Source organism: Silurus meridionalis, chromosome 4, assembly GCF_014805685.1.
Source record: "Silurus meridionalis isolate SWU-2019-XX chromosome 4, ASM1480568v1, whole genome shotgun sequence".
NCBI classification, from domain to species: domain Eukaryota; kingdom Metazoa; phylum Chordata; class Actinopteri; order Siluriformes; family Siluridae; genus Silurus; species Silurus meridionalis.
Window position 1 is genome coordinate 17,852,705 of NC_060887.1, and position 61,627 is coordinate 17,914,331.

Sequence of the window (61,627 nt, forward strand, 5' to 3'; positions counted from 1 at the left end):
AGCCATTTGCAGTGACTTCTTTGCTAAAAGTGAAGCGTTAGTGTCTTAAAGCAGCACTGATACTTTACAGTCACTGTTGAAGGAGTTCTGACTATCTGCAAATCATTTCAGTAGAAAGGTGCTATGATGGCCTTGGCCTTTCTATGAATGAAATTCTGCTTATTCCCACATTTATTAAAAGTTCTTTCAATCGAGTGAAAGGCATGAATTGCTGCATGTGTCCTTGAGAAGACAGCACATGGTTTTGTTCTGAGCTTGAGCTTGAGGCATACCAACAGGCTGAGATGTTTCTCTGCAATACTGAATGTTCCTATTCACGTCCCCTTTGAATGCAGTCATGTTCAAATGTACGGAAAAGAGTGACGATTTCTTGGCAATTTCTTCTACAGATTTTTGTAAAACATGTGTTAACTTTGGGAACATAGGACACGTACCACTAAGACTGGACTATGCTTTAGATGCTTTTTCCCTGGCTTTCTTTTTGCTTATTTTGCTTTGCCAGTACCTTTTATTGCTAATTTTGCATATTAAAAAACGAATAATACATTTAAGTATTTATGTCTAGTAGTTACAGTCCAACAGCATCAAGACTGAGCCTGGATCACACCCATACACTGGGTATATTCTTTTAATAAAACATCAAATTGTTGCATGATGCTTTGTTTTCTGTGATCAATCCTACATTCTGCACAGAGCCCTACAAGAGTGTTTTCTCTATCAGAAAGGCATCAGTGATATAAACATTTTTTTTATTCTAATAATCCTTGAAAACTCTTTAACTTAGGCAGTAATGCTATGGAAAATATAAAAAAATATTTGGGCCATTGTTAAAAAACTAAAGAACAATTAAGTATGTTGTAAATACATCGATAACGTTTATTACATATTGGATGTGTTTGTAAAAAAAAAATAATACTGAAAACAAATTTGAATTCCAAAATAAAGTTGTAATGTCAATAAATGTCCACCAGATGGCATAAACTAACTATTATGCTATCCTATTTCAGACGTGTGATGAGAGCCATCTTCTCCACATGATCACATGTTGCTTTTGGCTTGAACAGTGATCACCAAACTTGGCCCTGAAGATTTTCTTACAGGATTTAGTTCCATTCTATGATCTAATCAGTCCAGTCAATCAGAAAGGCCAGCTCTGTTAGATCAGGGTCTGATAGAACGGAATGTTATTATTAGTCAGATCTCCTTTTAATAGATTCAGTGTTCACACATTTATACACAAAAAAACCCTGAATATTACACATAGTTATTATAGTTTTAAAGATCATTTTAAATATCATGGAATGTGACCATTCCTGTCTCATCATTGACTAATGCATATTTTTAGCTGTTAGAATTTATGCTAACTGGATAAATTACATTGTGAGAAACTCTGCAGACTCTTACCAGTTGTAAACATATTAAGGTTTTCAGGAGTACACTGTGGTAGCCCACAATGCTTGCACAGTCACACATACCCACTTCTGATAAATGATTGCTTGTTCCTTTGACATACCTGAGCTTTCTGTGATGACGCAGTGTGTAATACTCCATGAATGTGCTAAAAATACATATTCCAAAGCATAAACGCCCCCACAACACACAACACGGCTAAAAATACGTGTATAGCATCACTAACAACATTTCTTATACCATGTGAAAAGACAAAGGAAGATTTGTAGGTGTTGAAGAATGATTTACACTCCTCCACTTTCAAACATTTGAAATGATTGTAAGGAAATTAACTTTCCACTTCTTTTTCTCAAAGAAATCCCTTTGACCTTGCAAATATTGGCACTTCTTGAACAAAGGTTGACTCCATGAAGGATTTACTCTTTTGTATCCATGCATGAAACATTCAGTATCACTTTCATTTCTTTCCCAGCATTTATCCTCTTATTGGTGTTGTCATGGTGATGAAGGGACTATACTGGGTATAAATGAGCAGATGTAGACCACATTTAGCAGGAGGATATGGCATACTGTAGGCATGTTAGCAAGTATCATTGAGTAATTTTTTCCTTATTTTTCGGTACAAACTGCTTCTACTTTTTTCATGTGCAGTTTGTTCCAGTGATCTGAGTCCAGGAATAAAAAGCACACTTTTCTTTAATTTTCAAAACCTCACACTCTCCCCAACTCACATCTACAGGTTCTTCAGTCTTCTTTAATTTTGTGTGAGTATAGAGTAAAATTAAATAAATAAAATATTTTACTTCCCGGAATCTCAAAGTGCTGTGTACTAGTCAGTGGTGTGTAGTGCATTACACATCTAGGCCTTTAATGGTATCCTATCTTAGTCCACCTCTCAGCTGCACCTTCCACATACATCGTCCCTAGCAGAAGCTTCAATATTAACCTCATAAATTGACCCTGGGTTTTCTGTGCAATACATTTATCCAGGGGTTTAAAATGAAGGCAGATTGTCTGCTTTTGTGAAAATGTAATGGGAACCTTTGACCTTTACTAATGATATACATGTACATGTCTCCTTGTAAGTATGTCTACGGCCAAATAAATTAATTTTCTTCTGTCAGACAGGTTAGAGGAGGCCTTGCTGGCCCTAATGGCCTTCCATTAGTAGTAGTCAAGTCAAGAGGCTTTTAAGTCAAGAGGCTTTTATTGTCATTTCTACTATACACAGTGGCACACAGTACACAGTAAAAACGAGACAACATCCGGAACCCTGGTGCTACACTAAACAACAACATAAAGCTACAACACAACACAAGCTACATAAAGTGCATTGAGTGCAACATAATGCAAACAGTGCAGACAAAAAACAGCACAGACAGACAGTGCAGACAGACAACAGTAAACCTACTGTATACTTTGATTATACAGTACTGTGCGAGGAGAACTGTAAAAACTATACCCGGGAGTGAATATAAACAGACACAATGTAGTGCAAAAAACAGCAGCAGTCAAGAGGTGAAAAAGACAGCATGTAAACAATGTAGTATAATACAGTGAAAGGTGCAAAAAACAGCATGTAAACAGTGTAATACAGTGAAAGGTGCAAAAAACAGCATGTAAACGTAGTATGTAAATGTAGTATGGGCAAGTATAAATAATAATAAATACATGATGGTGGAATGCCAGTTAGTAATAGTAACAGTAATAGTAATAGTGCTAGCAATAGTAGTAGTAGTAGTAGGCAAGTATTTTGATTTTGAATGGGTTTAATCAAAAGTTTACAATCAAATACCTACATACAATACAATACAATACAATACAATACAATACAATACAATACAATATCTCGCCTCTTAATGTTAACTGGCATTTGAAAATTCCTATATATGTAGATTATGTATAATGGCTCTATAAATAATCCCAAAACATGATTGTACATATTTGACTCTGATATTTACATAATTTGATATTTTTACAAAAATAAATATACACTAATGTGATCCCAGGCTGTGAAAAGTTCGAGCAGCACTGCTGTACACACTCCGAATGAGAACACGTTTGCAGTTCACTCAAAAGGGCGGCCGCTTCTGGGAGATGCTGCACCTGCGTCACGGAACGACGTGATCAGAGAGGCGTTTCCCCGCCCATTATTACGACAAACTCATTTCTTATTGGCTTGGTATCGTGCCAATCACTGTCCAAAAAAAAAAAGAGCGCAGACCACCTGATTGTAGAGTGCCCTTTCTGAATCTGAAAGTAGGCGCTCATCCTCGGACGAGACATCCTCTGCCGCTGTGTATGAACCCGCAGGAGCTCAGCAGAAGAGCGGAAATATCTGTTCACCGCTTCGTCATTAGATTTGAGAAAAATGCAATAGTTTTCAAACCATACAGCGTTTTCGATCTATTATCCAAAGTGGCGAAATGGTAACGTTTCCGCTACTTTTACATTATTTTACTCCATATACATGTTTTGTTCCTGCGATTTAGTGCGCCATCACATCCGACGCGCGGACCGGTTGACTTTTTGTCTTTGGCCGGAAATCGGATCTGATACACGGGTCCACGAGGGTAAGTGACGTGTTTGCGGCTGCATTATTACTTTATTCTATTCAGTAGTTATGAAGCGCCTGCGTTCCGTGCGATCCAGGAGCATGTTTTTACTAGTCATGCCAGGTAGACTGAACCCTGAGACATCATGGAGGAAATGAAGCTTAAACTCCAACAGTACACTCTCATAAAGTTCCTCAAGGCTTCGTTTACACACATCTCTGAGATTCAAGAGAGGTTTCTCTGAAAGGATTCCCAGCTTTCAACTGTTGATCCCCGAAATGTTCTGGGAACGTTCATAATTGGTTCGTAAAACGTTCCAAACAAGTTTTCAAGTTCCCGTTGGGTTTCCCAAATATGTTTCCTTTCTAACTTTTAAATCAAGCTGATTTTTTCTCCTTAAGATCCCTAAACATTGACGTAACATTCCTCTACAAACGTGTTACAATACTGATATAACATGGTCATCGGTTCCCATCGCGTGTGTATGCAATACAACAGAAGCCATATAACAACATTATAATAATCATAATCAGGATGATTCAGAAAGGCACAGTGGGTAGAACTGCCACGTCACAGCTTCAGGGTCCCTGATTCAAACCTGTGTTTGGGTTGCTGTCTGAGGAGCTTTGTATGTTCTTAGCAAGTTCCCATGGGCTTCTCTGGTGCCCCCACTCTCTCTCCGAAAACATACAGGCAGAAATAGTGAAAGTATGTGTGCATGGTCAACTATAATGAACCAGTGTCCCATTTGGAGTGAATTCTCCAGCATTTCACCCAGTGTTATCAGGATGGGCTGCGGATTTGCCATGATGATGATCAGGACAAAGCGTTCACTGAAGATGGCTGAATGAATAATCACAATCACAACTGCATTTCCAAAGCTGTGAAGAAAATGGTTACCAGAAAAGTGAATAAAGTAAAATCAAATAGTGCGGGGGAAAGTGCTTGAAGATGTTTTTAATCTGCACACACTGTTTTGAGCTAAAGAATCTATAGAATTATAAAAAGCTCTGACACCAGATGATATTACTGACACTCAGGAAATCATGATTATGTGTAATGATACTTTTATACAACAATAATATTATCGTACTGTAATATTGCTTTGTTCTGCTTTTTGCAATATTTGGGACTGTCCTTGCGTTAAGGGCACTGGTAGTCATTTCTGTTAATGCACCGCACCCCATCCATAGCCTCTGATGGAAAGTTTTGTTGCTAGGCATTCTGTTTATTCAGAGCCAATGTATTTGACATACAGTAAGAGATGCTCAGCCACAGACTTTTCTTCCCTGTAGCATGTTAAAGCACGTCAGATTAAAATAATTTTCTCACCACTGTGAAATTCTGTGAAATTTTTTTCAGCCGGATTACAATATCTTGCTCATTTAATAAATAGCATTGTTCAGAAGTTTGTTTTCCCAGTGAAAACCAGTGCAAGGTAGTGTGTTTACACAGGTGTATAAAGAGCCAATAAGAACCCAAGGTTGTAGCCATGATTGCGTACGAATGGAAATAGTTGTGCTGTGTTCAGTCGGTAGAGTCTCTGAGGTTGAAACTAGATCAGGACACATGTCATTTCTTCTGTAATATGTAATAAAATAGAGATTAATCATATAGTGTTGACCAACAATATTAATCTAGGCAAGGAGACTTTATGTGTGTTCATGAACGCATGGCCTTAGAGAGCTAAAAACTGCAGTGAGTGACAGCAAATATTTGATTCTACTGCTAAGTGCATAAACAGTGCATAAACCTTTGCCTAGCTCACTGTCAGTTCTTAATATACGTAATGTGACTATTACATACTTTTAAGTGTGGTAAAGTTGTAGGCAAATATATGGATAGCTCCATAGTTTTATTAATATGGGTTAATGTTTGCAAAATTTTATACATTATATAGTATTTAATCCTTTTATTCATGCAATGTGGAATATGTAAAAGGGGTGATGGCTCGGCTGTGAGAAAATGACGAAGGCAGGTAAAGTGTCAGATTCATGTAGTTCATACTCATACTTTAGACTGTAAATTATTAATATTATAATTTTTGCACAATATGCAAGATGAGCTGAGATTAGTTTGCATAAGTTCACAGAATGTAGTCATCTATCATTAAATATTTAGAGGGTGTACAGATCATAGATCACAGAGTCTATATAGCAAATAAGAAAAGATGCTAGCTCCGTGGCTACCTGACTGCCATTCCCATGCACAGCAGAGGAATAGGATGTTCTGTCATTGTGAGTCAGAGGGTATAATATAGACCTCAATTTCAGGAAAACAGCTGTAAGCAAGGGGATGTCCAAACAGTGCTGAACTTGTCGTCTCTCAGTGATCTCAGTTATACACGTGTGGATGCAGTAGCAGCATTAATGTTTCAGCTGGAAATTAGGTAATCACTCCCAACAATGTATTAAATGACAAGCGCCAAGAAGGTCAAGGAATCGTTTACACTCCTGTAGCATTTACGTGCATTAAATGATTTTAAGATATGCTTGTTCTATATCCTTGTTCTTTACCTTTATGAAGTGGAAAATTACTTTACTTTCATTCACTGGCAGAGTACAGGTCAGAATGCTGTTTTTGTCTTCTAGTAGGATTCTTAGGATGCATCACAATCTGCTGTATGTCTAAGAAAAAAAATCTTTAATATTTCTGTCACCATGGTAGCAGACTGTAAAGTGCATGTGCAGTAGAGTTGTATGCCAAGAAAAAAAAAGATCTGTTGGAGAGTTGCTAAAATACCTTCACTATTTTTATTATTGGGGCTAGTACATCAATCAGCAGGACAATTAACTACATAACAGAACAATATTTATTTAGCATTTTGAATCGGACATGTTGTCTAATATCTTTCTCCATACTCGCTCGGAGTAGGAGTTGTGAGGAAGATCTGCTTTTTTTTGTGTTTATTTTACAGTGTGTGTTTTTGTGAGAGTGAGACAGCTATAGCACTAGGCAATGATACAAGTATTCATAAAAAAGTGGCTAGAATATCAGGAGTTTTATTGCATTCAGGAAACAACCTTACAGCAGCAGTCTGATTAGCATTGAAACATTCCTAGCAGAGCTAATTGCTGATGTAATGTTAATATTCACGCCAATGATCCATGTTACACAGTTAAGCAATATTATATCATCTCAGTTGTATTATGTGAGTGTAAGAACAATATCTTCTGCCAAATAAATCAATGTTATGGACATTTCTAAAGCACCATAAACACTATATGGCCAAAAGCATATAGACACCCAACCACATCTGCAGTATATGTGTTGCCACAAAGTCAGAACTGTGCTATGCTTTAGCATTTTACTTTCCCTTTACTGGAAGTAAAGGGTTTAGCGATGATTTAGAGGAACCTGAGTGACCCGTATCAATGTGGCATAAATATATTGAGGGATGTCATTTTTTATTTAACTTATTCGAATTTCTGGTCAGTCTATAACTAAAATCTTTACCTCAGCACTGGTGAAGTCTCTAGTCTGCTTAGAGGATTTTGATCAATTTTTGAATGCCAGCTTCAATGCAAATCACACCTTTATAGTAACAAACTTCTTTCCTATAATTTCTAATCATTAGGATACTTCCTACCAAGCTGGACTATGCACAAAAAAAAATCATTTAACTGTACTATATTGATATGTGACAAAGGCTTTTATTCTTAATCTTCTTCTTTCTAGTAATAGCTAATTTACAGAAACCTACAAGGCAAATGCTTTATATAATTGGCGTTGTAAAAGTAAAAAGCTGTAACTCTAAGTGGGTAAGAATTTGTATGGTTTCTCAGAAACATTTTAAGTGGTGCTATATTAGTATTATAATTAGCTTTGAGACAGAGAAAAATAGTTGCTGATGAGGAAATGACTCAAATTTGCTATAATGTCAATATAAAAGCAAAATAAACCCCAGGAACTAACTTGTTTCCTGGTCATTCCTTAGCATTCATAGCAGTCAATTGGCAAAATGTTTGATGTGTCATTGTCCCCCTATACAAGCATGCAGTAGTACTGTTGCAGCAGAACAAAAAAAAATCTATCTTGATAGCATGAAAAATAATTTCTGTGCTGTAAAAGTTTTTGCCACATTTCTCCTGTGTAGCATTGGCCTAGGGGGAAAACCTGTAAAGGTGTTGTTATGACAAACTTTGGGAATTTTACTTGTGTTTAATTAGTAGTTCAGTTTTCTTGGAATTCCTCAGTTGGTGTGGACATGTGGCTCTCTGTGTGAAGGGTTGGAAAGAAGAAACATGCTGAATTGAATGAGCAGATGTTGTGAATATTCCACCATGGTTGGTGTTATCTCTGTCTGCCAGCCAGAAGAGGCCATTTGAACAATGGGGTGAAGATTTAACTGCATGACATGATTGCAATTCTTTTTTTCTTCTTTGGTTCTTTCTTCCATGTACATGTACAAGGAATATAATGTTTTATGTTTTTAATGCAGTGCCACTAGCTATTAAGCTATGAACAATTTATTCAAGAAAGCGTATGTTGGCGATTGTGTTGTTTTATAGGTGTTATATATGTTGTTAGTGCCTTTCTGCTGTTAGGCGTGACACAACTGTTGGCTCAGGTTCCAGGTATGAGATATGACATCATGCTCTGTTTAGCTTCACTGAGTCCCAAAACAAAAGTTCTAGAGGGGAAACAATATCTCAGGTGCCAAATGACAAGCTCTTCTATTTGGCTGCTTCTTAATGTCATTTATAGTGTGACGTTGATGCATCTGCCCTTTGAGATGAACAGCCTCGTCATCCACATCCTGATAATAATGTTGTACATGTGATGCTTGTCTTGTCTCTGCTTTGTGTCTGTGTACTGTCTTTCAAAAGATGATCGCACAACTACAGGACACTGTTTTTCAGCCTCCTGTATTGAATTTGAAACACAGGTGCTTATTTTTTTATATCATATTTTTTCTTTTCTAGTTTTATTTCCTGAAAAGAAAACCAGTGTCTCATTGATATCTTGCAACTCTTGTGCTGTTGTCACATAATTGCAGTTGTATTTTATTTGGCATCAGCCTTGTCTTATTGCAGCTCTATAAAAAACTGCATGCTTAAAAAATTTGTTACGGTAATAGAGTGGATAATGTGGCATTCTTATTAGCAACCAATTTACTGCCATTGCACTTAGACATGTTTTTCATATTATCAGGAGATCATGAGTTTGAAACCAGAGCATGGGATCTGTGGCCAAGGAAAGTTAAAAATGATCTGTGCTCTCTGGGTCTGTACCAATCACAGTGTCAATCACAGTGACAGTAGCCAATCATGGAGATCTGTGAGTTTATATAAAAGAGCCTTTCTAAGTACTATATGTTAAGGCAACCTGCCATGCCTCATGAGCGATAAATTCAAACGATGCATCACATATTGTACATGGCAATGAATGCATTATCTGATATGCATAATATAGTAATATTTTATGTATATTGTGCAACAGAATTGATAGGCTTTATTTGATAGGCTTCACTAAAGTTTTATTTGGAACAGCCAATATGAAGCTTACAATAAAAACAACAAATATTATTGTCTGGACACAAAGGAATCTGGGCTACTGATTTGTCCACTACTGACACTGATTGTAAATAGCGCTTATAACATTTTTGTTGGTATTTTGACTCTTAATCTCTGGTTTGAACAAACCTACACACAGACTTCAACTCCACATAGGAGTGTGTGGTATATCTTGTGTTTTTTTGAGGCGATAGGATTTTTGGATCAGTCACTCACCTTTTGTCTGGAATTTTTCCCAATTAAATGATCCTGAAAGATCTGTACTTTAGATGTGTGTGCACTCTATTTGACAAGACAACAGATAAATGTTACATATATAACCATTTTGGGATTTTAAAATTTTTCCAATCAGGCCTGCTGACCACATCATTAAGCTTGTCACATTTTTAGTAGAGAAACACACGTACATTATCTTAAAAAGAGACGTATCTCGACTTGAAAAGTAAAGATTTGGACTCATTCTTCTAAACACTGTTGTTCACGAAAGAAGCTTTACAGCTCTACAAAACCAAATCATATACAAAATACTGAAAAATTCATAAACATGAACCAATGTGGATTCTGTAGTCAATTCTCTATTCTAGTCATGTTTATTTATGCTAGTTATGCACCTGAAGGCAGATCATAAGACCTGGGGCTAGCTCCAGGGCTAGAAACTTTAGTTGGAAAAAGGAGAGTTTATTATTTTATAATATTATATAACAGACTTTCATTGATTTAATTTTTTTTTACCATCTGAGGTTTCATTAGAGATCACAGCTCATGGATTTAATAAAGTTTTTAAAAAGTTGACCTTTCCAAATTGCAGTCGAAAGCCCTAAATTAGACTTGACTACCAGCAGTGATTTTATGTTGAGGATTGTAATAGAAATGTAGGCAGGAAATCAGAAGTAATCTGTATCTTTGTTGCTCTTGGTGACGGCTGTTTCAAATCATAAGGATGGGCGGAAGTTGTTTGTGTGTGCAGTTAGCACTGTGAATGCAAATATCATTTACCCTGAAATATCCTTAGTGTAAAGTCAGCAGACTTTAGTGTAGTCCTTCCTAAATGCATTTGGTAAATGCATCCAGATGCTGTGTGTTACCCCTCCCAAAAGTTTACATTTGCATGGCAAGCAAATGATGGTTAGCAGCCACTCCTCTGCAAACAAAACCACAAAAACCCGTGCTACTATACTTTTCTAGCCTGTCACCTCTTCTTACATGTAGCAAGTGTTTGGTTACAGTTTACCATCATTCACGGCTATCATCATTCATAATGCGACAAATTTGTGTTTAGGGTTATATTGTAGAAGGGTGAATTAGTGATGTATGAAAGCATATGGCTGTGGATGAACTCTACAGCTGTTCTGCATGCTGTTAGTGTGCCAGTTTTGCCTTTTTGCTATGATTTGCAGTCAAGTGTTTCTTCTCATACATAGTCACAAGGCCAGATACAGCCGTACACCCCTCTTCTTTCTCTCTGTAGCACCCATGTAGAAATCACAGAAATAATTTCCTTATTGTTGTTGCTGGTGTACTTCTATATTTTGATTGCAGGTGGCCATATGGAGGCTGTCCATGTGCTGTCTGGAGGATGCAGGTGCTGAAGCTGCTAAAAGATTAACTATGCATCAGTGAGACGTTGCACTTTCCGTCTGCTGAGATGACAGTGTTTCTTTTGGTTCTCTAATCAGTGAGTGTATTGAGATAAGGAGCTCAGGATGGAGGAAGAGTTTGTTTGTGAGCCACCATGAGTCCCAAGAGCACATATAAGTGAAATAAATGAAGCAGGATGTGGTAATTCACAGGATGCACTGCATAGTAGTAAAAAAAAAACAATTTTAAATAGCTATGAATGCTCATTGCTTTTGAAATATAGGCATGGGTTTTATGAAAGCATCAAATTAAAATATTATTTATCACCTACATGACCATACACAGTATTACTTGCAGTGGGAAATATAATAGTGGGAATACATTTACAATGTACTAAAATAAAATTCAGTTGCTATTAAATACATTTTAAATAGAATTATAAAAATGTTAATTTACAGCACCATATAGAATTAGTGTGATGGTGGATATGCTAAGAGTGGGCAAATAATACATGTATTATGTAGCATAACAACTTAGTAAATCTACATTGTGCTGGCCAGTCCAGTGTTTTAATTGCAGCACAGAAGAATAGACAAAAAAATGACTGTATGGTTGTTACCTTCTATTATCGTCTCCTAATTTCTTCTTTTTTTATTATAAACTGTGTAGAAGAAGCACTTGGACATAATGGCACCATGTAGAACTGAATAATTGAATTCAGAATTCGGTAGTTTTGTGTGCAAACATTTCAATGCCTCACACTCTGTCAGTCGGAGTGTTAACATGGCAGACTTTGAATGGAGGTGACACAATGATGGAGCTGTGTACAGATAGTGCAGTATTTTGGGAACACTACATCAAGCAAGCATTCGAGTGCTAGAATGTGTTCTAGTAACATGTCTTTTGCTTGCTATAGTGCCAAGATTTTTTTTTTTAAGTGAATCAGGCAGCCTTTGCCAAACATCCATCTGCTCAATACATAATATACAGTATACATGCATTATCTGCTCTGTTTACTTCAACGCTTTGAAGAACCCATTCGAGACTCTCTGCTTACTGTCTCCTTAATTAGAAAGATCTTCTACATAAAACTTTGTTCACCTTTTTTTAACCTGTATGTAAAATCAGGCTTTTGGACCACAGACCCAATCTCTGAGTTAATAGTTGCTTGGCAGATTCTTTGACGCAGACTTTTTGGAATCTTGCGAGAAATAGAGCCCATCTGTTTGGTCTCTCAGCAAGCTCATTTTGCCTGAAGCACTGCACATGACTTGAGACCTCTAATGCAGTGTTAATGCATTTAGTGTCCTCTTAAATGGGCTGTTTTTTTATTATTCTTGGTCAGAGCATAGAGACAGGTACAGTGTCAGTATTATTTGTCTAAGATGTCTTTTTTTGGCTTTAAATCAGTAAAACTGACAAATTTACTCGACCGATGGAGCCCTTTCAGACTCTATCACTGAGATTGATCGTGTGGATCTGAATCCACAATCTACATGACTGATTGACATCCAATTTAATTCTGTTTATTTAGTTAATGTTACCATATTTCAAACATTAACACATAAACCAGACAATATCTGGTAGACATCATTATTATATTTGTTGGGGAAGTGAAACTAGATAAGCCCTAATATTGATCAGTGAAAAGGAAGTGATATTGAACAACATGATTTTGATATTGAATGATATTAAAAAACAAAATGTTGAAATTGTGCAGTATAACAGATTTATTTAAATGTTTTAGATATGACTTTATGTTCAAGTTTCACTGTGTGACACTGAGAGCTAAATTTTTTTTATGGTTAACTCCATAGTGTGTGAAAGGAGAAAAGTGTGTATGAGGGTGTCTTGCATGCATCATCATTGGTCTAAATCTGCAGGACCAGCTGGACAGGTATGAATGAACATTTCCAAGAATGCCAGCATGTGTGTGTGTGTGTGTGTGTGTGTGTGTGTGTGTGTGTGTGTGTGTGTGTGTGTTTGTGTGTCCTTAACTTTCGCCTCGACTGGAGCCACTTAAATTTTTGAATTTATTTTTAAAGCTTGCATAATGATTTACTGTTTACTAAATTAAACTGCCTGATAAAAATAAAAAAATCAATGGTAGTGACCTAACTGTGAGGTGTTGTGACCACTCATTCAAACATTAAAAATGTTTCAAGTTCAACTTTAAACACATCTACTCTGAACTCTCTTGGGCTTCATATAATATCTACAGTCTGCAGGTAGTATGCTTTTTTTTAAAGGATTTGCAGACACTTGGTTCTTACTGAAAGATCACACAATATATCTGAATATCACTTCAATTGGCCGAATGGATGACAATGTATTAGTGATGCAATATCAGCCATCATGATTATTTAGATTAACTCTGATTCCCTGTATAGCTTTTTTTGCACCTGTGCTTGATCCAGTTCTACAGATCATTAGTTTTCATTAGATCATTAGAGAAGCAGCATGCATATAAAATAATCGTGGCTTAACTGCATTTAATGAAAATGTATTTTACTGACAGAAACAGCATTTAACACAGCGACTCTATTGTTGTAATTTACTTTCATAACATTATAGAATTAACTATGATTTTCTGCACTAGTTAACATAAACATAATGTAAAGTTGAGCATTATTAATCCTTAAGTAATTTTCACTATGTGATTTATTAAAATGAATCCGAATATCATGTGAATATGTTTTTTTGTACAAAAGACATCCCACGGTGTAATATTATTATTATTATTATTATTATTATTATATTATATATTATAGGCAGATGTGATTAATTGCATGCACTGTTAGTGGGTGCTGAAGGCTCTCAGTTGCAACTGCATTTTCCATATATAGTTAATGGAGGCCACTTTCGATGCCTTTCTTTTTTTTTCCATCTCACAGAACAAGCAAAATAGCTGATTTCAGTATTATCACCAATGAAATCTGTTCCTGTTTGTATAATGATAAGGATATGTGTCATGTGACACTGGTGGATTTTATTCAGGATGTTTAGTCTCAGTGAGATGAAACAGCACAGCAGGTTGCTCTGGTTAGAGTTCTGCGCAGTCATTTGTTTGCCAAGCCATTACACATTCGCCTTCTTGCATCCCCTGTAGCGTTCCCTGCACTGCGGTGAGTCAGACTCGAGAAACACCTATTATCTTCCATAGCTTTTGAAATTGTTCCTTGCAGGGCGTCTCCAGCAAATCGTAACACACCTGATGAAGAAATCCCGAAGCAGTAATGGCGCATGGGTTGCTTTGTGTGTGTTTACAGATAATGTGTGGACAGGACTTTTTAAACACAGTTTCTTAATGGAAAAATGTGGAGGGTTTTAGTTACACTTTTTAAAAGCTTGTTCAGAGGTAATGGAATAAAAAGTTTTGTCTGCTTGCACAAAAAGATGTAAACAGAACCGATGAGCTTTCTTTCTCTCCGCCACTCACTCTATTTAATCATTCTGTTAACTGTCAGTAGAGGGTTTTTTTATTATACAGAAACCCCAGGCAATCATGCATGTGTGCTCTCCTGAAGGCATGGGAGTATCTGTGTTGGCTTTGCTGTATTTCACTGACAGGCTGTTACAGCTCAGCTGTTTCAGTGTTTCTGGTAAGCTTATTGTCTTCCTAAGAGGCTGAACAGAAGGCATGCGCACACAAGTAGCAAAGAAATATTGTCATGTGGCAGTGTTCATAACAAAACACATCCATGGACATTTGAAATGTAATTTAGGATGTAAACTCACCGTTGAGCTTAGTATGGGATATCCAAAAATCACAGTCATTGTCAATATCATCGGTCAGAAAAGGTTCCTAATTATTAATGTGCATATACTGACATCCATCTGAATGATAAGACTGATGAGGAGAGAGAGAGAGAGAGAGAGAGAGAGAGAACGTTGGCACTACTTATTAACAGTGTTAAATAGAACAATTTTACGATCAAAGATCAGGAAACCAGATCAAACAAAGAATACTCTGTATCTGGAAAACACGCCTTGGACTGGATGTTACAAAAGTGCCTGGAAAGATTTCATGATGAGGGAAAGAAATAACTGGAAAATATAACCAAACTATTGAACTGACTATATGACGTGCACACATTAGGAGATCAAACCAATGATAAGACAGGACAGAGCCTAAACAAAAGCATTTGGCATAACAAACAGAAGCACATGAAAGCAACATGAAAGCAACGTTCGTCATGCCGAGAAGGAGAATTGACCCTAATGGTGATTTGAAAGTACCGTACACTTACTAGAAATGCAACTGCTCAGTGTTTTGAGCAAATCACAGGAAAATTGTGTGTTTTAGAGTCTTTGTTTTCAATTAAGGACAAATAGCGTGGGCCCATTTTCAGAATCTCATTGCACAGGCAAAAACTAGGATATCAGTTGAAGAACAAACACACTGATCCGGCTTTGTAGATGTTCATACACAAATACGCCTAAAACCGGTATTATGAACTCATGAAAAAAGTGCGCTAATGATATTCCTTTTACAAATGACATTTAAATTCAAAAACCCATTTGTTGAGAAATAATGTTTGACACTGAGGTCTGTGTCCTCAGGCAGTTAAGCCTTGACAAATTGACAAAGAGCTTTCTCAATATAATAGGTTCGTTTGTGATGACAAAATGTTTTTGAGTGTTCGTCATCCATCACAGCTGATCTAAACTGAGTCTGAGGGATTAACTTTCACAAGGCCATTCTGCCTGTTGTCCCCTATTATTTTACGCTCTCATCATTCCTCCTTATCTCATCACTGTTTTTTATATTATAATATCTTTTATATATATATATATATATATATATATATATATATATATATATATATATATATATATATATATATATATATAGCTTTTTTTTTTTTTTTTTACATTTTCCTGTCAGTGCTAGCAAAATCTACAGTATACATCATAATGCAGATTGTGTATTGTGAAACACTCTTTCTGAAATAGACCTTAGTCCTTATTTGATGAATTTGTCAGATATGCATGATTGTAAAAAGTTCTCTGAAGCATGTGTAATTTATACAATCTGTGAAACCAGAAGCTGTTGCTAGCCTGGTCACACCTTTTTAGCTTACTGCTAAATCATTTTAAGTGCTGTGACTGGTTGAGAGAACATAATTTAAGCCCTGGTCATCCACCATGTCCTCCCTATCTGCAGCAGCACGATCTCCCTCTTAAACACCGTCATCTCAGTAAACACAGTTGCTCCTCAGCAACATTTGGGGAAGTTGTCATTAACAGTAACAAAAATCCATGAGTCACACCCGGGGTGTGTTTAAAAGGATGCAGTTACCATCAGATCCTGTGTTTGTCCTTCTTTTTTTCAAAGCAATAAATTGCCTCTTCTTCTTTTTTCTTGGTTGGTATTAATAGAAACGTCGACCCGTGCTTGGCTGAGCAGTGGCACCCTCTACTTTCCCGTATTAAAATAAATCGCTTGCCATTTGGTTGCACACAAAAAAGGTCATTAGAAATGTAGAAAAACACAGGAGAAGTAACATATTCAAACACAGCAAGAAATCCTAGTTCTACAATACTGAGCAAGATGGGAAATACCCCAAACCCTGCCCACTTCACAGTGTTCCCCTGCATGACCTACATTTGCATGTTGGAAGATAATTTTATGCTTTATGACAAAATGTCACAAGTCTGTCAGGATTTTCCAGTGAGCAATTTTTCAGATCCCTCTGTTTCTTAAAAGAGAGTAATGAAAATGATTTTGAACAATATTATGACTCAAATAAATTCCCCCAAACGATTGAATCTCCTAACCACTTACATTTTGATAAACAGCGAGAATACTGTAGTGATGAACACAAAGTCCTGCTATGATGATGCTATTATGCTAGGATGTGGCTGTGCTGTTACTGCTGGCTGTTTGAAGTATCTTTAGCAGGTTAGAGTTTAAGCAACACTGTAGCTCCTTGGCACATGCAGATAATGTCAACCTGAAAGCCTTTGCGCCATTTGCTTAAACAAAAAAAAAGAAATTGAGAGAATATTTGTTTTCTCTTTTATGTTAAAGTAGACATTCCAAGCTTTCTATTTATATTTTTTATATGTCTGTGAGGCAAGTATTCACTGAGATTCAGGTTGTTTGATTTATGTCTGTGGAGAGAGCTGGCAGAGAGTGCATCCTGTCTGTTTTTGTTGTTTTACAAAAGCATAGCATTTTTTTGTTATTATGAGTGTGTACAAATAAAAGTAGAACCTTTAAAGATTCGAATAATGTATTGCTTTTATCTTATACAATCAAAAAAGACAGTAATTTAAGTTCATTTCGGCGTCATGAGGAACAATGCCCCAAAACATGCCGGTGCATTTGTCGACCCCAGAGTGTTAATTGTGAGCATCATAGCGGATTTTGGTGCTGATTCGAGACTTGGCGCATCAGTAAAACAAACAAAACAAAACAAAACTTATTTCTAATTTTGTTACTTGATAAATGTATCTAGGGTGAACATCCACCATATAGAACACAAGCAGAGAAAAGATGATGGTCTCGGTCTGATCCCCAGATTTCTTGTTACCTTCTGCCTGCGCATTGTTGGCTTCATAAACTAGCCTACATCTGTGGTGTGTGATAACCAGGAAATAATACACCAGTGGTAGATTGAAAAAGCTGCGCAATGACAAGAAATAGGTTGATAGGCTGTAAACAGCGCAGTGAAAAAAAAAATAGTCACCATATAGATTAAAACTAAAGTAACGAGCCCGTTTAGAAAATTTAAGAAGTAGAAAGTACAGATATTTGTGTAAAAATGTAATAAGTGAACCTAAAAAGTTTTCAGAATAACGTATTGTGAAGTGAAGCACTGATACCAGAAAAATTTACTTAAGTACAGTAACGAAGTATTTGTTACTCCGTTACTGCCCACCATTGATCACAGCTTATAAGCTAACAAGCTCCTGCTTGTTCACATGCTCGTTAGTACGCTGGATATTGCCCCTGTGATATTGCCAATTACTGTGCTCTGTCTTATGACTCTGATTATCCAGTCTGTTTAAGAGAGAGAGAGAGAGAGAGAGAGCGCTAATGAACAATGCACTGCATCTCTTGTGCCTTTTCACTGTGCCCTGATTCTTTACACATAGCCGTGTTCTGTGTATAACACCCCTTAATTCGTTAACAGGGTGGCTCAATCTAGTGATGTTCTGATCAGTACTGTACGCGTTACTTAATACTAGAATGAAATCTAGAACTAAGGGTGAAGTGAAGCCATGTTGTTTGTTTTTGTGAAATGTCATACGGTAATTATAATGTGACTGTACTACTGCTCTTATTTGAATAGATTATTTGATGAGATGTACATTAGAACAGAATGCATCATATGCTATATTATATAGACAAAAGGACTGGTACACCTGTCTTTTTCAGTCTTATGTGGCTCTTCTTGAGTGGCATGCTATAGAACTTTGACCTCAACCCTATTAAACACTTTTGGGGTGAACTGGAATGCTAAATGTCCTAAATGCCTCTACTACATCAGTACCTGAATTTTCTTGTGGCTGCATGATCACAAATCTCAATCAGAACACTTAAAAATCTAAGGGATCTTCCTAGAAGACTGGAGGTTATTAGAACCGCAAATGGGGGATACATGTGGAATAGGATGGTTAAAAAGGCACACTTTCTATCTAAAAGCCAGGTGTCCACAAACTTTTGCCTATACAAACATGTACAAACCAAACTAAATATGTCAGCAGACTAAATAGTTTCCACCTCGAATTATATACAAATACTACACACATAAGAAAAACTCTTAGGATGAGAAGTATCATTCTGTGGCATTCCAAGCTTTGCTATTTCCATGAATGGCATTCTTGTTTTGGATTTAGTTTGTCCGTAGTTTTTAAAGTCTGTTATTTTAATCTGTATGTTTGTTCATCGTCTGTTGTTTTGACCAAACTACTTGTTTTGGATCTGTTTGCATGACATTTTTGAAAATCAAACATGATCTGCAACAACAGCAAACACAACATTTATTCATAAATCATTTCATGATATAATTAAATTGCTACTAAATTATATTCCAATCTTTATTCTATTCGCTTTGTTATAAGATTTGTTGCAGATGCCAGAATTTAGTTGTGTTTGCTGTCCAGTAACCAGTTGGTGTATTTTTGCAGCAAGTTTTACATATTTAAATATTTGTTCCTCGTCTACCGTTTGCAATTACGATTAGGATGAACCCGAGATAAAGGGAATTTCTCTTCCATATATTTAGATGTAAAGGACATAAAAGTAGGACATGTCAGACTGGTTTAAGGTGGAGGTTGGACTGCATCAAGGATTGGCTCTGAGCCCTTTCCTGTTTGCAGTGGTGATGTACAGGTTTACATACGAGGTCAAACAGGAATCTTCATGGACTATGATGTTTGCGAAAGATATTGTGATTTGTGGTGAGAGTAGTGAGCAGGTTGAGAAGAGCCTGAAGAGGTGGAGGTATGCGCTGGAGCAAAGGGGAATGAAAGTCAGCAGGAGTAAGACAGAGTACATGTGTGTGTAAATGAGAGGGAGGGCAGTGGAGTGGTGCGGTTGGAGGGAGAAGAGGTGGAGAAGGTGGGTGAGTTTTGGTACCTGGGGTCAATAGTACTAAGTAATAGGGAGTGTGTTAGAGAAGTGAAGAAAAGTGTGCAGGCAGGGTGGAGTGGGTGGAGAAGAGTGGCAGGAGTGATTTGTGATAGAAGAGTATCTGCAAGAGTGAAAGGGAAGGTTTATAGGACTGTGGTGAGACGTGCGATGTTGTATGGATTAGAGACAGTGGCATTGAGTAAAAGACAGTAGGTGGAGCTGGAGGTAGCAGTGCTGAAGCTGTTGAAGTTTTCTTTGGGAGTGATGAGGATGGACAGGATTAGAAATGAGTTTAATAGAGGGACAGCGCATGTGGGACATTTTGGAGACAAGGTGAGGGAGGCGAGATTGAAATGGTTTGGACATGTGCAGAGGAGGGACATGGGGTATATCAGTAGGAGAATGCTGAGGATGGAGCCACCAGGAAGGAGGAAAAGAGGAAGGCCAAGGAGGAGGTTTATGGATGTGTTGAGGAAAGACATGCAGGTAGTTGGTTTGAAAGAGGCAAATGTAGAGGACAGAGTGGTATGGAGACGGATGATCTGCTGGGGCAAACCCCTAACAGGAGCAGCCCAAAGAAGAAGAAGAAGAAGAAGATATTTAGATGTAGAAGTGCTCATACACACAGTGTAAATAAAATCCAATTATGTATGACGGTTAATAGCCAGGTCAAGAATCCATAATCCTGGATTTGTCCTGATGTGTTCTTATTGAATATTGTAGATATTGAATAATGTTCTTATTGAATATTGTGCAACTATCGCACATTCTAAATCTAAAAATGAAAATATCCATCCATCTGTTCCATCTGTTCCAGAAATCTCAGTCACTCCTGTATAATATTAAGCAGCACTGCGTAATATGATTATTAATCAGTATTTGTGAGTGTTTGTGTGTGTGTGTGTGTGTGTGTGTGTGTGTGTGTGTGTGTGTGTGTGTGTGTGTGTGTTGGCCTTATGAATGATGTTTTAGTGAATCATGGAGGATAACACAGTGCATTATTTCTGTGCAAATAACTTGCACACAATTTTCATAGGGAGTTTGTTAATGAATGGTGTGGGTTTGCCAAAAAAGCTTTAGGTTTAATATGATTGTTAACATCATTTAATTGGTCTATAAATGTATATTTTTTGGCATTATTTTTTATAATGATTTTGTCATAAATGCATAGTCCATGTGTGGTGATCAATTTCAACTACGTTTGCAACATGTATGTTTTATTTATGTGTAAGTTTAGTGCAGTTACAATACATTTAAATAGTGAGAGTCAAAACGTCTATTATTATATCCAGCTCATGAAGATGGCTGCACACGCAAAAATAGTGTCTGCATGGTTTTTGCTGGTACATAAGAAAGCTTTCAACACGCTAATGAAAGACATCAAAACAAACAAACTGAGAAATTAATCATTTTGAGTTAGCGTGGGCTGAATGAATCAGAGTCGATTTTTCTTTGTCATGGAACAGTATGCACAATCATTGAAAATGTTTTTAGGAAAACAGAAAGGCATGTTTGAAAAAAAAATAGACTTTGGTTCAGTCCCCTAATTGGGCGTCTTGTTTGACACTGACTCTTTGACATCATTCTAATCTTCAAGTACTTTGTACTAGCCCCTCCCGTGTTCATCCCTCAGCCACTCCTGCTGCTGTTTAGTCATGGCTTTGTGCTAGTTATTTTTAGAACAGTTTGCATGGTGCTTCTTTTTTTTTTTTAAAGACACACAAACCCTACCTGCCGGCTGTGACGGATTGCGAGGTTGGATTACAGAGTGACGGACACAAGCAGAGCTGTCACCTTTAGCTGAGTTTGTAATTACACCGGTGTCTCTGTTGCGTGGGAGGGCTGTGAGGAGTTCAGGTCTCCACTGGTGTAGAAAAATATGAGAGCCACGACCCGCGCAGCCGTTTCAGCAGCACGTTCTCCGCTCCACTCAATCTATTTAACCTTTGATAGGATGATTGTTGCCTCAGTCCATTCTTTCAGTTATATCACTTTAAATTATAGAGCACTCATAGACTGTCTAGCTTTGAATGCGTTACAGGGCACCTTATTTTTTATTGGTGCTGTCGATACTTTTTGCCCTTAAAAATCTGGGTTCAAGTTAATTTTCTCCCTTTTATGCTGTATAGTCTGAATGTGTGAGTGCTGGAAGGAGAGTGAATATTGCTGTTGAATAGATGTTACTGTTGTCATGTCTGTATGCATAATTAATGGCCTGTACTAGAGGTCCTGATGATGTGTCAGATTTGCCTTGAGCCTATTAATCTTTTATCTGCATCAGCTGTGAGATCATCAAGCTTTGTGCTTAATCTCTGGATTGTGTCAATAATACCTAGGTTATTTTTTCTCTATTCTATTCAATATCTAGGCTTTACTAGAGTATTGTTACAACTCAAACGTAACTTCACGTGCTGTAGGATTGATGATTATCCATAGGTGATGTTTCAAGCCCTGGCGGCGATACGTGGCCATAGACAGGTGTGTCTTGGTTATGCGTCACTCTGTGTGTGTGTTTGTGTGCGGAAAGTGAATGAATAAATGATTGGCCAGACACAAAGCGGCAGCTGCTCTCTGCTGGCTTCTAAAGATGTGCTCTGATGTGGTGAGGAGTTAAGAAGTGGCAAGTATCGTTTACACACAGCCTGGAGTCTGTTCAGCGGAAGAGCTCAGTCGATGCTGCTACTTAAAGAGGCTCCGTGCCTGTCCTGTAATTAGCTGTGTCCCATGATGCTCAGTGTGCGGTTTAGGAAGCCACAGGTCTGCACATGCTTTGACAGGAATTGAAAAAACATCTGCCTCCATGCTGGCTAGTGAGGCTCATATTAGATGAAAGCAACCTGCAGGCACATTTCGGAAAAAGCAAACGGACCCCAAAGAAGAACGTCCACCTGGATGACTGCATACATAATCATCAAATGCTAATCGGAGAACACTGCTGCTTGCGTTTAATGTGTTAATGAGCTCTATATGAAACGAGATAAATCTATGTTATAGAAGGAGAAACCTGAATTCGAATCATGCCTAGAGAGTTCTAAAAATAACCACTCACGGATTGACCTTCTAAGTGAATTTGAAAGGATGGAAACCCCCTTTTTTGGCTGCCTGAGTGATCCATAATGCTGAAACCCAGTGACGGCAGGTTTGGATATGAGATGTGATAGCTAAAATCTTTCAGTAGCTTGAGAATCGCAACTATTGGATGCATTAATGGCATAAAATGTAGTGATCTGTGATTTCTTTATTTCTGGAATTCTGTTTAACATGTATGTCATCTGTCCTTTTGTGTATTTTGTCTCCTGCTTGGACAGTGTGCTTTTAGTTTATCTACTGTGTAATGGTGGTAGAAATTATGAAATGATGGTAAAATAAAGCGAGTTCATTACGCTCACTGTATTTTCAATCACTTTTAATGTCATGTTATGGATGTGCCGGTAAAACTGAAAATTATGCACTGAAGCTGTAGGAGGCCTCACCTGATATGGCTGTCATTGGTAGACTGTAATCAATCTACTCCATGGAAAGACTGAAAATCTTCATTTTCAACACTTTAGTCGTTTTTTTTTTCCTTATGACCATTTGCGTTGTTGTAACAGGGCAAAGTAATTTACTTGGATGCCAAAACTTTATCACAACTTTATCCTGATTTAACCTTCGGAATCACTGCAGTTTAACTATATTAGTCTCCCCTTTGGTGAATTTTGCATCTGTCAAATTTGCTCTAAATGCCTTTTTTCCTTTATAGGTATGTAATTAGAATCAGGTAATTAATGCCTCATTGATTATTGGAACTATTTGGAACTATTTTCCCATATATCAGTAACTGACTTTACTAGTGCCATTATGGCTGAATGAGTCTAAATCTCCACAAACACACTCCAAAATCTAATGGATCATCTGGAAGTTATTATAGCAGCAAATGGGATGTTCAAAAAAGCACATACCACAAACCTTTGCCCATATAGTATAAATTCAGAGAAAATGATAGATAGATAGATAGATAGATAGATAGATAGATAGATAGATAGATAGATAGATAGATAGATAGATAGATAGATAGATAGATTGATTGATTGATTGATTGATTGATTCAGGTTTAATGTGCCAAAAAAAAGACTACAAGAATACATGTAGACAACAGTAACAGTACAGTAAATAATCTGTAATGAGAAATCTAGGTGGGGTGTAAGGGGTAAAAACCAGGAAGAACAACAAGAACAGGAAACACAGTCAACAAAGGCTGGGATTTAACAGGAATTTTTCGTTGCCAAGTTTAAAGGACACACCAGGGTGCTATATACATGTGCAAATGAATCAAGTATTAAAGCAGTGCAGATCAGGGAAATATACCAATGAGAAGACAGGGGACAATAATAGTACATGACCACATGGTGCTTGTCACCATGGGAACCATGATGTGAAAGGGGGAATCTGTGACATAAGGTTAGGTGGCATTTTTGCAGTATAGTGCAGTACAATAAAGGCATTCACAGTATTTCAAGTTTGAATCCTGACAATGCTAAACCCGTCCATGGCTAGAAGTCTCGAGATCAAAATGAGTGGGGAGAGATGGTGTGCTCTCACTCAACCATGGCTACACTAGCCACTCATTGGCATCTGTGAGAAAAAGCTTGATTGCACTTTCCTCAGGGTGTGCACCTGCTTTGTGACCTAGCATGATCAACAGTGGGAAAATATGCGGCAGTCAGCAGAATATCTCTACGATGCAGTTATTTTACCAGCTCACCAATCACTATACTATGATGTTGCTATTGTCATAGGTCAGTGGGTGACGCAAATAGTGTCAGGAGGAGACTATCATGTTCTCCCTTGGCTCCCATTTGAATTCTTCATATTTGCATGAAGTTAAACCTTTCTCAATATTTTCAAATCACCTGACACACCCACATATAGTCGCTTTTGTTACAGCCACCTAATGTCACCAGCCTTTGTAAATAATACACCACTGAAAATTCTGCTACTGGTACACCGAAGGTAGCGCAGCCTCCATCATTTACACTTTTATTAACAGCATTAACTTCTTCAGAAAATTGAGCTACAGTAGCTTGTCTGTTGGTTCGGACCACACGGGCCAGCCTTCACTCCCCACATGCATCATAGTGCCTCACCAAGCCATGACCCTGTCGCCGGTTCACCACTGTTCCTTCCTTGTATCATTTATGATAGATACTGACCACTGCAGATCAGGAACATCCCACAAGAGCTTAAATCCTTACGCATGCCTTTTTTTCCTGTTTTTAACACATCATCTTTGAGGACAAATTGTTCAGTTGCTGCCATGATTAACAGACAATCGGTGTTATTCGCTTTTTCCAGTCATAATGTTATAATGTTACCCCTGGATGTATTAATATGCATGTATTACACTGTAGCTTTGGGACATAACAATGATGAATCAGCTACACTTTCCTTACCCAACAGAACTGTTTAAAACTTTAACATTCATCATAGGCATAATTTGTTAAGGCGTCCTTGCGGTCTCAGTGCCCTAAGCAGCAGCTTTCATCCCTTATTTAATTGAGCTCCTTTTAATTAAATGTAGATTTTCATTAATTAACATGGAAGAATTTAATTTTTTTAGAACTACAAACTAAAATAAATATAAATATAAATTAAGGCTCTGTTTTTTTTATCTTATTTCATCAGCCTAAGGGATCAGTTTCCTGGCATTACTTTACTTTTCAATTCAAAAGGGATTCCAGTGAATACTGTATAGGCGTGCAATGAATCATATCGGGTAAAATTTTTTGAAGACTTCCAAACAAATCAGTGAGTCAGATATCTGGGATGTGTGAGTTGTGCGTCTCGTGGCACCGAGGTGGATCGAAATTTGACTCAAATTGATGTGTGGGTACTTCAGTGTTTATAGTTTTTCCAATGTTGCTTCAGTGCAGTTCTCCACTGAGAATATCTTTTGTACTGCATGTGAATCATTATTTATAACATGGCTGTCATCATGAAACTGCTACTCATTAATAAGTTTGGTTTCCCTTCAGAAACTCGTGCTGCGTCAACAACACTTTGGGAATGCTTCCGCATCGTTCATGAATCTCGTGAATCACGTGTGTAATCAGTCCAATGAAAAGTCACGACCAGGAGTGAAACCGGCACTAGCTTCTGTTTGTTCAGGAAGCACTCTGTGTGTGTTTGTCTTTAATGGTAAGCGGTGAAAAACAGAACAAAATTAAAGGGACTAAGAAGATGACGAAGCATTGCTTTTGTCCGTGTATTTCTCCCTGCCCCCGCTATATTACAGGGATACGCACAACCTGTGTGTCGTTTGTCTGGGAGTGGCGCATGCTATGTTGGTTCTTGAGGAAGCCAACTGCGCAGAATCTGCTCCCATGTCGATGCAAACGCTCTGCTCCTGAAGAGCACTCTTTGAGGAGGGTGCTCCCACTCCTCGTGGTTCTGTTCTTAGTTTCACTAAGGCAAAGCGGCGTTCAAGGACCTGGAGCTTGCAAATGGACCTGCCGGGTCCACGTTCTTTCGGCGTTTTTTTCCCTTTGCGATGAGAGCTCACAGCTCCGAACCATTCTTCCTATGAAGTGGGGCGTGGGGGGTGGAGGTCTGCTAAGACAACCCCTCAGCCAGCTATAAGAGGTAGTGACCTGTGCGATAGCCAAGCTTGAAATAGATTGGCCTGCCAATCAGCAGAAAGCTTGAACATACAGTAAGCTCGACAAGTGCTTTCTGCAACCTGCATCAATGCCTTCCCCGTCGGGGTCTGCTTTTTTTCCTGTACACCAAGGTGTCGCCCTCGTGTCCACGAAGAGGCACATATGGCTTATCGTTCTGAATAGGGATGTTCAGCAACTATGTTAATTCGATTGTCACCAGATTCCAGGAGGCCAAAAAGCAGTTGGCGGCATTCCAGCGATATCTCCCGTCGCTCTCGTGGGGCTGCTCGGCAGGCACAGTCCCAAGCACAACTCAGCACCTCGGGGCATTGTAAGGTGTAAAGGCAGAGTGTCACGACTCGCAATCCCTATTCAGAAGGCCTGGGAGTTGACAGATCTGAGGACCATCATCTTCAATAGAAGTGCACCTCAGTATACGGTGCCCCCTACCCCAGCACCCTCAGGGAGCTGGTTCATTAAGCCTGCTACTTTCAGTGCTTCAGGGCATGACCAGCTCCAGCAGACGCCCTCCTTGGTTTCTGCCTGGCACCATAAGAGGACTGAAAGGGTTCCCCGCCTCTGAGGAGGCCCCGAGAGCTGCACCAGAGTGTTGCTTCAGCTCTAGGCTTACCAGTGGTCAGTCTCGAGAGTGGTTAAGAGACTAGTAGCCTGGCAGGCTCTGAGCTATACTATTCAGTTGGGGCCTTGTTTACCCCGGTTCAACGGGGTGTGCGGCAACCTAATGGGGCCCAAGCAGGCTCTGGTCATGGAAGAAAAAGTAGATACTCTCTTGAGGAAGGAGGCTTTCAAGGTGGTCCCTCTATCATACAGAGAGTCCAGGTTCTACAGCCTGTAATTCATAGTCAAAAAGGACAGACGTCAAAAAGGATGGACGTCAAAAAGGGCGGAGGGTTGCGTTCTATACTGGATCTATCAACTAAACCGTTTACTTCTGAGACTAGTGTCCCAAATCAGGTTCGGACTGGTTTGTAATGATGGATCTGAAGGATGCATACTTTCAGGTTTCCATCCTCCAGCTCACAGGAAGTTCCTGGGGTTTGCTTTTGGGGCCAAAGCTTACCAATAACAGGTCCCACTGAAACTTCGGGGCGTCTGAATTGTAAATTATATTGACGTTGGTTGATATTGGCTTAATCGGTGCAGCTGGAAGTCTGGCATATCAATTGCCTAGAAATGCTGGCTGTGCTTTGAGCTCGGCTTTCCTTTAGAGGCCACCATGTGTTGGTCCATACGGACAACACTTCAGTGGTTTCCTACATCAACCACCAGGGGTGTCTGCGATCTTGCCTTCTGTACAAGCTGGCACGTCAGATCCTCCCAGGCCACTTAATCGGAAGCGGATGCCCTCTCGGGACAAGGGACAAGGCCCGGGGAATGGCGACTCCACCCGGATGTGGTGGAGGGAATCTGGGAGAGATTTACATAGCACAGGTGGACATGTTTGCGACTCAAGAGACATTGCACTTTCCCCTCTGGTTCTCCCCACCACACCCAGCCCCGCTAGGGCCAGATGTCATGGTACAGCAGCCGAGGCCACGCCTGTACGTCTTTCCCCCTGTCACGCTGCTCTAGGGAGTTCTAGAGAGAGTTCTGCGGCCCCTTCTTTCCTGAAATTTACTCCAGGCATGGCCAGTGCCTTTCTCTAAACTTAATTGGGGAATGTGCTTGAGGCATTCTTCCCTCCTTCTTTTCAGGACCCAGACCAGGAGAAACCTGCACTGGACATATACGTCCACAGAACGGAACTGTGGTGGAAGTCAGAGCAGCTATTAGTCTGCTATGGCCCTCTGAGGAGAGTTCTCCTTGTAAACAAGCAGACGCTCAGCAGGTGGATTGTGGATGCTATTTCATCCTCTTTTGAGTCCTCTGGTATCTCGCTCCTTTAGGGGTCAGAGCTCACTCACCTCAGAGTGTGGCAGCCTGCAAGGCTTTGTCCTCTGGACTCTCCTCCAAGACATGTGCAATGCTGTGGGCTGGTCCACCCCGCTGACATTTGTCAGTTTTTTTAGCCTTGACCTTAGTGCCACTTCAGGCCCTTTTGTCCTTTAACCTAGCTGTGCCCATCCACACTAGGCAGAGATTGGTCAGACTGGCATTATTAGACTCTTCTTCCCAAAGCGTTGCTGATGCAGCTCGAGTTCCTAAAGGGTAACGCCTCCAGGTTATGTATGTAACTAGGGTTCTCAGAGGGAACGAGACGCTGCATCTCCATGCCACACTGCCTGAATCCCTGCAGCGCTTCCTTCCCTTTTCAGTAGCTAGCACCGGTTTCACTCCATGTGCTTTTGTAGTGAGGAATAAATCGCAGTGTTTCCTCACTCGGCTTTAGTATTCAGGCTTTCCTCGTGAACCAGGCATACAACTGAAGAAAATTGTGTGTGTTGTTCTGGATTGTGGCACAGAAAAGCTTCATAATGAGTCAGTGCTTGTAATTAGATTAGTATTGCTGGTATTGATTCATGTTTTTTTTTTGCAGTAGCAGTAAATCATGATATTTAGGGTCGGAATTGCTTGCACACTTAACTGGTTATGTTAATGGTATTACTAGCACACTTTTTGTGTACTGTTTTATGGTTTATATGAGTGCGTGTGTGTGTGTGTGTGTGTGTGTGTGTGTGTGTGTATGTGTGTGTCTTGTTTTCACATTTGAATTAAGTGGCAATGCCCTGTGAGTCAGAGGTCCTAATCAAATTAACCACGAGGTGCAGCGATATAGAGAGAGCGAGTGAGTGAGAGAGTGTTTTAAAGGAAGAAAAGTGCTAAGGGGGCTGCAAACACCAAGAAAATGTTGACGAGTATGTCCTGCTATGTTAAGACAGAGAGATGGAGAGAATTTGAGGATAAATGAGTGGGATGAAACAAGTACCAATTGATAGCTTTTAAAGGAAGAGCATATAGGCAGTTAGTGTAATACATTAGGAATGAAAATAAAATGGAAAAAGTTCATAATGGATACTTTGTGTTTTGCTTTTGGAATATTAATGCTAATCCTGAATATGATAATTAGTGGACAATAACGGTGTGCAATGATTCATTCATTGCTAAGCATAACCTATTTCTCTCTCTGTCTTTCTTTTTTCAGAGTGTTAAACCTAGACCATTTTTGCACAACTACATGGAGGAGCACAACTGAGTCCCTTTCTCACCTTCACTTTTTCATTCTTCCCCCAAACTCTGCATGATCCTGGGGGATGAGCTCAGAAGAAAAGAGCTCCACCATGTCCCAAAAGATCTCCTCTATATCCCGCAGCAACAGCAGCACCTCCTCCAAACATGACAGCCGACAGGTGAGTATCACTGTGTGTTTTTGTGTCTCTGTGTGTTATGTTCTGATAGAAATCTGAAAGCAATAAACTGCATACACACTGTTTTCTGCTGTAAAATTGCAACTAATAGTTAGCTTAGTGTGTATACAGAAGATTTTAACCAGGTCTTTATTTGTGTTGTGTGGATGATGTGATATGAACTTTCTTTTTTATTTGTTACTTTGGTATTTACCTTTATTTCCCATTCACCCTTCTCCAAAAGTCTCTTCTACACAAAATCTTTTCTACACGGTATTTCACACATTCTGAAAAGTTAATTTGCGATTTTGACTCTTTACCACAGAGAAACTGATATCTAAAGTTTTTAGCGCAACAGGGAATAAAATCCAACATTACTTTTATTTAAGCATGCTAGTATTGTATAATAACCAGTGTATTAAAAAACAGAACATTATGTTTTCCCTTCAGCAGGAAATTTGTTACTTTTGTTGAGTAATGGGGGTGGATTTGGCAACATAACAGAAAAGGAAGCTATGTAATCACTGGTCTCGATGTCGGGGTAAACATAGAAGCATCCGAAAGTAACAGTGAAAGCAGGAATATTTTGAAAACCCTATGACGCACCTCAGAGGAGTTGGGACTTTCCGCAAAGTTTCTATATAATGTCCAGTGTTTTGTATATGCAGCAAAGTTTACTGTTGATACCTCAGCTTGGATCTTCAAAATCTTCTATTTTTTTTTTTTTTTTCCCACTGAAACACCTGCAGCTTGGTGGATTGGTTATGCTAAGTTGTCTCTATGTGGCAATATGTATGTGAAGGAGTTCCTGCAATGTACCTCATAACCTATATTATTTACAAGATAGACTCTTTGGTTCACCAAGACCCTGGCCATAATAAAGTGCTGTCTGAAGATGAATGAATAGCGTATTGCTAGTGATGGGATTGTAAATAAATACACTGAATAACATTTACTGATCATTTTGCTCTGGCCTGCCACCTACACAAATCTAAAACGATAAATAATACAATTTGAGATGATTGTTATTTAACAAATTGTTAGTGACATAGTTTAGTTATACTGATTCAGGGAGTTAAACTTTGCAAAACATTATCAGATTTACATCCCCTCTTTCAACCGATGTTGTGTATGTGTTGGGTACAGTATATGGGTCCTATGTGGTACAAAACCCTACTATATGGACACCTGACTTAAGATTTGTATGTGCTTTTTGGACCCATTTGATATTTAATGAATATTAAATGTATAAATGTAGTTAGTAAGAAAAAGACAATGAACAAACTTTCTTTTCTTTTAACCTTGTCTTGTTATTAATGTTGGCAAAATGATTTGTTAAATGGCGCATTCAAACATAAAAAAAAAAAAACATTTACTATTAAACATGTATAATATGTTATACAGCCTAGTATAATTGGACAGCCAGCATCCTCATTTTTGAACTTTCTAATTTTTATTTTTTGTATCTTTGTGTGTGGGTGTGCGTATGAGTGGGTGTACTGTATTCCTTTGCATACTTAATTAACCATATAAAGGCAGGAAAGCCTATCCTGAAAAAGAGACTATAATCTCTAAACCCCTGCTTGAGCTACATCTAAAAAGCTCATTACTCCTGAACAGAGCCATGCTTCACAGATCAGTGGATTGACACCACGCTTTTGCACACGCTATGATCATTGAGCTTTTGTCACAGAAAGGAAGTTGATAATCTCACCCGGTTGGTTAATGGCCATCGCTGCTGAATGTGGATCAATCGACTTACTGTAGCTGAAAGCTGATCTCCAAGATTCAAAGGAAAAAAGCAATTCTGTTTGGTGTTTAGTGACTTTTTTGCATTACGGTGCTTTGGAGAAAAAATATTCCTGTATTAGCCCACAGACTGGCAAACAGATTTAAAGCAAGTGTAGTTGAAAATGTCTTTATGAGTCAGAAGGCTCATTAGAATATAGAATTCTAAATTCAATGACCAAGAACCCAAAAGTGACGAATACGGTAGTTTGACTTGTATATTTTTGATCATTGAGTTTATAATTTTCAGTAACTACACAGCACCATTCACACACACATTCACAAATTGGGGGGATTTAGCATAACTAGTCTACCTACTGACATGGTTTTGGGTTGCATTAAACAGAAGGACCCTGAGGAAACGTATAAGGACACAGGCAGGCCATACAAAATGCTGCACAGACAATTAAGAAGTAACCTGGACCCTGGAGCTATAAGACAGCAACACTACTCACTGTACCACCATGTCACCCTTTTCTTAACAAGGACTGTTAAAGAAAAAGATACACCAGAAATTATCCTGGTGAGGTAGCTGGAGTAGCCTACAACTGCATGGTGCTGCCTGGGTGTTTCCTAGCTCACACACCCTGCAAACTGTGTTTGATAAGTCTACAGTGAAATGCCATGGCATCTGTCTGTGATCAGGGTGATGCAACAGCAGTGCCATCCACACCACAGGAGTAATGCAGCAACAGAGTTGCTCGCCTCGACCAAATGCTCAATGCATTTTAAAATAGAAAAGCAAAGTCCTGACATCCTTTCCTTCGAGATGCTGTGCTGTGGTCTTATACAGGTCAAAACAAGATGCTCTAAAAATATACATGAACTGAAAAAAGTAGTACCTGCTTGAAACTATGCCAAAATACTGTTCAACAGAAAGGTTATTGAAAAAAAGAATTTCATTTTTAATCTTGTTAAAGTTTTAATAACTACTATTTTTGTGCTTTTTGATTACCTAATTCCACATTTAGTTACAATTTGTCAATAAACTCCACTATTCTGGGAATTGGAGTGTGTTTAAGAAGATTTGTACTAATTTTGTCAGAAAAGCAGGTGTGACTAGGTGAGTGAGGACTGGATGGAAGGGAAGGACAGTACTGTACATTACTCAAGTACTGGACAGGCATAAAAAATCTGGTTAAGTTAAGTGGCAGCGGCGGACACAGCGGGTCATTGAGGCGAACTGCCACTGGGTAGAACGCTTCGGAGTTTAGGAAAGGCCGGATGAAGTGTGACGCGAGCCCCTAGGTGGCTGCCCCAAGCACCCAAGCGACGCCCTCTGTGACGGTCTGGACCATGTTGTCAGCAAAACCCAGGGGCCAGGCGAACATCTTGGAGAAACCTGGGGGTAGAGCAACATAGACAGCGAGGATTGGGCATTGGGTGGCACCCTCCGCGGGACTCTGGAGCGGAGCAGGGCCCTCGGTGGGGCAAGATGGCCGCCCAGCCGGACGTGCACGCAGAGGAACCGGAAGTGCGCGCCGCATGCCTGGAAGATCCTGACAAATTTAGCCTCAAAGCCATTAGTAAGCAGGTACTAATGTGCAATCAGGAGTACTGGGGTGCAGTTACCATTACATTTCATCCCGAAGGTGTTCAGAGCTCTGTAGAAGGCCACTCCAACCCATGTAATCCATATACAGTATTCATGGACCTGGCTTTGTGTACAGGGGCATTGTCATTCTGTAACAGGTCTGGGTCTCCTGATTCTATTGAAGCAAACATTTAATGCTACAGCATCCGAACACATTCTATACAATTGTGTGAGTCCAGCATTGTGTTAAAAGTTTGGGAAAGAACCTCAGATAGCTGGAAAAGTCAAGTGTCCCAAAACGTTTGTCCATTGAACTGGTCTAATGGTGGAGTTCTTTCATAAAGTTTTATAGACATTTAGGACCTCTTAATATTTTTTCTCTAGAATTGTCTAGTAATTGTCTATTGTAAATGGTGTACACTTAATATTAATCATTGCTGATTTCTGTGTGTGATTGTGCATGTAATCGTATGGTTTGTTTGTGTACAGGACAGCTGGGAGATTGTTGAAGGGCTGCGGGGTGGTTTAGGAAACATTCAGCCACCTGAAAAACAGGAGGGCTATATGCTGAAGAGAAGAAAATGGCCCATGAAAGGCTGGCACAAGGTCAGTATGTGTGTGTGTGTGTGTGTGTGTGTGTGTGTGTGTGTGTGTAGCAGTCACTTTCACTCACTTGTCCTCATTATATCAACAGCCTTTCGCATAGTGGGTTTCAACTGATTGTGGCTGTTTGATGAATGATTGTCTTGCATACTGACATCTCTCTCTCACACACACACCCACACACACATACACATACATCATTATTATAATCATCGTCACTGTTTTCACTATGTCTGCTTCAGATGTGTGCTTATTGGATGCTTCTAGAAGTGGGTGTGTGATGCATTAGCTGATTACATACATAATAATAAGAATAAAATAAATAACTGCTTGTCGCTTTCTGAGTGGATTTGTGCGGGTGGATGGCAGGTGATAGTTACAGAATTGAAAATCTTTGGTTCTATTGAAAGCTTGAGAAAAAGCTGTTCTGAGTAATTATAATTAGCTCAGCCTTGTAGGCTGTTTCAAGATTGCATGTGGTGAATTTTGTTGTTTTTTTTCTACACTGTTGCTGGGTAGTCAAGTGGAGATTTTTCAACACATTTATTTCCATTTTTTTCCTCGCACCATTAGCATTGCCCAAACACATGAGAAAAGGAGGATGAAACCTGAATAAAAGTATTAAGCAATCTAATACAAACTTTCACTTACACTCTGTTATCTGTCTCTCTGTCTCACCTCTCTTTTGCCTCTCTCTCTCTCTCTCTCTCTCTCTCTCTTGCTTCACCTTTCTGTGCACAGAGATACTTCCTCTTGGATAAGGGAATCCTGAAGTATGCCAAGTGCTCAGCAGATGTGAGTATAAAGAATATCCATCGTTCATGTGTCACATGGCGTATGCATCATCCTCAAAAGCTCTTGCTCACACAAATTCCCCCGCTCTCTATTGTTTGCAGCAGGTGGGGTTCTGCCTCCTCCTCTGCGTTTTTTTTTTTCAGCTTTTAACTGTAGTTTTATTTGATAGCCTTTTGACGTCTCATTTGGTAGCTGAACCAAACCATAAGCGAGTTTCAAGTAGACCATTTTTCTCAGTTCAGGAAAAAGGTGTCCAGATTCTTGTTTGTGGTAATTGCATGTACACAGCAGACACAGTGGATGCACATTAAGTTGACAGATTTTGGAGTACCCAGCTTGCATTTTTACACAACTTTTTTATATCATAGTGTTGTTTCGATTGATGGTTAAGCAGAAGATCCTGCTGTGTTTATAGATCGAGAAGGGCAAACTTCATGGCCGCATTGACGTGGGTCTGTCTGTCATGGCCATAAAGAAGAAGTCCAAGTGTATTGATCTGGATGCAGAGGAAAACATCTACCATCTGAAGGTAAACATCAGTAAGAAATACAATTAACCTATTAGACATATAGAAACAAGTGATTAATGAAACTTAATTGTGATTCAAAAAGACTCTATCTAAAATGTACTATTTTAAAACCCAGCTGGGTTGTACAGCCTGTGATTTCTAAAACTTTAGCCATGGCATAGGTTTTTAGAAACTATTGATTTAAAGTGAACTTAACCCTAATGTTAGTGGACAAAGCATCAGTAAAACTAGCTTATAATGTGCCCCTGAACCATACTGTGTGTAAATCTTTTTGAGAGAGAAAGTCCAAGTGACAGCATGCTGAAGTGCTTTCAGTAAAAAAAAAAAACAGTCAATAGTGTTTGACATACATCACAGTGCATATGTAATGGAAAATGTCAAGTATATAATGTTTTTTTCCCAGATGTATTCTCATATTGGTGTTCATACCACCATAGAAATGCTTAGAAGCATCAATTTTGTTTTCTTGGGCCCTAAATATCAAAGATAAAACATTTCACAGCTGTGCTAAGATGTCCAAAATAAATTCTCTTGGGGTACAGATGTGAGAAAAGTGTGCAGACTTCCTGACTTTCTGACTATGTGCGCACAGATTAAGTCCCAGGAGCTATTTGATGAATGGGTATGTAAGCTGCGACACCATCGGATGTACAGGCAGAATGAAATCGCCATGCTGCCCTCTGAGAAACCACACTTCAGCCCTCACTTCCCCGCCACCTCTTCTCCCAACTTCAACGAGAGCCAAGCTGCCAGAAAGGTAGATCTCAGGCATGGCTTAAGTCACATGTTTGTTATAGTTCAATCCATCACTGCATTTATTCCACTATGAGCTAGAAGGATCCAAAGATACACTAATCACAAAGTATAGGTAGGAAATAAAACGTGGTGGGGCACAGTGTTAAAGAACAAATTAAACACAGTTTTTAGCTTGGGATTTAAATCATTATACAAATAATTAATTGCAATATGTTTTATTGCATTTATACCACAGCAATTTGGCAACAGTTATGTTGCCTTTATTAATTAATTAACGACACATTGTACATTATATCCATTTACACTGTTACTATTAAAGTACAATCAGAATCATGTTTTCAGGAATTTGTAGTAAAACTGCTTATAAAAAATAGAGGATGTGACATGTAATTGTAACAGGAATTGATATGTAGGATACAACAAATGTATACGTATTTATATCTAGGGATACAGTAACATTTATCTGGGTTTTATTTTTGCTCAGCGTGCATCTCTTGCCAAGCAGACTTCTCTTCACTCACCGATCATCTTTAGCAGTCAAGCTAAGGTGGCTGCCTGGCTCCAGTGCTCCGACGACATGGACAGATGTTCCAAAGGTGTGTATTTATGTACACACATGCACAACTTACTATTACTGACTCTGACAGCACCATGTCTGCATGTCAGCTTATATCTCCTTGTTTTTATATCATGTCTTTATGCCATGTGGATCCAGCCTTCTCCTCTATTATCCTTTCTCTCTGTTTTTCTCCATTTGTTTTTCTCTCTCCTTCCGTTTGCTATATCTGTTACTCTCTCACACCCTCTCTCCCTCTCTCACATGCACACACAGAGCTGTCTGAATGTGAGACTCAGTTGCTGGAGCTGAATCACCTGCTAAGGAGTATGGAGGTTCTTCACCGCACCTACTCTGCGCCAGCTATCAATGCACTGCAGGTATTCTTTTTTATATCATAGAACAGAACAGAACAGCATAGAGTCTGCATTTAATTTCACTGGAAATACTAGATGTGCACATATATATGTGAAAAGTTAGACATACTAGAAAAAGGTTTTCTAGGAATTTCAATGAACTTAATGTGGGAAGAAATAGTCAAAATAGTCATTAACTACTGAACAAATTATTAGGCTTTTTTCTGCCAGACACACCATCACATACAAGTGTGAGAGATCAAGTGGTTACACAAGAGAAAGTAGTTATAGACTGATGTGGTAAAAAGGACATCATTCAGTTATTTAAAAATTAATTTTAAAAACTGCATAGTTACGTTTACTGTGATAAAAGCTAAAGAAGCCTTTTGTCACATGTACATTACAGCAAAGTAAAAAAAAAAACTTCTTCACATATCCCAAGTTTGTAGGTAGTTGGGGTCTTAGAGCAGGGTAAGCCATGATACAGCAATCAGGGAGCAAAGAAGGTTAAGGGGCCATAGCTGACAGCTATGGATATATATTATCAGGAAGAAAATATATCAATTCTCGTGTTTTATTGGAGGAACTGGTAGTTTAAGATTTTAGACCTTGGGTTGTAAAGTTTTAAATTTAAGTCCCAGTGCCTCCCAATCAACCACTGCTGTGCCCTTGAGCAAGGTCTCTGCTCAGTGGGTAAAAATGAGATAAATTTAAGGTCCCCCCTGAATTAGGATGTAAAATATTTTCTGATAGTAGGTTTGTGTTCATTTCACCAAGGAATGCACACAAAACACTAGCTATGGCTAACAGCACATCCCACATTCTTAACTATTTAAATGACAGTTGTAGTAGCTTGGCATTTAAAAGAAAAACACATTTCATCAATTCACTGAATTTATATTACATGCTAGAGTTTAAAGTGGCAAAAATGCAGACTTAGGAAGCAGTGTGTGTGCAGCCTTTGCGAGAGCATGATAATGTTATCCAGGCCAGAGGAACTCTAAATGCACTTACATTTTTTACAGCTATTAGTTATTACTTTTTTAGCTATTGGCTACTGTTGCTACATTATTAATGGAGGCAAAATGTGTCTGACTCCAATCCAAATAGTTCCAGAATCTATTTCCCTGTCTCATCTAAGCATTTTGATTTTGTGAAATGCATCTTTTTAAACAGATACAGCTTTTTGTTTGTATTTTTTTCCCATTTAGTTCTTTTATTATGGCCTGCTGCTCAACATGATAAAAAAACTATAAATAAAATATCAATTTAATTATCTGTCTTGCAGGCTTTTACATATGACAGTCCTAAAAAAGAAAAAAGACAGAAGAAATGGCTTTCCAAACATTATGGCAAGGACAACAAAACAATGCTGCAGGTATTGTACACTTTGTCCTGAAGCATATTAAATTTGTTTTGTATTTAAATGATTTGTGCTAGTTTATGGCATGTTTCTATTATTGCTGTGAGACGTTTGCAGTTCTGAGCTGCTCGGATGTCACATGGTGTCACGGTCTTCCGGGTTTGCGGCGTGCGCTTACGGTCCGTCAATTGGGCATAGAGACTGAGCCACTGCCTTCCCCCTGCAGGTCCAGGCCTTAGACGGGCACACTCTTTACCACGCATCTCGCCATACCAAGCCACTGCTTGTTACCATCTCCAAACACCAGGAGTGGCTCTTGTTCCTGGTCATTCCCTCGTCCGATGCTCGTGTCATGCTTGGTTTTCCCTGACTCTGGAAACACAACCCCTATCTAGATTGGAACAGTGGACAAGTCCTAGAATGGGTGGGTGCCCTGCCAGACTCGCCACGTCAGAAGCCTATACCTGATCTCAGCTCTATCCCGGCAGTCTACCATGACTTTCAGCGTCAAAGCATCCTCCCTGCCACCACACTGGCCATACGACTGTGCCATCGACCTGCTACCTGGAACCTCTCCTCCCCATGGACGTTTATACCATGTGAATAGACTTGAGCAGGAGGCCATGCACCAGTACATTCAGGAGTCTCCTGAATTCCGGACTGTGCTCCAACGCCTTCTTCAAAACGGCCTGTACGCCAAGGCTGAAAAATGTGAATTTCACGTCACCACCACCTTCATCTTGGGGTTCATACTCTCAGCCAGGAAGATACAGATGGACCTGGGCCGAATCCAGGCAGTCAAAAGCCAGCCTTACCCTGATTCCCCCAAGATTTATCCGGGTTTATAGCTCTATTGTGCCCCCCTTCACCAGCTCACCTTCACCCATTGGCCGTTCCTGTGGGACTCTGAGGCTGAACAGGCCTTCTCAAAACTTAAAGACCTCTTCACATCTGCTCTTGTTTCGGCATTACATGTTTTGCAAATCGCTATCCGTGGGTCTTTGTCAGATATACAGAAATACGTCCACATCGCAGACATGTTGTTTTAGACATGCACGTGCTGTCACGGTTAAAATGGTTTCTGTTTGCATCATCACAACAAACTGTTTCGGCAGGTTTTTTCGGTGATCAAAGTCTTTCGGCCGAAAACCGAAAATGCACTTTTGGGACATTTTCGGCCGAAAATTTCGGTGGCCGAATATTCGGTGCATCCCTACTTTTTTCCCGTCAAGCCAACCACAACTACCCTGTAGGTGAACGGGAGCTCCTGGCTGTCAAGCTGGCCTTAGAGGAGTGTCGTTATTGGCTTGAGGGGGCCAATGTGCCATTCATGGTTTCAATCTGGAGTACCTACAGCCGCTTTGCTGGGCTGCTCCGCCCCCTTCCGATTCCCAGATGCCCTTGGTCTCATATTGCGCTGGATTTTGGTTCTTAGTTAGGATCTTAGCTTCTCTAAGATGACTTACTTCATTCCCCTCGCCTACCTTCCGCTAAGGAGAATGCACAGCTCCTGCTCCAACATGTGTTCCGCCTTCACGGAAGAATTGGAGACTGGGCTCCGTATCCTTTGCTCTGAGGATTTGTCTACCTGGGCGTCCAAGCTCATTTGGGTAGAATATGCCCACAACTCCTTGCCTACTGCCGCCACTGGACTCTTGCCCTTCCAGGTCACCCATGGCTACCAACCTCCCTTATTTTCCACTCAGGAAGTGGATGCGTCTGTTCCGTCTGCCTTGACCCTGTTCCAGTGCTGAAGTCAAAGATGGAGAAAAGCCTGGGCCACCCTACTCAGATCCTTCCACAATTATGCCCGCTGGGCTAACCACAAACTGATGGAGTTACACGTTTATATGGAAGAAAATGTTCATTAATCCCTGGTTTAAGATGATTGGCGATAGTATTTAGGATGGCTGAAGTGATATCAGTGATAGTCACCATGTTGAAGATCATTTAAATGTCTGGTTTAAGGCAGCCTTTGTTAAATTGGTTCATGTAACATTTTTTTATTTTGTAGCTCTGTATGAACCTTATCGTCAGACTTCTTTCAGTGATATATTTGACCATCTCTTTCAGGGGTTTACATTTTGGGAAATAAAATTACTATTTTACTGTACAATACTTCAACACGGATCTAAACTGCTGTTTATAATGGAGTATATGCAAACCTAACATATATAATTTACATTTTATAATTATCATGGTTACAGCAAAAAAAACATAATAATGCACTTGCATGGAGTACCCAAGTGTAAATAGGAAAAGCCCGCTAAGCAACAAAGAAGCTTAATACAAATGTTATTAGACTTTTTAATGTCAAGTGGAAAGCTAGGTTTGATTGGCTCTTTTTTGCTTTCTTTTTTTTTTTTTTTTGGCTAGTAAAAGTTTTGAATGGATAGTAAATAAAAAAATGACTTGTATATAAACACAAAAATTATTAAAATCAACATGCAAACACATAATTATGTATATAATCCATATCACTATGGGAGTACTGATATATTATGCCTAATACTATTTGGAACAGTCCAACGTTCTGTAAATTCATTGTGAAGCTGTATTATGCAGGAACTGTGTAGTTCTAGTTGTGTAGGAGTATTTTGCTTCCTCAAAAATCTCTGGAGGATGACTAAACTTTCTTAAATCAGGCAACTGTTTATGTCTGTTACTTGAAGTGATTAAAATTCATTTCTATCCTAATGTGCTCTAATTTTCTGCCTCATTCTTGCAGGTCCCCAGCTGTATCTCCTCAGGCTCTGTGCGTCTTCATGCCTCCAATCCCAACCTCTCCTCTCCTGATCTTGCAATTGAGAAAAACTATCCAGAGCCCCTTGACATACCCATAGACGTGTCCAAACTGCAAGAAGATTTCTGCCGTGTGGCCAACAGCTGTGAGTGCTGCAGATAACCATTTAAAGGATTTCTGTATTACAAACGCATTTCATTCAGGGAAATCTTTCATGCTGTGTGATGCGCAACAGCTGCTAATTGTGAAATACACTATCACAGTTTTCTGTCTGATAAACCCGGGGTCTCCTCCGCCCTTGTGTGACAGCTACTCCAAGCAGACGCCTGCTGTGCTCACACTTTTGAGGGTTTCCTTCTGTAAGAACAGCTGTTAGAAAAAGAAAAGCATTTGCATACATTGTTTTGTTTTGTTTTGTTTTGTGCTATACAATGTCTAGTACTGAAAGACAAGAAGATTATCTGTGTGAATGCAGGCTGCAGCTAATTCTTTCATTAGCATAATTCTTTGTAGGTGTAGCCCTAAAGTTTGAAGTGCTGCATTCTGCAGTTTTTTTTTTTTTTACCTGTTTCTTTATCTAATATAACAAGAACAGACAATTAATTGTGCACTCTCTATGAACAATGCAGCAAGACTGTATTATAAATCCACATCATCTGTATAATTTTAAACAGTTAAATTCAAGCTGAACCGTGCCTTATGCCTTATGACAGACAATTTAATTATTAAAATAATGTAAAAATAATTTAAATTATTGTATGTTTAAAAAGTATTGTTACATAATATCTTAATATGGCATTCGGTTAACAGCTATGGTATGTGTAAACTTATTTTATTAAGTGTGAATGATGTATTGTCCTGTTAAGGTCGAAGTGTTTTCTGATAAATGTTCTTCATCAGAAAAGTTTGGAGGCAACAGCTTGTAAAGTGACATTACACACAAATTAAAAACACAGCTAGCAGCTACTGAGATGTAGACTAAGGTTAAGGTATTATTTATTCACAGAGTAATGTTTCTTTTGTGCTTATATATTAATTTAGTCTGCAATATCACTGAATCTTAGGTCTTTAATTACTTTTAGTGTCACTCTCTGTTTTGAATCCCAAGTCATTTTGTGAATCTCAAGTCATATTGATTTTTAAGGCAATCGAGTAATTTAGGATGACCTACAGAAATGATCAGCACATACAAGATCTTTAAATAAAATGCTTCTTTCTAATATTTCTCAATGTTTAAGATTGTGAGCCATGAAGCTCAATAAAATCAAAGTGAATACAGTTTAACATAATTCATACATATACATTTACGTACTGTATATAACATTTATTTATTTAGCTTTTTCTTAGTTTTAAATAACGGTATATGTCTCTTTTTAATATAATTGTGCAGAAACATATATATAATTCACACAGGAAATGTATGTGCTTGTACACATTCTCTTAGATATAAAGTTTTTTGAATGTGTTGGTGATTCTAGTGCACACTAACCTGAAGTCAGCTATGGGCTCCCTGATGTCAGAGAAAGAGAAACTGAGGCAGATGATGGAACAGGAGACTTGTACAGCTCCTTCTGCACAGCTCCTTGGACTGAAAAGTGCTCTGGCTTCTGTAAGCCTGCCACACACACACATACACACACACTTGCTTTTTTGCATTTTCTACTCTGGCTGAGCTTTTTAACACCTTTCTAACTGTACATTGCTTTAACCTGCTGGATGTCATAAATTGTTTGAGCTTTCTGGCCCAATTAACAATTGAATACTGGATTTGTGTTGATGTCAGTGCAATGCTGTGTAATAAAACTCATTGGATACTCAATTTTACTACAAACACTCCTGGGTAATAATAATTACATATATTAATCTTTTAATGGTCTAAACAGCAAATCAATGAGCAGGAATGTATCAAATGGCAAGCGTTAGCTCAATGGTTAGGATTTTTGCCTTCTAATTGGACTCATGAACTACGAGAATGGATTTAGACTTTAAATAATATAAACAGTCTGCTACAATGGTATGCATTCAAGCACCTGTTAGTGAACGGTTATAACCTCAACAATGATGAAACCATAATGAATAGACATTTGGTGTCACCCAGATGGGGATGAGTTCCCTTTTGAATCTGGTTCCTCTCCAGGTTTCTTCCTCATGCAATTAAAGGGAGCTTTTGCTTGTAACTGTCGCCAGTGGCTTACTAATTAGGGAGAAATGTATAGGGACAAATTTATGACATTAAAATATATCAGTGGTGGGCCATGCATTTGGTTGGTGGCCCTTCAGTGGGGATTCACCCATTGCAATTATATAAACCATCAATACTATACAAAAACACAATATAACAACATGTAGCATTACAGAGAGAGGCAAGTCACATATTGAAGTTGAATACCATTTTTACTAAAGCAAGAACTGTGCCATGTACATCATCTGGAGCAGTTCATAATCAATATTTGTCTAATAACATGACAAAAACATAAAAAATTTTAATAAAATAAATATAGAGATGCATACTCATAATGTATACTCACAGAATTTGCACCGCTCCTCAGAGGCTGTAAGCCAGTGGTACCGATCTTATTCACTGGTCTGGAAGTGGTGAACAAACTCTTTCCTGGGCTGAGACAAGCTAGCTAGCTTCGGGGTTGGCCGACCTCTTCTCATGATGTATAGCTTTTTTTGAAAATGTATTTTTAACAATGTCTGAGGCCAAATCAATTTCTCTTCCTTCGTCAGCCATTGTGGGCATAAAAAAGTCTAAACTCAGATGCATTAATGTGTGCACAGCTCTACACACATGTTTTGCCAGTCGAACTTGGTTGTAACAGTTTCTCTCTTAACAACCAATTAGAGGACGGAAAAATGCTAACGCTATTCTGGGCCGGCTAGCTACCCTGTGAGGCGAATTTGAAATCTGATTGGTAAAGAAACAGACCCATTGCTAATATAGTCTAAGGTAGATTAGCCAGCACTACTGATTCTGAAGGCCATGGGCAAATTAGATTGACATGGCAGCACATAGAGGCTGAAAAAAAAAAAATCTAACATCCACATACACGTACTGAAGCAGTGCAACCAAGAGAAATGCTATGAAATATAGAGAATAGACTGTTGGGAATAAAGTAATACAATTTTATTGAACAAATATTAGAATTTAGGTTGTAAATGTAGGTCAGTGCTTCTGATAGTGTTTAGACCAGCAGAGAAGAACTTGCTGGCCCTGATGGCCCACCACTGAAATGTATTTTGGTAAATATGTATTGCTGTAAGGCTGCTTTTGGACAATGCATATGGTTAAACATGCTATGCAAATAAAATAAATAGAATTAGGAATTAATTAAGTCATGAGTTCAAATCCCAGCACCACCACTATGGGCCCCTTAAGCAATGCCCTTAGCTGCTCAGTATAAAATGTAAATTGTAAGTTGCTCTGGATAAGGGCATCTCCCAAATGTTGCAAATGTAAGCAAATGAGCTTCTGTGCCACCATTTTCTTGTTTCCTTTTGCTCCAGTGAAATTGTTAAGGAAAAAGCTAGAAACAGGAACATTTTGTTATATAGTTTCATTGTACGCTAAGAGGAAATCATGATAATGATGTAAACCATGCTTGTTGTCTGGGTGTGCTATCACCAGATTACAATCTAATTAATGGAACTGGGACGGATATAGCAGGGGGAGATCTACAGTTTTTTTTTTTTCATTTGTACATGTTGACATATGTCGGAAGTTTCCAAACTTTTTGGGCAAACACCTCAAATGAACCTAATGAGTTTAATGTGTCTCTCTGAGGTCTTGCCAATCATACATTTAAAATTCAAATTTTTTTGTGACATTCATATTTTAGTAACACCTGGCTAAGCTTTGAAAGGTTTCTCATATTTCCGATTGTAGTGAGAAGTCCGAGCTTGACAGTTTTTACAATAGTCAGAATGTAAAACAGAGCAGAGGTAGATAAATAAGGAAAGAGACCCAAAAATGCAGAAAGAAAGAAAGAGACCCAGTCACAACCTTATTTGCAAGGGGTTACAAAGGCTGTAAACCTCTTAGTTTGGGAACCCCTGATATACTTGCTTAATGACTGGTTGTTACTCTACTACTCTAAAGTGTAAACCCAATACACAGACCCAAACATACATACACATTATATATCGGATTTCTCTTCTTGTATTATAATATTCCAACCTCTTGTGCTGAAATTTGGCCTGTAGTTCTTACAGTCATGTCAGAATTACAGTAATTACAGACAACAACTTGAAGATTCTGCTTTGCAGTCTTGGAAATGATTTATTTATATTACTTTATATATTTTTTCTTGGCACAAAGCTAAAAGCTGCAATGCTGCACTGAAGTGTTTATGTTTTGTTTTGAAGGCTGTTACAGAAAGCAAAAGGGGATTTAAAACCATATGTTGCACTGTTCCAAGCTGCTGCCCCTGTTTCTCAGTTGTGTGTAACGTCATTTCACACTCTATTGAGATAGAGCTGTCAGAAAATTCAGAAGTCCCAACTGCTAATTATGAGTTTTGTACAGATACTTTTTTTGAATGCCGTTTAGCATGTAATTACTATAATTCTGACATGACTTGAATGCACTATTAAAAAAGATCTGTGTCTACAGCATGCTATTTTGTGCTCATACTGTGTTGCAAATTTTTTTTACGTGTCTTACCGTCTTTAATCAGACGTCAAGGGGCTCTGCTTATTAATTAGTAAAAAACGTTTGTTAAAGTGTACATCATTTCATGTAAATTTACAGAGCACTTTATTAGGAACAAAGGGAAACTTTGTTCTTAAAGCAGCATTAATTCTTCATGGCATGGACGCTGGAAACATTCCTTTGAGATTGTGGTCAATGTTAACATGACTGCGTCATGCAAGTCCTGCTTCTACTACATCCCAAAGGTGTTTATTGGATTTAGATCAGGTGACTGAGAAGGCCACTGAAATACATCAAACTCATTGTCATATTCATGAAACCACGTTCAGATGAGTTTTGCTTTGTGATATCATCATTCTCAAAGTGGAAGTGAATTGTGGCAATGGTCAGCAACAATGTAAAATAGTCACATTCAAGCTATGTTTAATTAGCACTAACCATCCCAAAGTGTGCCAAGAAAATATCAACTCCACCAGCTTGGATTGGCAAGTTGGGTTCATGGATTTATGATGTTTGGCCAAATTCTCTGACTTGTCTGTGGATCTTAACGTGATCTTCTGCTGTTATAGTCCTTGTTATAGTTACTGCTGTTATAGTAATAAATAAAAGTCTATGACAGGATCTTCAAGATTTTGAAATACTTATACTCTGTTTTAATAAGGTTATAAATGTGTTCCAGAAGAGTTTAGATTCTTTAGAGAACACTTTGCTCTGCCTGTGTGTGTGTGTGTGTGTGTGTGTGTGTGTGTGTGTGTGTGTGTGTGCGCGTGCGCGTTTGTATGCTTATGCTGGTTGCTGTTTGCTTTTGCAGGCTTTAGCACAGAACTCTGATCTGAGAGAGCGCCTCTGCAAGATACACATAGAGTCGCACATCTCAGAGCCTGCCGTCCTTAAAAACTTCAGCACTGGCACGCTGCAGGTGGGTGTGAGGAATACACTACCACCAGCAGCACCCTCTTCTTTTCTACTGACCAGCATCATCCCAAACTTTTAGGCATAGAAACTGGCAAGGGTTAATCCATTTCATAAATGAAATGCAAGGTTGACTCAATCCTTCTGCTGCTCCCAGCTATTGTTTGCTGTAACCAAACATGTGCTTAGAAACTCCGACCATTTCTGTGATTCATCAGGAAAGAATTACTCAGAACTGTGTAGTAGTCAAGAAACTTGCTGTTACTGTTTCTTGAAACGAGAATGTCTTGGGTAAATTCGGGTGGTCTGTATTCACCTCCTAAGTAAAATGTATCAGGAATAGTGCTCAGTGTAGGAGTATGATTTTTCTAAATTAATTAAATCTAACTTTGATGACAGATTAAAAAGAAGCCTTTGGTCGTGAAATCTATCATAACTTTTTTAATGTCATCAGGATCAGAGACAGCTGACCACGTAGTTCTGGCATTCTCACAAGTGATATTTATTGAGTGTGAGTGCTACTTCAGTTCTCTTTCAATTCAATTTTCTGCATGAGTCCCATTCACAGTGATTGATGTAAGCAGAACTGTCTATTTAATCACGTCTGTACGTTAAAGATCTTCATACATAGAGCACACATTATTACGTTGCCTGGTATAGAAATTTTAATTAATTATTAAGAGTAATTAGTAATTATTTAGAAAGGCTACACTATACACAGTATGTTAAACTGATTTAAATGAAGATTTTGGGTATTTTTCCCACATTATTTACAGAGCAGTAAAACCTCAGGTTAGTCAGTAAGTTATAGATGTTCTGCACCCTGTTGCTGTGTATCAAGTAAATAATAAAATAGCCTTTAAAATAGCCTTTAGGAAGCAGTGTATTAGTTATTATATTATTATTATATTATTATTATAATATATTATTACTCTTGCCTTGCAGAAACCTTTGGTCGGTAATCATTATGCTGTGCCTAAAAGATTGTAATAGATGAATTCACTAAATCCTGTCAAGCTGTTGCTAGTTAAGGAATTTCCTTGAATACACAGACACTAACAATCAAACTCCCACACATGCAAAAACACATCACCACGCTTGATATTTCCTGTGGTTTACTCTGCTTTCTGAATCAACACCTTCCTTCTGCACTAATTAGCATGGCTTGCAAAACAAGCTTATATCTTTCTTTCCTGGTTAGAAACAGAAGCCATGATGTGCTTGCATCGTCGATTATTGGGTTTGGCAAATGAGTTTCTTCTGTTAATAAAGTGAGCAAGTGGTATTTGGTTGATCATTTTTATTCATAACTGTGGTACACCATTTTCCATGTGTTTAGGATTCCGGTTTGACAGCATTGTAGCAGGTCGATGATTAAATGCATACATTGTGTTTTTACTAAGCTATGACTTGCCGATTACAGAAGCAGGAATCCTCAGACTCCCGCCACCTCGTCCACCAGGTGTCCAATGAGAGCCGAGCTTCCATTACAGATTCTTTGTCTGAGTTCTTTGATGCGCAAGAGGTCTTGCTATCGGCGAGCTCTTCTGAGAACGAGGTGAGACCCTTCGTGTCTACTCTGTAAATATTGTCCTTTTTTTTTTTTTTTTTTTTTTTACTTGGAGCGCCATGACTATTTCTACACTTCACCGTCTTATTTTTTGCTTACAGCATGATGTTTTTCCAGAAATATTGCTATGCCCACTTTTACCTTCTCCTCCCTCTGAGGATTATGAGTCATACCCTGGGAGTAGAATAGTTTCTAGTTCGCTGTTGACTGCTGTTTGATGCTACAGCCAACAGTGTGTTGGATGATGCACTATAAACCAACCTTTGACATGTCAGGTTCAAGGCATCAATATCTCAGTTTTCTTTCGCTTTTTACACACTTTTTTTGTCACTTTGGCCAGACTTGTCCAAGCAGCTCCAATAGCAGAACTAATGTGAAAATAGAGCTAATTGCTTGCTTCTAAAAATACCCCTCCAAAGAGCCAAGGGAAAATTTGTTCTCCTCCCATGAGAGTTTTTCTCTTTCTCTCTCTCTCTCTCTCTCTCTCTCTCTCTCTCTCTCCCTTTATCCCTCTCCCTCTATCTCTCTTCCTCTCTCTCTCTCTCTCTCTCTCTCTCTCTCTCTCTCTCTCTCTCTTTCACTGTATGTACTCCACTCCTACTCTCAAATTCAATCATACAAGCATGCACATACTTGAGTGAGACTTCCACTGTTATTAATGGTGGGTGGTAAAAGAGGAGCCTAGTGATCAGTGCTCCCGAGTGCATGTGAGTAGCCAGGAGGTGTTAATCTGACAAAACAGCGGAACTACTATAATAAAGATATCTCTCTCTCTCTCTCTCTCTCTCTCTCTCTCTCTCTCTCTCTCTCTCTCTCACTCTCTCTTGTTAGCCTTCTGAAGATGACTCATACATCAGCGATATCAGCGATAATATCTCCATGGACAACTTCAGCAACGAGGTTCAAAATGAGAGACTTGACTCAGGTGACTCAGGTGTTTCACCTCATTTGCTTTTGTTTTTTTTAATCTAACAAGTGACAGTACAAGCACCAAGACATTTGAGATTAGATAGATACCGTGTACTTCTTTCACTCCCCCGACACATTTTCAGAACATTCTCATACACCAGCAAACATTCTTACTCATCCAGTGAATCTGCTCTGCTCTTAGATTGCACTGAGAACGGTGTCCCTCAGGGAAAGCGGCGTTCTTTGCTCCCGTCTCCAAGCCCCAACACCAGCAACATCAGTCTGTGGAACATCCTGAGGAATAATATTGGAAAGGACCTGTCCAAGGTGGCCATGCCTGTGCAGCTGAATGAGCCACTTAACACCCTGCAGAGGTTGTGTGAGGAGCTGGAGTACAGCGAGCTGCTCGACCAGGCCGCGCACACACAGGACCCATTTGAACGCATGGTATCCATCAGGGCACACACACACACGCATATACAGTGCATCCTAAAAAGTATTTACAGCACTTCAATTTTTCCACATTTTATGTTACAGCCTTATTCCATTTAATATTTTCCTCAGAATTCAATACCAAAATGCCAACATGAAAGAAGTTTGTTTTTTAAAATCTTGCAAATTTATTAAAAATAAAAAACTGAAAGAAAAAAAAAACACGTACATAATTATTCACAGCTTTTGCCATGACACTCAAAATTGAGCTCAGGTGCAACCTGTTTACACTGATCATCCTTAAGATGTTTCTACAACTTAATTGGAGTCCACCTACGGTAAATCCAGTTGATAGGACATGATTTGGAAAGGTACACATCTGTCTATATAAGGTCCCACAATTAACAGTGCATTTCAGAGCACAAACCAAGCCATGAAGCCCATAGAATTGTCTGTATGGATTGTATCGAGACACAGATCTTGGAACGGGTACAGAAGAATATCTGCAGCATTGAAGATCCCAATGAGCACAGTGGCCTACATCATTCGTAAATGGAAGAAGTTTGGAACCACCAGGATTCTTCCTAGAGCGGACCGCCCGACCAAAATGAGCGATCGGGCAGAAGGGCCTTAGTCAGGGAGGTGACCAAGAACCCGATATTCACCCTGAAAGAGCTCCAGCTTTTTTCTGTGAAGAGCAAAGAACCTTCCAGAAGAACAACCATCTCTGCAGCACTCCACCAATCAAGCTTGAATGATTGCGTGGCCAGACGGAAGCCATTCCTTAGTAAAAAGCACATGAAAGCCTAGAGTTTGCCAAAAGGCACCTAAAGGACTCTCAGACCATGAGAAATAAAAATTGAACAAAGTAAACCTGTAAAGTGTTAGTTTAAGTGTTTCAGGAAGAGGAAGGTCTTCACCATCACCTTCAATGGACTCCCATGTTTCAATCCACCACCTTGGTGCCAGAACAGAGAAGAGCCTTGAAATAAACGTACATATTACCATGAGAGAAGGTGGTACCAGTCGAGCAGTGGTACAGGATCTCAGGCAGCGTGGTGGTGCGAGGAGTGTTGAGCTCTCTGAGGTAAGAGGGTGCTGGCCCATTTTTGGCTTTGTAGGCAAGAATCAGTGTTTTGAATGTGATGCATGCAGCTACCAGAAGCCAGAGGAGGAAGCGCAGCAGTGGGGTGGTGTGGGAGAACTTGGGCAGGTTGAACACAAGTTGCGTAGCTGCGTTTTGGATAATTTGACGAATAGTGTTCAGAGGTAGACCTGCCAGCAGAATGTTGCAGTAGTCCAGTCTCAAAATGACAAGAGCCTGAACAAGCACCTGGGCAGCCTTTGTGGACAGAAATGGTTGAATTCTTTGGATGTTGTAGAGAAGGTACCGACAACAACGAGCCACATTAGCAACATGTGAGAAGAAGGACAGTTGATTGTCCATAGTTAGCCCAAGGTTATGAGCAGTGGCTGAAGAGAAGAGCAGAGAGTTATGAAGAGTTATTCTGAGATCCTGACCTGGAGATGAATCACCTGGGATGACCAGCAGTTTGGTTTTGCTAGAGTTAAGTTTTATTTGAGGAGCACTCATCCGTGAAGATATGTCCTAGCATGCTGAGATCCGAGTGTAAGCTGTGGTACCTGAGGGAGGAAAGGAGAAGATGAGTTGAGTACCATCAGCATAGCAGTGGTAAGAAAACCCATGTGAGGATATGACTTCACCAAGTGAGTAGGTATAGAGGGAAAAAAGGAAGGGACCAAATACTGAGCCTTGTGGGACACCAGTGGATGGTCTGTTTAGGACATGTTACATGAGCTTCCAGGTAGGAAGCAAACCATTCCCATGCTGCTCCTTGGAAACTGAGGCTTCTGAGGGTAGACAAGAGAGTCTTATGGTTGACTATGCTCCCACTTCCTTTCCGCTGATCTAAATTCTCGGCGATTGCTGTGCAAAACCTCTGACAGCCAGGGGGCGAGACAAGAAGTCTTCTTGGGTGTAGTAGTCATTGGAGGTCCATGGTTGAGGAAAGAATGAGGAGATGAAAGCGTCAGTGGCAGAGTCCAAGGTTAAAGAGGGAAATGAGTCAGGGTCAGGAAGAGATGAAAGAGTACAGGAAACTACTGATGAGGGAGAGATGGAGTGGGGGTTAGAACAGATAAGTGAGAGATGTTGAAAATTGTTTTTAGATAGAATAGTAAGAGTGATTGTAAAGGAAACCAGGTGATGATAAAAAAAAATGTAAGTGGTTGTATGCAGTGATGTACAGAGACATCACGGATGATAACCTGCTCCAGAGTGCTCTGGACCTCAGACTGGGGCAACAGTTCATCCTGCAACAGGACAATGGCTCAAAGCACACAGCTCAGATACTAAAGGAGTGGCTACAGGACAACTTTGTGAATGTCCTTGAGTGACTCAGCCAGAGCCCAGACTTAAACCTGATTGAACATCTCTGGAGAGATCTGAATATGGCTGTGCACGGACACTCACCCTCCAACCTGATGAAGCTTAATAGGTTCTGCAAAGAAGAATGAGAGAAACTGTCCATAAATACAGTTTAGTGCCAAGCTTGTAGCATCATACTCAAATAGACTTGAGGTTGTAATTAGTGTCAAAGGTGCTTCAACAAAGTATTGAGCAAAGTACATGTATAAAAGATACAAAATACTTATGTACATGTGATTTTTTTTTTCACGTTTTTATTTTTATTAAATTTGCAAAGATTTCAAACACATTTCTTTCACATTGTCCTTATGGGGTATTGTTTGTAGAATTTAGAGGAAAATAATCAATTTAATCCATTTTGGAATAAGGCTATAACATAAAAAAATATAGAAAAAGTGAAGCGCTATGAATACTTTGCGGATGCACTGTATATGAAAACTTGACATCCGGATGACATGGTTAACAAACAATGGAACAATAGTGTGTTGAGGTCATAAGCATATAGAACTAGGGTATAGTGAAACTACAGATGCCTTGTACATCCTTGAAATTGGTAAACTCCTAAAATATACAATATTCAACTGTGATCATAATGATGTAAAGCATGTAAGGAGTAAAACAGTGTGTGGTGGTGATGAAAATAATAAACAGCAGATTGGTGTGATGTTCTCTGGCACATGAGTTTCCTTCCCTGTACAACAAAATATCCCATTTTGTTTTGATTTCTGTGTGAAATCAGAATGTAATAGAATTGTTGTTTCAACTTGTAGTAACTTGTATAAGACTTGTATAACTGCAGCAGTGGGAGTTAAATAGTCTGATATTTTTATCTTCACCATTTGTATACATTCAAGTCTGTTTTTCATATGATTTCTTCATTCCCCATTGCCCACTTTCAGATAGCATGTCTTGAGCTGTTTCTGTTAAATGCTTGAATTTCACTATTGTAAAATATCCCTTGTCATCTTTCTAAGATGTACAAAATTTGATCATCACCTTATTACAGGCCATGTATAATTTCTTCTGTCAGACAGACTTTCAGTCATCGTAAATGTCGCGCCTCTGTCGAGTCCGATGTCTGATTTACAGTGTCATTTACTGTTAGCTGATCACATTTACCATTACTGGAGCCATGCTTTTTTAATTGCCAGTCTAATCCAAGCTCATCTAGCATCTGATGGCCATTGCTCATGACTGTGTCCGTAGTATGATGGAGTAAAGTAAATCGAGCTTTGGTCAGCTACACTTTAGCAGATCTACACACATGCAGACATATAAGTGGAAGTAGAGCTTGTTGTGCTTCCAGTAATATTTATTGTAAGGCTTTTAGATTTGGGCTTGTTCCCTGTAAAAGTGTCAGACTGGAGGCTTGTGTAATGTACCAGGGGTCACATAAATGCAAAGCTCATTAATGAGTAGATGTTTTAAAGAAATTGAACACATCTGAGCAAAATGTGATAGATAGAGCAAGAGTCATCAAGAAAAGTGAAGTGCTCAGGACAATATAATGGAGAGTTAATAGCCCAAGACAGGTTTTTGGCTCGCATTAAGAGGGGCACAAAGCTCTCCGGCCCCTTCTCTGTGTTCACTGAGTGGACCGGAGTGACCTCGTTTCTTCCACTAAACCAGTGCTCCATTAGAGGAGCTTTCAAACTGGCCACAGTCAGACACTTTGTATGTGAGTACTTTCAGTGTTTATTACACAGGAGAGGGTGAGTCAGTGGTGGACTAAAATGGCTTGATGGAAATCTGAATTGTCTCTCAGCTTTAAGAAGCATTGATGGTTTTATAATGACCTTTGCAGCTCGAGTGATTATGTATTGCTTTCTCAAATGTCCACACTTCAGGAAGTTTTGAGAGTGCACTCATGAACTCAGTGCCAAGTTCAGTGTGCTGTTTTCATGTCATTATCGAAATTTCATCAGTCTTACTACCTCTCAGGCTGTATTTTTTTTGACTAATAGTGGAGGAATTACGTTTTCGAAACATCACTATTCAACAATTATTTGTTAAAGATTCTCATCATTGCAGTGGATTGACCAATTGCAGACAGATTGGCCAAAGATCCAATTTTTTTCTATAGCCTCCTTCATGTTTAAAGTATACGTTTAGAATTCTGTATACTACTTGTTACAACTGATTTTAAATAAACACTTATTGATATATTTGGATAGATACAGATGAGTTTCTAAGCTTGTCTTGTGTGAATGTGTAGGTGTACATTGCAACATTCGCCGTATCAGGCTACGCCTCCAGTTACTACAGAGCAGGAGGGAAACCATTCAACCCAGTCCTAGGGGAGACGTATGAGTGCGACCGGCCAGATAAAGGATTTCGCTTTATAGCAGAGCAGGTATAAGTATGTTCATGCTGGGTTATACTGTTAACTGCATTTAATTATGTACATACATTATTTATGCATAAAAGCTCATAAGATTCAAGTGAAGTAAAACTTTAATGTTAACACAGCCAAAGACATCATATACAATTGTGTGTCTTTAACACTGTGGTAACAATTTGGTGGAAGATCGACATATGGCTGGAAAATTCAGGTGTCCCAATACTTTTGTCAATATAGTGTATACACTTACGTCACTCTGTTTTTCCCGCTTTAGGTCAGCCATCATCCCCCCATATCTGCATGTCATTCTGAATCGAAAAACTTCATCTTCTGGCAAGGTAAAAGATCAGTTGGGTGGATATGTATATAGTACAGATGAGCTCTGAGGCTCTGTGAGCAGTTTTCTCTCAAGGTGACCCTGGTGTTTGTGTGGCACATTTAGATGTGAGGTGGAAAAACAAGTTCTGGGGGAAGTCCATGGAGATTGTTCCTGTTGGCACCACTCATGTAGTTCTCCCTGGGTAAGTGCTCTGATTCTCTTGGCTATTTTTCTGACATTCCCACACACATTAATACAGATTCTGTATGAAGATCTTTCCACTGCCATGCAGATTTATGATTTCTCTTGAGCGTCACTGCACAGTGCACTGTGAGCACATAAACACATGCATCTTTATAACTTTTAGGACTGTCAGATATTTCACTATATGTGTGTCAGTCTGGGAAAGTCCATCAGATGTTACTGTAGCTGAATTTTGTTTTTAAGAGATTAAAAATATGTTGATGCTGCCACTTCTAGAGGCCATAAATATATTTTGCTAAATTGACAATAACCATTCTGATATTATTGAATACTTTTGGTCTAGTGTATCTTTCCTGCAAAGAATCATATCAGGTCAACAAATGTGATGCTAAAAAGAGCCAGTCTGCCTACAGGTGCTTTAAAACTCAACTGACTCAGAGATTATGTTTATTTTTTATGTCAAAAAATCAAGGTCAATACAATCTTGGCCAGTACCAAATACAGACAAAATTCAAACCAGTCCAAATCAGTACAGGTTCAGTGAATGAAATCAGCAAACAGTAATCTAAGGGCTAGATAAGGTGCAAAGTCGAGGTGAGGCAAAACACAAGGTCAGACTAAAGATCACTCTCCAAAATTACAGTCCAGGTTTCACACAAATACTTAAAATCCATGTGCCTTATATGCTGAAATAGAAATAATCTGGGTAGCCAAACAGGTTATTTTAATATTAAAGGGAACATCATGCAGTGTTGGAGACAGATACATTTGCTGTTTAGACTCTTGATTGAAAGTAGCAAACTTTAATCAGAAATAGGCAAAAGGCCAGCGAATCAGCAAACAGCAATTGAAGGGCAAATAATTAAATAGGAAGCGTGCAAAAATCTGGATATCAAGTACAGGTTTAATAGGTTGTATAAGCCAGGTATGTTTACACGGAACAATTTTTCACACAGAACAAAGAAACACAAGGGTTTCAATGACAATATCGAATGAAAAGGACCACAGCTGAAAGACATCCTGATAATACAATCTATGACAAGACATGGGAAGAGACAAGTCACAAAACAAAGCAAACACTCATCGCAACAAATACTTTGACTCTGTAGCTTTGGGGGCTGTGAGGGGGAAATATGGGACAAATGTATGTTTATACTGACCTGGAATATTGACATGATGTTTAGGCAAATTTAAGATATTTGTGTATTTAAGATTTTCTTAAAAACTGTATAAATTTTGTAAAAATGATCAGACATTATTAGGGATTTCTGTCACTCATTTTTAAATGAGGTTCTGTTGGAGTATACTGTGTAGTTTCTGGAACATCGTGATATAGTGCACACATAAAGAAACATAAAGTCGTTTGATATTTGTCCTATTTTAAAGGGCACTTCGAAAATCTTTTAAAGAAATTAAATCCATTATAAAGATGGCAGATTATATGTGGATTTTGGAAAGCCGGTGAAATGTTTAATTTGATAGATACCAGTGATTAACTAAGATTATTTGAGTAAATATGAACATGAAGTTTCATGGTGTGACATTTGTAGGTATTACACACACATAGTGCAGCTCTATTGCAACATGTGCTCTATTTGTTGAAGTGTTTTATATGTATGTCAGGATTTATATTAATATATAAAGAATAATCAAATGAATATTATAATTCTTTATGGTAATGAGTATCATTTTAAAACTTGCTTTGTTTTACAGCTCGGGAGACCACTATGAGTGGAACAAAGTGACATCGTGCATTCACAACATTCTGAGTGGGCAGCGCTGGATCGAGCACTACGGAGAAATCTCTATTAAGAACTCCAGCAGCGATATCTGTCAGTGTAAAGTCACCTTCGTCAAGGTGAGCTACGTTCCCCCCACATGCTGAGACGTCCACTTACAGTAAATGAAATCTTTGTGCTATGTAACCTCAATCATTCACCACACTGCATGATGTATATATTGTGCTAAAGTCCTTGTACACAATGACATATAGCATTCTGATTATCATGAGTCAGTGTACATTGACTCACTTTATGTTGTAGAACACTGTTTATGTAGAGAAGGAGAAAGATCTTTGTGAAGCGAATGAAATGAAACCATTCCATTACCATTCCATAATGTATGTGGAGGCATGCTGGGGTCTAATTCTTAAATTCTGATGAAATAAATGAGATATTAGTTAATCTACCACAAAAAAACAAGACATACACTTCCTTTAGCATAGTGATTAGAGTGCTATTGTAATGACTGTAGAATAGTCATTAACATTGGTGTCATTCCAAATACATGACATCTAAAATGATTGGTCACATTGATGAAGTGAGTATGGGGCAGAAAAAGAATGTGACAAGTTCAGGGAGAGAAATATGAGAGCAAAGAAAGAGATGATTAATGGCATTTCACCAGTGGCTCAGCAGTGCCATCTTCTGAAGGATGAGAACACATACTGCATGTTATACACAAATAGGCTAATGAAGGAAAGCAGATTTATTAACTTTGTTAATTAACTTGATTTGAACTGATGTCCCCTATTTCAGAGTAAACACTTTAAATTAGGAACCTGTAGACGGTGTGTTGATCGGATTGGACTGAGACAACAATGACAGTGCTGTTTTTTTCTGCATTGCAGGCTAAGTACTGGAACTCCAATATGAACGAAGTGGAGGGAAATATTGTGGACCATAAAGGCAAGGTGATACACAAGCTGTTTGGGAAGTGGCATGAGAGTATATGCTGTGGAAGCCCACAATCTGCTACATGCATCTGGAGAACCAGTAAGATACAAACATTTATAGTCCACTGCACATTTAATCATCTCTGCAGCAATCCTGTACCTGACTACCTGGGGGTTTCAGTTGATAGTGTATTGCAGCTGAAACCTTTTTTTATAATGAAATGCCACATGCATTACAATCAGACATTCTGATTTATTAATACTTTAGCCAGAAAAAAACAATGTGATTGACACACAAGATCTAGTGACATATGAATTACAGCATACTGTACTGTACATCCAAACTATATATCTTCAATATCACAATTACTGTCACATCGTTCTTGATTTCTTTTTTTTTCTTTTTTTTCATTGACAAATATTAAATTGTGTTTTTTGTTGTCTTATGAGCTTTATTTATTATTTTTGTAGATCCAATGCCTGCTGAGTATGAGCAGTACTACGGCTTCACTAAATTTGCTCTTGAACTGAATGAACTGGACCCACAGACCAAACCATTTCTGCCTCCCACAGACACGAGATTACGCCTGGATCAGAGGTAAACCCATCTAGCATTCAGAATTTTTGTACATTTGTTTAGATAGGAGTTATTTGTAAAGACAAGTATTTGATAGCAGTTTTTTTCTTACTTTAATTTCAATTTAACTTAATTGTTCATGGAATAGTTTCCACAAGATGATGGAAACATTCCATTAAGATTCTGCTCCATGTTCTAGCACTTTTCTAAGGTGTCCTATATGATGTATTTTTATATTGTAGTTCAAACGCCAAACAGACACAGAGACTAAAAATTAATGCTTAATGCTTAAGAACAAAATGGCTGAATTAAATCAATAAAAATAAATAACTCAAATTAAAGTGTAATGGACAAAGAGTCATATAATTCATCTTATCAAATGCAATGCTGAATACATTTTTAAAGCATCAGGTAGGACTGCCAGTTTACAGCTCCAGTGTTTTGGCTTCACTGCTGGACTCAGCTTAGTGTCTAGTTTCTAGTGGAGTTTTTCTTTTTTTCTTCAAGCATGGGTTTCTTCCATTATCTCATGTTTCCTTCAACTACCCAAAACCATGTTAGTAAGTTGATTGGCTGTGCAAAATTGCCTGTAGCTAAATGTGTTTGTGCATAATGTCCTGTGATGAACTGACTTCCTTTTTAAGCCAATCCCATGTTTTTGCCTCACACGCCATGTTCCTGGATTCATTTTGACCTTGACCAAGATAAACTAATAAATGAATGGATATAAAAAGAAAACATAATAAATGCTCCAAGCTCTAGCACAGAAGGGAATTCAGGTTTCAGCAGTGTTTAAATGTGACATACACTTGTGTCCTTGTGCAAATTCAGGCTGCGGTGCTTTAGTAGTCAAGGCGGGTTTAGTATTTTTTAATATTAGGGCCAATTCATACAGTCTACAGAATTCCTGCAGTGCATTTCTGAGTTTCAACTCATTGTGTGAAAAGTGATATTCATGTCCTACTATGTATTGAGACAATTGTTTTTTCTTTATTTCTCTTCTGTAATAATGGCATTAGTCTGTTTACCAGTGATATATAAAGCATTTATTTATTAGATAGATTATTTATTACTTCAGTTTTTATACTGTTGGCTCTTTAATTTTTCATAAAGCTGTCTAAGTTTGCAGTTGCGCTTTTTTTAGGTTAAACTTTACATATCCCTCCACACTGCCACGTGATTCTCCATCACCTTCTATTGTAAGCAAAGTCAAAGAAACAATGGCATGTTGCATAGCGTACCATCTGTGTGTGTGTGTGTGTGTGTGTGTGTGTAGGTTATTAGAGGAGGGGAACGTTGAGTCTGCAGAAGCCCAGAAGCAGAGAATCGAACAGCTACAGAGAGATCGGCGCAGAGTCCTCGACGAGAACAACATGGCACATCAGCCACGGTTTTTCCAGTAAGAGCCCCCTAAGGAATAATTTCCTTCTCAATGCAACATCTATTCATCTTTAATATATTAGTCACTTACTCTGTGTTGGGTTCTCAGAGACTCATGCAAAATAAATAGTAAACAATGTAACTAGTAGAGAAGGTATGAAGTTATGAAATTAAGGAAAGAAAGGGTGTAAATATGCACTCACTGTAAGTTTATGGTGCAAACTACTAAGCCCTTGTTTAAGCCATAGACTATATATACAGTATATATATATATATATATATATAAAACTTTTACATTTTCTGAAGTAAATGTGGCGCTTGGTGGCGTAATAACGCTCACATCTGTGTTAGTAAATGATCATATGGGTAAAATAGTTACTGGTCTGTCAGTCAGTTCACTTTACTAGGATCTTTTTTTAATATAATAAATGTGATGATAGTATTGGATGATGATTGGATGATTGGACATGTGTGGATTGATTTAATTAATAGCCAGAAGAGTTAAATAGTTAAACAGTTATTAAACAGTATTTATGAGAGACTCACCGACTTCAAACAGTATTTAGGAAAGATGCTTTTTAAAATAGTTGCTTAATTAAATCTTTGGATAACTCTTTCTTTGCTCAAGATGAATCATTAACACCAATGATTCAAAATATTAAAGTAAATAACGTTTCACAATGCTAGCTGCTAAATCCAAGGTTTTATTTTGGCTTGCAGGAAATCAAAAGATGACACATGGGTCAGCAACAACACTTACTGGGATCTGAGGAAAGATCCAGGCTTCAGTAATCTGGATTGCCCAGTGCTGTGGTGAACTACAGATTAACAATGATCACTCATAGGCCTCTTTAGTCTTCTCCTTCTTTCTCATCACTGTTGCCTGCTCTGATCTTCAGCGTATGGGTGAAAAGCACATGTGGAATGTAGAGACTAAGACAAACGCTGACGAAAGTGATTTTTCTCGCCTGATAGTCAAACTGAGGATCTTCACTTGAATTGCAAAACATTTTCTTTATTTCAACACCTTTTGTTATATAATATTCCATTTTAAATGCCTTAATATGCTTCTGGTATGTTTTACAGTGTGTTTATGCAGGCACCTTCCTTGAATGTCTAGAAATTATGCAAGCATATCCCAGTGTTTCATGTTTATCACTGCTGTGTGCAACTAGTAGCACAAAGATCCTGACACATACACTGTTGCATTGCAGTACTCTTGTGATTTAGAGCAATACTGCAGACAGTACAATACCTGAAGCCGTGTCTGAAACAAAAGAACCTGATCAAAGTAACATTGTCTACCTCCTGAAAGAGATGGTACTCTTGTATGTAATATAGGGAACACATTGGAGTATGAATTTAAACCTGTCTTATGCCTTATGGTCACATATTCCATAACACCTTTATTATACCCTTTCATTATGATTAGAAAAAATAAACATAATACATATTACAATGTTGCTAGCATCTGAGAAAGATTCACACAGCTTTGTTTCAAGTACTAAATAGTTACCATGCTTCTTTGGGATGTTTTAGCTGATTATTTAAGCATTTTCAGTTTTGTAATCTGTGTTCATCGAGTTCTTCCTTGTAAAGAGAGCAACTGAGGAAATCATATTAACCACTGTTATGATTCCTCTCTTCTTCAATAAACCAATCATATCTGTGTCTAGCTTTTTATTTTTATTATTATTTGCTCCATTCACTGAATAAAGTGATGCTCTCTGTTTTATCCTGTGGCCTAGTTCATGTGCTATTATTAACTGCTGTTCACAACGCTGTCAATTTGAAAATTAGAACCTATAAAGCATCATACTTGTGTTATGGAGTCAAGTTATAAATTAAGCAGAATATCTGCTCAGATGTGTGAGGACTTTTGTCCGGCAACAGACCAAAGTCCTCACAAATCTCAGCAAATATTCTGCTTAATCTATTTATAATTTAGCTTAAATATTGTTAAAAGGTTTTAAGATTTTGTATCTGCCTGTCCCAATAGGCTTCTTGTGCCTGTGGATTTGGCACAGGTGGGTTTGCCAACTCCAAATCTTGGTATAGCCAGGTTTAAAAAAGCACACTATTCTTAACCCCAATGACTATTTGTTGAACACGTCATACTAAATAAAACAGATCAGAACATGCATTTTAAGTCAATCTCAGACAGGTAAAGAACAGTTTTAGTATTTCTTACATATCACACTAATGGATAAGCAACATCATTAAAAAAATAATTGAATATGTTTTTTTAAATCATACGTTCAAGCAGAATTTTCTGTCTTTCACTTAACTGTTACTATTGACCCCAATATGAATAAATTTATTTTCAAAGTTATCTACATCTTTATGTCTTACCAACTGAGCCTGCTCAATGCCTTATGAGATGTAAAATGCGAAATGTCTTAATTGTGTTATGACCTACAGCTGTCTGGATGCCTCTATCTCCACCCATAAACTCATTGTGTTTCCTGAAATACATTTAAAAAGATCCATACAAATGTGTTTTTCTTCACATCCAACTCACTTGCCTGTGCTACAACATTAAAATCCTACTGGAAGAAGGACGGCTTGTTTGAGGGGCAGTAGAGCACTTCAGGTGG

At 38.6% G+C, this 61,627-nt stretch overlaps 2 protein-coding genes across 3 annotated transcripts in view; both read left to right on the forward strand.

Annotated features, from left to right (window-relative positions):
- The window catches only part of LOC124385275 (uncharacterized protein C7orf31), a gene marked incomplete at its 5' end in the record, with an annotated part of 5,881 nt that extends 5,290 nt beyond the window's left edge, over positions 1 to 591 (forward strand). The window contains one exon of the mRNA XM_046848508.1: positions 1 to 591. This exon is cut by the window's left edge and continues 1,040 nt beyond it.
- A 3,017-nt stretch (positions 592 to 3,608) lies between these two features.
- On the forward strand, positions 3,609 to 60,701 carry osbpl3b (oxysterol binding protein-like 3b). 2 transcript variants are annotated; one of them, XM_046847317.1, is made up of 23 exons: positions 3,609 to 3,983; positions 29,385 to 29,589; positions 33,398 to 33,514; positions 34,253 to 34,306; positions 34,722 to 34,835; positions 35,428 to 35,592; positions 36,076 to 36,187; positions 36,424 to 36,527; positions 37,792 to 37,881; positions 40,595 to 40,754; positions 42,088 to 42,218; positions 46,075 to 46,182; positions 47,599 to 47,733; positions 48,577 to 48,670; positions 48,857 to 49,101; positions 53,751 to 53,888; positions 54,151 to 54,214; positions 54,319 to 54,397; positions 56,113 to 56,257; positions 57,029 to 57,173; positions 57,545 to 57,671; positions 58,927 to 59,049; positions 59,751 to 60,701. In XM_046847317.1, the coding sequence occupies exons 2-23, from the start codon at positions 29,494 to 29,496 to the stop codon at positions 59,845 to 59,847; spliced, it is 2,643 nt and encodes an 880-aa protein (XP_046703273.1). In that variant the 5' UTR covers positions 3,609 to 3,983; positions 29,385 to 29,493; the 3' UTR covers positions 59,848 to 60,701. The 2 variants fall into 2 exon arrangements, with proteins under 2 accessions (XP_046703273.1, XP_046703275.1); XM_046847319.1 differs by lacking the exon at positions 46,075 to 46,182 and having other exon boundaries at positions 3,610 to 3,983.
- The last annotated feature ends 926 nt before the right edge of the window (positions 60,702 to 61,627 follow it).

Bases quoted from the DNA above. Each gene is read 5' to 3' on its own strand.
- osbpl3b (XM_046847317.1), top strand. From the start codon at position 29,494: ATGAGCTCAGAAGAAAAGAGCTCCACCATGTCCCAAAAGATCTCCTCT. The intron at 36,528-37,791 runs GTATTCTTTTTT...TCTGTCTTGCAG, and splicing joins CAGCTATCAATGCACTGCAG to GCTTTTACATATGACAGTCC. The intron at 57,174-57,544 runs GTAAGATACAAA...TTATTTTTGTAG, and splicing joins TACATGCATCTGGAGAACCA to ATCCAATGCCTGCTGAGTAT.